The 72,089-nt window shown below is 36.5% G+C and overlaps 1 protein-coding gene across 3 annotated transcripts; it reads right to left on the bottom strand.

The window, feature by feature from the left end:
* Window positions 1-24,043: 24,043 nt before the first annotated feature.
* Window positions 24,044-49,654, bottom strand: CHAMP1 (chromosome alignment maintaining phosphoprotein 1). 3 transcript variants are annotated; one of them, XM_074192138.1, is made up of 3 exons: window positions 49,482-49,654; window positions 36,874-39,896; window positions 24,044-35,481 (listed from the first exon to the last, which is right to left on the bottom strand). In XM_074192138.1, the coding sequence occupies exon 3, from the start codon at window positions 35,425-35,427 to the stop codon at window positions 32,614-32,616; it is 2,814 nt and encodes a 937-aa protein (XP_074048239.1). In that variant the 5' UTR covers window positions 35,428-35,481; window positions 36,874-39,896; window positions 49,482-49,654; the 3' UTR covers window positions 24,044-32,613. The 3 variants fall into 3 exon arrangements, with proteins under 3 accessions (XP_074048239.1, XP_074048240.1, XP_074048241.1); XM_074192139.1 differs by having other exon boundaries at window positions 24,044-36,983; window positions 39,776-39,896; XM_074192140.1 differs by having other exon boundaries at window positions 39,776-39,896.
* Window positions 49,655-72,089: the final 22,435 nt, after the last annotated feature.

Here is a 72,089-nt window from a genome sequence, read left to right as displayed (position 1 = left end):
CTGCTATAAGGCCCCAGGCAGACCACCCAGCCCCATTTGCCCTGCACCCCCCCCCAAATAATAATAATAAAAAATGTGCTTCAGTCTGTGTTCCAGCACCACCAACTCTGTTGTGGCTGGATCACATTCTTTATGATAAGTCCATGACAAAAGTTACTTCCATATTTTTCCACCATTGCCATTGCTGATTGCAACTCCCTCTTTTCATATTTCTCCACTACCATGTACTATATTTTCTCTCTCCTTTCACTCTGACTCTGCTGTAGGGTAGCTGAGTGGCACAGCAGACAGATCCCTGGTCCTGGGGCCAAGAGGCCCTGAGCCCCCATACCACCCCTCAGGCCCAGAATCCGCCCAGCCCTATGGTCCTGGACAGGCCACCCAATCCCAGCCCCTTGCAAGAAGTAAAAAAAGAAAATGTGTTATAGCTGACCACTCTCCCCCCATGGTCCATCCTCTCCTCCTTTATTCACATCCCCACCCCTTCCCCCTGTCCCCCCCTCTCTCCTTCTTACTCCAGATGTCTATACCCCATTGAGTATATATGCTGTTTCCTCTCCTAGTCACCTCTGATGAGAGCGAAGATTCCCTCATTCCCCCCTTGCCCTCCCTTCCATATCATAGCAACAGCTCATTGTAATAACGAAAAATCTTATTATATGAAATATCTTGGCCTATTCCCCCTCTCCTTTTTCTTTCTCCCATTACATTTCCCTTTTTTCCTATTGACTCCATTTTTACATCTATTTTATCTTCAAATTTAGCTTTCTCCTGTGCTTCATCTACAAAAGCTTTCTTTTACCTGCTCTATTAAATGAGAAGGTTCATATGGGTATAATCGGTGTCATTTTTCCTATACAGGAATACATGCAGTTCATCATCATTAAGTCCCTCATATTTTCCCCTTCTCCTCCAATCTCTATGCTTCACCTGACTCCTGAATTTGAAGATCAAACCTTCTGTTCAACTCTGGCCATTCCAACAGGAACATTTGAAATTCCCCTGGTTCATTGAAAGTCCATCTTTTTCCCTGGAAGAGGACATTCAGTTTTTCTGGGTAGTTGATTCTCAGTTTCATTCTAAGCTCTTTTGCCTTCTAGTATATTATATTCCAAGTCCTATGAGCTTTTAATGTAGTTGCTGCTAAGTCCTATGAGATCCTGATTGCAGCTCCACGGTATTTGAATTGTGTCTTTCTGGCTGCTTGTAATAGTTTCTCTTTGACTTGGGAGTTCTGGAACTTGGCTATAATATTCCTGGGGATTGGTTTTTTGGGATCTCTTTCTCTGGGGGAATCGGTGGATTCTCTCCATTTCTATTTTGCCCTCTGCTTCTAGGATATCAGGGCAATTTTCCTGTAGTAATTCTTTGAAAATGATGTCAAGGCTCTTTTCCTGATCATGACTTTCAGGTATTCCAATAATTTTTAAATTATCTTTCCTAAGTCTGTTTTCCATATCAGTTGTTTTTTCAATGAGATGTTTCACATTTTCTTCTAATTTTTCATTCTTTTGATTTTGAAGTATTGATTCCTGATTTCTGGTAAATTCATCAATCTCCCTGAGTTCTATTCTTTGTCAAGTATTTGTTTTCCTCAGAGAGCTTTCTTATCTCTTTTTCCATCTGGCCAATTCTGCTTTTTTTAAGCATTCTTCTCCTCAATAACTTTCTGAACTGTTTCATCCATTTGACCTAAGCTGGGTTTTAGCATGCTATTTTCTTCAGCATTTTTTTGGATCTACTTGACTAAGCTACTGACTTCATTTTCATGTTTTCCCTGCATCTCTCTCCTTTCTTTTCCCAGTTTTTCTTCTAACTCCCTCATTTGATTTTCAAAGTCTTTTTTGAGCTCTGTCATAGCCTGAGCCCAATTTCTGTTTTTTCTTGGAGTCTTTGGATGCAGGAGCTTGTGCTTCCTCATCTTCAGACTGAGTGTTTTGATACTTCTTGGGCTCACAGGCAAAATATTTCTCAATGGTGTTCCTCTTGTTTCTCTGCTTGCTCATTTTCCCAGCCTGAGCCTGATTTTGGGGTGCTTCCTGAGTTTTTGGGGCACTCCCACAAGGGTCTCAGTGTGTGTGAGGCTCTGTCCTCCCTCCTGGTCTGTGAATGACCATATGCACCCCACTCTGCCATGGGGCTGAGGTGGGAGGGCCCTGCTGTTCTATGGCGGAGCCTAGACTACGATCAAGATCTGAATGTGGTCAGAACCCCAGAGTCCTGTTCCAGGGGCAGAGGAAAGAGCTCAGCAGTCTCTCTTCCGATCTTCTCTTTTTCTTGGTGAGTTCTGTAGTTTGAATGTCAGAATAGAGGCTTCATTTATCTTTGGTAGGGTAAAGTTCCAGGAGCATGTTAGCTTCATGCTACCATCTTGGCTCCACCCCAGAGGTTGAACTCCCCCTACAACAATTTCAGTAAAGATTGAGTAATAATTAGGAAATCTAGAGAAAATAACAGTGAGTCATTTTTCCAACCTAGATCATCATAAGGAAACAAATGAGGCTTGCAGGCCCTAGAGAAAGAGTAACAGGGAAAGAAACTGCGTCACTTTGACCTCCAGTTCATTTACTAATACAGTAGGTTAAAGAAGGGCTCTGCAGCTAAGGCAGGGAGAACCTAAAACTGGGTTCCCAGATCCAGAATAGTGGCTGTGCCTGGATGTCTGGACTGAACAGGAAGCAGGAACAGGGCCTAACCAGTAGTGTTTGTATGGCCTTGACCCCAGGGGATCATGACTCCAGGAGAGAGAACCTACAGCCAGGCTCCTGACTTGAGGTTGCTGAAAGGTTGAGGATCTGGCTCAGACCTGGACCAGGCCATGTACTGAGCAAGGAGCAGAAACAGAAGAGTTAAATAATAGTTTGTAATCAATAGTTATTTATTAAGTACCTAGTATGAGGTAAGCAGGAGGCAGTTAGGTGGCTCAGAGAGTGCATGACCTGGAGACAGGTAGCTTGGAGTTCAAATCTGGTCTGAAATACTTACTAGTTGCATGACTTTGGGCAAGTTACTTAACCCTGTTTGCTCAGTTTCTTCATCTGTAAAAATGAGTCTGAAAAGGAAAGAGTGAACTACTGCTAAGTGAACCACTTCCTAAAGGTCAGTATCTTTGCCAAGAAAACCCCAAGAGTCACAAATAGTCAGATACCACTGAACCAACAATGTGCTTGGCTTTGTCCTAAGTACCGAGGATAAAAACCAGTCCCTGGTTCAAGGACCTTACAATATAAGGGTGAAGGACAATAAACAAAAGGAAGCTGCAAAGTGGAGGAGCATGCCAGAGGGTAGCAGGCCAGGCATGTTATTCATGGAGTTGAAACCAAAAGCAGAGAATTAGGATGGTCCAAACAGAAATGAATGTCTCTTGGAGATGAAAAAATTTAAAAACAAAATCTAAAGATTAAAAGAAATAGAAAATACAAGTTATCTCATATTTTAAAAAAACTTATCTGGACAACAGATCTTAGAGAAATCATTTAAGAACTGCTGGAATACTTGAAAGTCATCATCAAAAAAAGGAGTCTACATTCATATTTTAAGAAATCATGAAAGTAAACTGTCCAGATCTAGTAGAACTAGAAAGCAAAGTGAAAATCATGAGAATTCAGTAGTCACATCCTAAAAGAAACCACAAATCAAAAATCTCCCAAGAGTATCATAGTAAAAAATGTAGAGTTTCCAGGTCAAAGAGAAAAAATACTACAAGCAGGCTAGAAAAAAAAAAAACAGTACAAGTATTAAAGAACTAGTCAGATCCATTATAAAGGAGCAGAGATTTTGGAATACAACATTCCCAAGTCAAAGATATAGGCCTACAATCAAGAATAATTTGCCCAGCAAAACCAAGTAAAAGCTCACAGAGAAGGAAACAAACATTTATTGAAAATGAAAACTTCTAAGCTTTCCTGATAGACTAGTGTCGAGTAAAAAATCTGAAATACAAACAGAAGAGTAAAGATAAATGTAAAATGGTAAATATTAAGTGAGAAACTGGAAAGGATTATACAAAATTGAAATGCTTATATTCTAATGGGGAGATGCTATAAATGCCCCCTCAGAACCCTATCTTCAAAGATCAAAGAGGGAATTAAATAATATAGCAGTCCTAGGAGTGGTCTTGTTATGTTTTGATGATCTTAAAAAATAAGAAAAGAAAGGATGGAAAAAGGAATATTCTAATAAATAAAGAAGAATGGGGGGACTTATTTCAATTAATTGAGAAGCACAAACAAAAGATTTTATATATACAAGGAAGAAGGGATCCCTAAATTGGGCATGACATAGTTAAAGCAGGTAAGAACACACACAACACAAGGATTTGGGTACAGAAATACATTCAATTCAAAATGAAGCGGAAGAAAATGGAGTTAGGGAGTTGAAAGGGGAATATGAGAACACCCTTGGAAGTGGAGAATTATCTTGTGAACACAAATACATAAAATAGGTTACAGGACCTCTAAGATTTCTTCCAATCCTAAGGCCATATGATGTTATTTAATCTTTAAGCTCTCAACATTTAGCTGTACCAGAGTTAACCAGCTTCCAGCTAAATCATTGACATTCTTGGTTGACATTGCTTTAAATCTTTTGCTAATGTTTTATTCTTCTATATTTTAATTGCATGTAGCCTGAGGCCCATCAAAAGCTAGGAGACCGGTAACTCTGAATTTCCCTTCCACAGTCTGACTCAGCTATCAGGAAAGGCCTTTTGGACTAAAACTATTTATTCCTTTTTTCTCCTTCCAGGGAAGATATAAGCTAGACCAATAGAAAACTTAAAAGAGAGCTTAATAGTAATAAAAATAATAGTCATTTATATAACTAAAAGAATCATTTTTTTATAACTCTTAAGATTCAAAAAACCCTTTACATACATTATCTGATCTGATCCTTTTAACAACCCTGTCACAAAGGTGACATTATTCTGATTTTACAACTGAGTAACCTGAGGCAGAGACATTATGTGATTTGCCTAAGGTCCCATAGGCAGTTAGTGTCTAGTACTGATTCATTTTCCAATTCTTCTTGAATAACTAGTCCTAGACAAAATTATGAAGCAAGAAAAATTTATCTTTAGCAGTCTCACTTTCCTATTCTACACATTTTCCCCAGCATCATGTGCATTTTCATTCAGAGCTATACAAATCTGAATCAATGATTTTCACTTTTGAGTGACTATCCTACCTCAAAGTGTTTTCCTAAAGGTCAAATAAAATCATGTATATGAAAATACTTTTTAACATAAATTCTTATTAGCATAATAATAAATCAAGGTATTGCCTCTTATGGAGTCATTTGCATTTTAAGCCTAATGGGTTTTTTTTTGCAAGGCAATGGGGTTAAGTGATTTGCCCAGGGTCAGACAGCTAAGTAATTAAGTGTCTGAGTCTGGATTTGAACTCAGGTCCTCCTGACTCCAGGGCCGGTGCTCTATCCATTGTGCCACCTAGCTGTCCCCCTAATTTTTAATAAAAGATTTGTTCCTGTTAGAGAAATTTCAGGTATTTGTGAATAGATGAGAGAGGTATTAGGTAGGTGGGGGGGGGGGGGTGGGGGATAAAGCAGGGAAATCTTTCCAGTACTCTTAAAATCACATCAATCCATTCTACCCATGGATTCATTACTCCTAAAGTTGTTTTTTTAAGGATTACTTCATTATTTAAAAAGCTATGACTTTCTAAAACAGACACTCACATGACTTTTTTTAAAAGTTATTGTTTTCTATCAACAATAGTTGTATCCTCAGTCATTCCCCCTTTCTCTTTCTTAAATCCTCAGCCTATCTCCATTATTCCTCTCCTATTGTCTTTAAATATGCCCAAATCTCCCCCATTCTTTAAAAACCTTTGCTGACCCTATCATTCTGTCAAGTTGTCTTATATTTCTCCTTTCTTTTTCAGCAAACTCTTTGAAAAAAGTTGTCTTCACTAACTGTTTTGAAATGCTCTCTTCTCATTCATATATCAAAACATTGACTTTTTACCCCATCATTTTAATGAAAATGCTCTCTCCAAAGTTACCAGTGATCTCTTATTTGCCAAATCTAAGTGTCTTTTCTCAGTCCCACTTTTTCCTAACCTTTCCATAGTATCTGACACTATTGACCACCCCCTTCTCCTCTGGGTTTTTGTGATACTCCTGGTTCTTCTCCTGCATGTTGGGTCACTCCTCATTTTACTTTGCTATCACATCATCCACATCAGTCCAAGGTCCTATATTGGACCCTTTACTCATCTCCCTCTATAATTTCTCTCTTAATATAAATTATCACATTTAGGCAGATGACTCTCAAATCTCCATATCTAACCCCTCCCCCCACAAGCTTCAGTACCATATCACCAATTGTCTGGAGACTTCAAATTGGAAATGCTAGAGACATCTTAAATTCAACTTATCTAAAACTGAACTCATCCCCCACCCCAATTCTCCCCACTTCCAAACTTCCCTACTTCTGGCAAAGGTTTCACCACTCTTCCATTGTCTCAGGTTTATAATCTTGGCATTAGCCTTTACTCCTCACACTTTTTCAACTCACATAAAGCTAATCATTCACCAAATCTTGCCGTTTCTAACTTTCCCACATATCTCAAAATCCAACACCTTCTCTCTTCTCACCCAGCAATCACCTTAATGTAGGCTTTCATCATATCTCAAAAAACTTAATGCAACAGCCTCCTAACTGGTTTTCCTTCCTCAAGTCTCTCACCACTACAATCCATTCTACATATTGCTGCCAAAGTTTTCCTTAAACACAGATCTGATCTTGGGATCCACACTCTCCCATCCTCAGCCCCAACCAACTACTGTGTTTATCTGTTGCCTTTAGCATAAAATATAGTCTCGTTCAGTTTTTAAAATCTTACATCACCTGACTCCAACTTACCTTTTCAGCCTCATTAGAAATTACTTCCCCTCCTGCACTGTGTGATCCACACAAGTTGGTTAAAAAAAAAGTAGTGAAATATTACAGTCCTGAGCAAGTCAAAGTCATATCCCAAGTGTGTCAGAAGAAGAATTTGAATTTAGGTCTTCCTAATTCCAAAGTTGACTACTGTGTTTTGTCACTCATATTTTCACAAACTGTTAAAAACATTTTCTGAGATTCCAATTACTCATTTGTAAAATATAAGGTTCAAAATACTTCACTACCTACCTCACAGGGTTGTGAATGAGAAAAGTGCTTTGTAAATGAGATATTTATTACAAATGTGAATCAAAGATACATAGTTCTATAATCTCATTGATATGGATATACATTCCAATGATGACTACAATAAACTACTCAAGTGAAGAAGGCCCTCAGCACTCTCAATAAAACTTGCATAAAGAACATAGACAAGTGTTACAAGAAATAAAATGGGCCAAATTTTCAAGATATAATTGACAAGTCCATGATGGTTACTTCTTATTCTATATACTTCATCATAATAAAAATAAGAATGAAGAAAACAGAGGTGTCTATGATGTAAAACAACATAAGGACTCAAATCTATCCTAAAAAACCCACTCAGTGACTCAGATGCCAGCTGCATATTTTTACCAAAACCAAATGCAAAGAGATTTAGGATTTCACTAGCCTATTGGTTACTGGATTATTTGAAAATTAATCTATTTGCATAGCAATTTTCTATTCCCAATGCCTTATCTTTTTTTAAACCCCATTTATCTTTGGAGCTATAGTAGGCACAGTAAGTCTCTTTAATAAGAAAGGTGTTCATTGGCAGTTGGGGAAATGATTTATAACTCCAAAGCAATAGAATCTCAGCATATATGAGAAACCAATTTGGAGAAAACACCCTTCTTTCACTCAGAATAGTATGGGGGAATTGCCAAGTCTTATTTTAAATCTGCAGAGTTATTTTTTGTCATTTAGTATATCCCACCTAACCCAGCTTTTAAAAATACATTCCAAGAATGTCATTATAATAAAGGAATATTTAAAATTCACTCAGAAAAGAAAATTTTGCCTCATTTTTGGAAGAGGGGCCAGAATAAAAGTAATGAATCCTACAGAACCAAAGTTGTTTCTTAGATAAAATATTATAAATAGAGATATGATATGACTTGAGACATTTGACCAGGAAATAGGGGAAGGCTCTCATCCCCTCTTGATAACTGTGTAAAGGATAAGAGCTGGGGGAGGAATAAAAGAAGGAAATGCTCAAGATGACTCTACTAGAGGATTTATACCCTAAAAGAGTCAGCATTTATTTAGGAAATGTTTATCTTACTAAGATTTCAGAAAGGCTTAGTTCCTTTTTAAAATCTGTAAAATATGGACCCTGCTATGCCATTTGGAAAACATCCAGACAAAATCTTGATCCAAGAAAACCAGGAGCATGATTTTCCATAAATGTCTGTGGCATTCTTCAGACTTAGCACAAGTCATTCCACATGGTGTGGATAATATTATCACCATACTCAGTACATCTATGACTTGACCTTGTTTTTGGAGATCATCCATAGGTTAACTGAGCATGTGGACAAACATCAAGGTTAAGGAATTAACAGCTAAATCTAAAGATCTTTTTAAAAAAATCATTGTCCTTTTTATCCTATGCAGCCTCTTGATAATTCATTTCCTATCTTTTTTTTTCCAATAACTTCTCTTCCTTCTGTTTCCTAAATGTGTACATCACCCAAGGTTCTATCCTTGGTGTGTTTCTTTATCTCTAAACTCATTCCCCTGATCATTTCAGCCATTCCCCAAGTTTTAATGATCACTTCTATGCAGTAAACCCCCAAATCAGGGTCCTTACCTCTTCTTTGAGAGGTTTGCTGTGTATTTCCAACTTGAATGGCCAACTAGTATTTCAAATACAGCAAATCTAAAATTGAATTTGTCACCTCCCAAAAATCATGTGTTTCTCCACCCCATAATTTCCTTTTCTTTCTCTTGATTGCCTTATAAAGCTAAAAATTTCAGTCATTTTTTTACCGTCTTTCAACCACTATATCCAATCAAATTGTCAAATCTTATTGATCCTACCTATACAATGTCTTATTTCAACCCCTTCTTTCATCTCCCTATTACTACATCAGGTCAGATCCTCATTACCCCTCCCTTAGACCACTGTAATAACCTCCTTACCTATCTCCTGTCTCTAGTCTTTCCCCTACTCATCTATCTTAAAATTGTTTTATTAGAAATTTAATAACATAAAGAATGACAAATAGTCCAGTGTATAAAAATAAGGCATAAAATTTTACACAAAGTCCTTACTTTGAACAAGATAGAGCCAATGAGTTAACATGCAAAACAAAATAAATCTGTAAAAGAAAATGTTTTTGTTCTTTGATTCTTTCCAGGTCTGTCCAAAGTGCAGATTTTGGAATGACTCTACTTTTGCTTTCTTTCAAAACAATCTGTCCAAGTTTGACAGATATTTTTAGTGGTTTCTACTGCCTACCAAATAAAATATAAACTTCTTGGCCAGATCTCAAGGCCCTCAAAAATCTGACTATTCCCTACTTTTTCAATTCCAGTACATACTACTCCCCACCTTTAAAGCACTCTACATTTCCACTAAACTAAACTATGCATAATATTTCAATCTTTTCCTGCCTGCTTCCTACTCCTTCACATATGGAATGACCTTCTCTCACATTTTATCTAATACAGAGATAAAAATACTTATAATACTTATCCTAAGGATTGTGGCAAAGATCCAATGAAATAATCCATGGAATATACTTTGTAATTCAGTTGTTGTTGTTGTTTTATTTTTGTTGTGGTGGAAGGAATATCTAGAAGAGACCCCCTCTGTTTGGGCTAGACTAATTATTTTCCTAAAAGAAAGTGAGACAGGGGACAACTTAGTAGTGTAGTGGATAGAGCACCAGCCCTGGAATCAGGAGGACTGAGTTCAAATCCAGGCTCAGACACTTAATAATTATCTAGCTGTGTGAACTTGGGTAAGTCATTTAACCCCATTGCCTTGTAAAAGACACTGAAACTGTCCCTTTTATAACTGGCTCTAGGAACTAAAGATTCTGATTACTTAACTCATGGTTGCCTGAATGCAAAAAGCCAGGAGCAGCAACCCAATACTTGTCCTGCAAATAACCATAGTTTTAAAAGGTCATAATCTCCCACTGCAACTGGGACCATTGCCATTTGTCTTGACCTGTCTTGCTACTGAACTCATTTGACTGTGGAGAAAGTGAGGTTGATGACTTTGCCCAGTCCTCCTTCACTTAAAACCTATTTGCTTATAAGACAAGACATCACCCTCCTGATATCATTGGTCCTCTTCAAGAATGAAGGACCACCACCAACAATAACCATAAGCACCATAGAACCTGTACTTAGTTGTGTCCTCAATTAATATCTTTGTTGAATATTCTTGCTTTACTCTGAACAAATAAATTTCCCTTTGTTAACTATCTGGGCATCTAAGAGTATCTAATTTTATTCCAATATTGAACCTAAACTATCTGGAAATAACCAAACATCACCAGTATGAATCAGGCCTTTCTTAAAAATCACCATTATGATAGAAATGCCTCCTTTCTTTAAAAGTTTATCAGATGTCAACTTTTCTAGGAAGCCTTCCATGATTTATATAGCTTTTCTTGATTTCTCTTTCTGTAATCTTTAATTCCATTCTCTTTGGTCTGTCCTATGCACTTTGTTATAATTATCTATGAGTAGTCTCATCTTCCTTCTAGATAAGTTTCTTGAAGTAAAGACAATATCTTATTTCTTTTTTGTCTCCTATATGCACAGAGTATTATATATAGGCTTAATAAGTATTTGTTAAATGAATGAGATGACCAAGTAATTTCACTCAGGAAACAAGAAAATAGACTAATAGAAAGTATCTATGATATTCATATTCTATTTCATCAGCTTGATGGCACAGTGGATAGAGTACTGGCCTTAGAGTCAGGACATGAGTTAGAATCCAGCCTCAGACATTTACTAGCTGCATGACCTTGGACATGTCACTTAATCCTGATTGCCTCCCATCCAGAGTAATCTCCAGTCCTGATTTCTATCTGGTCACTGGTCCCAGATGGTCCTGAAGGAGAAAGTGAGGCCAGTAACTTAGCATAGCATCCCCTCACTCAAATCCAATTCATGTGCATGTCATGACATCACCTCCCTGATGTCATGGTCTTCTTCAACAATGAAGGACAACTATCATTATTACTATTTCATCACACACACAAAAAATACTTCAATTTAGAAGAACTGGGGACATTTCTACTTGCCAATTAAGGAAAAATTTTGGGCAAATCACATATCCTAACCTCAATTTCTGCATCTGTAAAATGGGAATATAATGACTGAATTATTAACAACTATTACTTACTTTATTCTGAAGATCAAATGGGAAACTGATTTGGATATAATTTACTACATAAATATAAATGATTAATGGTTATTATTGTACAGGTATGTGGTGAAAGGAAAGTACTTGCTTTTCCATAATGCTGGGGACTGCAAATACATGTGCTGATTGGAAGAGAATGGGAATAACTGGGAGCCAGAAGTTAAGTCAGGTACAAGTAATATCTATTAGGATAGAGAGGCAACCAAGCAAAATAAATCAGATACGAATTGAATGACAAAAATTTCCTGAGCTAAGCAAAGTGTAGGAGGTACCTACATTGACTAGTCTGTGTTGAGTATAAATGCTGAAGGACCAAAAGCTGAGGTGGGCATCAATCAGGTCCATAAATATTGAATCAGGTATCCTCCAGAAGAAATAAGAACAAGAGATATGAGGATGTGGCTTTCACCCATATTCCCAAATTTATTCTTCTCCTGATAGTATCTTCGGTTTGTTTATGTTGAGAAGAGGAAAGATCCCATGAGAATGGAGAACCTATATCTATACCTATTCCTTTTGGAGTTCAGTAGGGGGTCCTATTTCTAGTTTTTATATGTTCTAATAAATGCTTATATTCAAAGTTTACAAAGAGGACTAATTTACTCTTTGGAGTAAAGTCGAAATGAGCCAAATTCAAATTTCCCAGTTAAGGGCAAACAAGCTATGTCAATATAATTTTAAATAAGTTCCCCTAGACTGAACCTGTTCCTAATAACATTATGGATAAGTACAGTAACACAATGTAACATCTGAAATAAACTTTAAAGTTTCCAAAGTACTATCACATATATTATTATCTCTTTGGATCTCAAAAACAACCCTGTAAGGTAGATAGAGCAGATATTATTAAATTTATTTTACAAAAACTGAGGTCTCAGAGACTACTTGCTAAGGCTAGTTAACTGTGAAAGCTGGAACTTAAACCCAGGTTTTCAAAGAATCATTCTAGTCTTATCAGTCAGAATTTAAATAACTTTTCCATTACATTTCTATTATTTTTTTCAGTTCTCTTCTGGAATTGTTCAACATTTTGCCAATGGCAAAGTTGAAACAAAGAAGTCTAATCATCAGAGACAGTATAACCTGGGTAGGTTTCTAGTCCTGCTTATGTTCCATTATTTTTTTGGCATTCAACTCACTATGGATAGATGTAACAATCTAAGAATAACAATTCCTGGGGCAACTAGGTAGTGCAGTGGATAGAGCACTAGCCCTGGAGTCAGTAGTACCTGAGTTCAAATCCGATCTCAGACACTTAATAATTACCTAGCCATGTGGCCTTGGGCAAGCCACTTAACCCCATTGTCTTGCAAAAAAAAGAATAACAATTCCTAAGAAAGAAATTGAGTTCTAAACTTATTTTGAATAAGAATAGTACCAGCAGACTACTCAACCAAACAACCACTAAGCAGCAACTACTAAAATGCAAACCGCAAAATTTTCTTGGCTCTTTGGAAGAACAAAAAAATTACTTTAAGCAAATAACAACCTTTTTGGACATCTATTTTTCATATCTGTTACATAAGACCAAATGAACAACTAAAGTCTCCTACAATTCAAAATCTTATGATCCTATGAAGACTAAACTTGATGGGAATCTTATTAGAGACTTAAGTCTGGATCAAGTTAGAGCATTAGCTCCATTGGTGGATAAAATACTTTATTGTTCTTTGCAAATAAATTCCAAGCAATTCATTAGAGATAATTGTGTAGCAAATTGTGATTGTCAGAACTTTTAAGTCATTTCAAGATTTCAGGACAAGTCATTTCAAGATTTCAGGACATGTTGGGAATCAACAGGAAAACTTTCTGACATTCTACTTGGTTGCTCTTATACCACATAATAGAGTCACTGAGCAACTGTGCCTTTGATAATTCAATTACCATTGTCCAAAGTTGGAATTATATAATTGGGAAGTCAACTGCAAGAGGAGTTAGTATGAGCTCTGATTCTTACTTTTTCAAGCTAAGTCCCACCCCACCTCACTCTCTCTTTTAATCCTCATTCTTCATCTAAGGGACAAATAAATTCTAATCCTGGATCACCATCAGGACAGTGGGAAAGTGGGCAGAGAAAGAAAAGAATACTGTTTTCTTTTTTTTAAAGTTTACCATTATTTATTTGAGATCAATGTCCAATTCAAATTATGAATTTAAGTCATTTGTAACATTAAATCCTAAACTTTGTTTCCATTCATTAGCATTATATATTTCCCAAGAGAAATCATCACTGACAGTGGTAAAGTTGAGTATTTCAGAAATGTTAGGGTTGTGAACCAACATTATGTTCCTTCTGTAACCAAGACCTGATAGTCTTATCAGTCCTTTTTTTTTTAAAGTTATCCATTCTGTTTGGGAATAGGCAGTTTTAGTATTTATTCCATAACCTTTTAGATAAACATTTGCTGGGTGTTCTGGAACTGTCTTTAACCACTTGTAAATTCCTTCATGATAACTTTCTAACATTGCTCTAGTAGTTACATTATAATTTTAAATTCTGTTTTGCAATAGTTCTTACACTATTTGCCCCCTAAAATTGTATGGATCTTGTACTTTGAGTAACATTTAAAAGGAATAATAATTTTTTTCCTCAATAAAACTTATCCTTAATTATAGGATTCCAGATAAGGTCATGCTGAACCAACTGGAGAGTATTATTTCTGTAGAGATGACTCCCAAATCATGGCCTCCCTGGTTTCAACAAAAGTCTTCTCCAAGAAGCCTTTCCTAGACTTCCTTAATATTACTGTCTCTGAGATTATCCCCACTTTACTGTCTCTATCTTGTTTACAAATAGTTGTTTGCATGTTGCCTTCCCCCATTTGTTCCCTAGCAGGAGGGTCCATTACCTTTCTTTGTATCTCCACCATTGAGCACAGTGCCTTGCCCAGAGTAGGCACTTCATAAGGGCTTGTTGATAGATTGAACTATATCTCTACTCCCAACCTTTCACCAGAGGTTGAGTTGTGCATCACTAGTTGTCTGTTGGATATATCCACCTTAGTGTCTCATCAGAGCCTCAGGCTCAGGATACCAAAAACCAAACTAATTATTTTCCCTCCTAAATCTTTAAAAAATTTTTTTTTTGTTGGAAGGGTTATGGGAAATCTGGGACACTATTACACTGTTGGTGGAGCTGTGAATTCATCCAATCTTTCTGGAGAGAAGTTTGGAACTATGTCCAAAGGGCAACAAAAATGAGCATATCCTTTGATCCAGCAATACCACTAATGGGTCTATACCCTGAAGAGATGATGAAAAAAAGGTAAAAATATCACTTGTACAAAAATATTCATAGCAGTCCTGTTTGTGGTGGCAAAGAATTGGAAATCAAGTAAATGTCCTTCAATTGGGGTATGGCTTAGCAAACTGTGGTATATGTATGTCATGGAACACTATTGTTCTATTAGAAACCAGGAGGGATGGGAATTCAGAGAAGCCTGGAGGGATTTGCATGAACTCATGCTGAGTGAGATGAGCAGAACCAGAAAAACATTGTACACCCTAACAGCACCATGGGGGTGATTTTCAACTTTGATGGACTTGCTCATTCCATCAGTGCAACAATCAGGGACAATTTTGGGCTGTCTGCAAGGGAGAATACCATCTGTATCCAGATAAAGAACCGTGGAGTTTGAACAAAGTTCAAGGACTATTCCCTTTAATTTAGGAAAAAACTTCAGATATTTTATTGTCTGATCTTGTTATCTCTTATACTTTTTGTTTCTTCCTTAAGGATATGATTTCTCTCTGATCACACTCAATTTGGATCATTGTACAACATGGAAACAAAGTAAACACCAACAAATTGCTTTCTGGGGGGGAAGCAAGTTTGGGGGGAATTGTAAAACTCAAATAAAAACTTTAAAACAAAAAAATAAAGCAACATAAAAATTTTTTTTGGTGGGTTAAATGCCTCATCCAGGGTCATATGCAAATATTTGTTGTTACTGTTCAAATCTATAATTTCATTGGTAAAGGAATTTCCAAATGTGGAAGAAAAGTCCCTGGTGTGGGAAAGAGTATTGAGCCCTAGAATCAGGAAGACCTAAGCTCAAATCCATCCTCATATACTAACCATGTGACCTTGGATAAGTCTGTCTGGGTTTTCTCCACTGTGAAGTAGGCATTAAATAGACCCAGTGTTGTGGTGAAGATAAAAAAAAGAATCTTTGTAAAGCATTTTACACAGTACACAACACTTTTACAAATGCTAGCTGTTTTTTATTACAAACTAAGATTGAGAATTTAGCATATTATTTGCCTGAGAGCATGAGCCAATAAGTGACTTGTCCAACATCACAAAGCTAGTATCAAAGGCAGGAGTTGACCCCAGGTCTTCTTGATTCCAAGGTCAGGCCTCTATCCATCAAACACTACACTACAATTCCTCTCACACAGAGGTAGTACCTCATAATGTTTTGTCCTTCATTTTTGAAGAAGGCCATGACATCAAAGAGATGATGCCATGACAAGCAAGTGAATTGAATTTGAGTTAGGGGGGCTCCTCCAGAGCCACCTGAGCCAGTGACCAGACACAAATCAGGTAAACTGGAGATGACCCTGGATGTGGGGAATCAAAGTTAAGTGACTTGCCCAAGATCACCACAGCTAATAAGTAGAAAGTGACTGATGCAGTTTTCAAACTCCTATCCTCCTGAATCCAAGGCCAGTGCACACATAAAAGACACACTTTCAGGAAATATTTGATAGTTGAACTGAATTACAAAATTAATAAGAATTCATATAATATATTTCATCTAAAACTAAGTAACATGAAACATAAATACTTGGTTGATTATCTACCTGAAAGAATCTTATGACTTTTTCTTAAAGCAAAACACATTTTCTTGGTAAACTAACCAAGCAAAAAGTTTGAAGGAATTGCATTGGTTTTGTCAGATCCACATTATGCTTTATGAAAAACCTTTTCTTAAAAATTTATTTAAGGGGCAATGGGTTAAGTGACTTGCCCAAGGTCACACAGCTAGGCCACAGTGAGGCCACATTTGAACTCAGATACTCCTGACTTCAGGGCTGGTGCTCTATCCACTGTGCCACCTAGCTGCCCCTGAAAAACTTTTTTGAGAGGATAATAGCTAGTAGAGAACCAAGAGAATGGTATACAGAATCAGGTGATCAGGAGTACAAGGAGAAGTTGAAATAGAGAGCTATCACTTGGTCTGGCAGCACTTGGACTTAGATAGTGGAGGCAATAAAAATGATTCACCAAATTATTTGGGTATATCTAGGAAACACCTAGCCAGAAGACTAACTGGAAAAAAGCTTAAGATTTCAGAGTTTATCAGCAAATTGTTTTTTGGTGTTTTACTTTGTAAGGCAATACGGTACAAGGGCACACAGCTAAATAATTTTTAAATGTCTGAGGCTAGATTTGAACTCAGGTCCTCCTGAGTCCAGGGTTGGTGGTCTATCCACTGTGTCACCCAGTTGCCCTTCAGCAAATGTTTTTAAGTCAGCCTTCTTCATTTCACTTCCCCTGTAGTAAACAGTCTTGGGATTTGGGATTCTTTTCAGGAGCAGATCTGCCATTCTGAACTTCAAATCTCATACTTTGCTTATTTTTATTTTGTTTTAGTAAAAATATATTTGAGTAAGTGAGTCCTTTTGGGTCATGTGAAGCCCTAGAATCAGGAAGACCAGGGACTTTTCTTCCACATTTGGAAATTCCTTTACCAATGAAATTATAGATTTGAACAGTAACAACAAATATATGACCCTGGATGAGGCATTTAACCCACCAAAAAAAATTTTTATGTTGCTTTATTTTTTTTGTTTTAAAGATTTTATTTGAGTTTTACAATTCCCCCCCAAATTTGCTTCCCCCCCCAGAAAGCAATTTGTTGGTGTTTACTTTGTTTCCATGTTGTACAATGATCCAAATTGAGTGTGATGAGAGAGAAATCATATCCTTAAGGAAGAAACAAAAAGTATAAGGGATAACAAGATCAGACAATTCAAATAAAATAGAAATGAGCTCCTTTGTGAAACTGAATTTTTGTTAAGAAAACAAAAAACAAAAAACTTCATATTCATACCCTAGACCAGACTGAAACTGCACTGAGGGCACTAAGGAAGTGGAATGAGAACTGATTTGACACAAGAGTTCAAACCCCAGCTCTACCACTGAATATTTGATGTGTAACATTAGGCAAGTCAATGTATTTCTCTGGTTTCAGTTTCTTTCCACCTTTTATTAGTTTTATTGTTATGTTTAATTACATTTACAGATTAACTCCCACTTCATGAAAAGTCATTCATAAAATTCATAACATAACAATTAAATCAAACTAATAATACAGTGACCTCATCTAAAAGTGAATGCAATCTTCACAGGTGTAGCACCCTCTTCTCCATTCCTTTTTTAACAAAAAACAAATCTATTTTATGTCTCTCCTACTCCACTGAAAAACAAAAGAGAATCAAATTTATTATAATAAATATTCATAGTGAAGTAAGACAAATTCCCTCTCTGGCATAAACTGTATCTGTCTTATTCAATATCCTAAATCTATTACTTGTCTATAATAGATAAATAGCATATTTTACTTGGGTCTTCAAGAACCAAGAATAACCATTGTATTTATCAGAATTCTCAGTTTTCAAAGTCTTAATATTGCTATTATTGCATAAATTGTTCTACTAGTTCTTATTTCATTCCTCATCCATTTCCTATATGAACTCATCCAGTGCACATAAATCCTTCCACTTCCATTTGAAACTACTGATCTCCTGGTTTCTTAAAGCATAATAGTATTCCATCACATTCATATACCACAATGCACTTAGCTCCTCATCAGCTGATGGACTTGATAAAATGAGGGGCTTAGATAAGTTCCCCTCTCTCTAAATCTAGGGTCTTATGTTCCACCAAAAAAAGAAGGCTGAGAGTGGCAGGTTAGTAGAGGGAGCATCCACCATCGCGTGGTGAATGAAAGGATTGCTCCCTTTTCCTTCCAGGAGGCACATGAAGCACTTATTTTGTGGTATATGTGATTTATCTGACCTTTACCTACCAACCTTCCTGCTTCTTGGGTTTACTGTGTAAGTTGGGGGGGGGGGCAGCTAAATAATGTTTAGAACACCAGACCTGGAGTCAAGAGGACTCTTCTTCCTGAGTTCAAATCTGGCCTTAGACAGTTACTAGCTGAATGACCTTGGGCAAGTCACTTAACCCTGTTTGCCTTAGTTTCCTCATCCATAAAATGAACTGGAGAAGGAAATAGCAAACCACTTAAGTATCTTTGCCAAGAAAACCCCAAATGATCACAGAGTCAGACATGACTGAACAACAACAACAATAACAAGCAGAACTTGTGAGGATAGAAGCACAGTTCCTCCTCACCTAATGCTGCTGTTCAGTCATGTCTTTCATGCTACTGTGGTGTTTTCTTAGTAAAGATGCTGGAGTGGTTTGCCATTTCTTTCTCCAGTGGATTAAGGCAAAGAGGTTAAGTGACTTGCCCAGGGTCACACTGTTGTTAGTCAGTATACAACTGCCATAACACGTATTTAAATATAAACACATTTAGGGACAATGAGTTGGCATGGGGATAAAGTATCAGTCTTGGAGTCAGGAGGACCAGAGTTCAAATCCTGCTTAGACACCTGATATTCTGTATAACCTTGTCAAGTCACTTAACCTCATTGCCCCACCAAAAGAAAAAGAAAGCAAATATACTCTCACTACATGTAAATGTACATATATACATAAGCTTGTAATTCAGTGCTTCTTAACTTCTCTAAATCCTTTTGTTGTACCTTACTCAATATTCACAATTTTGTGAAATAGACAGGATGGATATTATTAAATTAAAATGGGGCATTATTAGTCCCATTTTAGAGACAAGGAAACTGAAGCTCAGAGAAATTAAGTAATTTCTCCAAAAATCATACAATTAGTAAATGGGAAATCTTAAGACTCAGTTGCATATCCTCTGAGGTCTTATAATCCTATAAACTTTCAAATAATTATTTTATGGAGTCAGGAGGACCTGAGTTCACATCTGCCCCCAGACACTTTACCTACCTGGGTGACTTTGGGCAAGTCACATAACCCCATTGCCTTGAAAAAAAAAAAGAAAGAAAGAAAGAAAGAAAAGAAAATGAAGATTCCCTAAGCCCTTCAGCATAAACTTAAGGAACATGATTGGTAAAAGATAGAATTTCTTTTAGATTCATCTGAAAAGATACAACTTTCCTTTTTATTAGCTCACTATCTAATTTTTTCATCATTCTTGATGATGGGATACCAGAGGCATATGGTCACCAGCTTCTGACATCTATCTAAACTAGCCCCAAATCCTTGAACAGACAGATAAATCAATTTTACATCCTCATCAAAATAAATTTTCTAACCTGATATTTCTTCTTTGTGAAACTTTTCTCATCAAGTCACAACCTGAAGCTAAGTAAAGAATTACATCTATCTGGTACTCTTCTATCTGAAACATCTAGGTGAGTCTGTGAATAGATTTCTGGGTCTGAAGCAAAGAGTTTAGTTCAAATCTGAACTGAGACACTCCATGACTCTGGGCCAGTTAAGTGACTGTTTGCCTTAATTTCCTGCAGAAGGAATGGCATAGCTCTCTAACAATTTTGTCAAGAAAATCCCAAGGATAGTATAAGTGTACTATGGTTCACAGGATCACAAAGAATCTAGCCCAACACCAATTTATCTATCAAAGTAGTCAACAGAGGAAAGGATTGGTTTGCTTGTGTTGACTTCTGCTGATCATTCTGTCTGGCTATCTGTATTTTCAGTGACTTGCTCCCCAGACCAGATCACCACTGCCAAAGCTAATTTAGGTAATTATAAAATATTTAATTATAACTAAAAATTAATTATTCAAATAGATCTTACTCTTGCTTGAATCAGTCTGAAAGCTCTGGGCTTTGCTCAGTATTATAAATCTAATTATCTTGCTTCCTTTCTTTTTTCTCACTATATTCAGATTATTTAATGTGAGCAAATAAAAAGGCATAAAATATTGAACAATCTACACATATTTATTAAGTACCATAGAAGGAATAATGTGTCAGACACATAGTAAAGTGACAGGTACTTCATTAGGAGTTGGTGATAAAAGTACGAATGAAACAATTCCTGTTTGCAAGGAGCCAGTATGGTGATTATTAACAAAGCTCGTTATACTCAGCACAGTATTTGTCCTACACATAAAAGATGCTCCATTAAGGATCTGCTAAAGATGATGACAAAATTAGGGAAAATGATGTTATTTTAAGGCAGTTTGTCCCTTCTTGGTCTAATTTCTAATCGTAATTACAGTTATCCCCTCCACATCAAAACTTTCCTTATCACAGTTTTGATATATTTCAGGTTGGCATAAGAAATTAAATGGGAATTTTGAGGGAGCTTTGCAGAGACATGCAAAGACTAGTAGACAACACAGAAAAGTTTAAAAACTCAGAAATGCATAAAATATACATATGGTATTATATAATATCAACACATTTTATCTTTTAATACCATAAATTTAATATCACAATTTCTTTTAAAGTTAAAATAAGTAAAAAGTTAGTTTGCAAAAATGAACATAAAATTCAGCAGAAAAAACAAAGAATAGAAATATAGAGATCTAAAAGTTTAGTAACTCACAAATGCATAAAATGTACTGTTATACAGTGTATGTACAATATGGATTTTGCTGTTTAAAAACATAAATGAACAACTACACAATGTTTGCTTTTTTCCCCTTAATTTTGTAGTAAAAAATTGAGGTTCTACACATTGGTTTTCTGATGCCAAGTGTGTTTACAGTAATCTTTCACATGACATCTGATGGTGATCTCAAGTGATCTTTGCACCTTCATTTTCTCTCTCTCTTAAGTTATTTAAATCGCAAAGGGAGGGCCAAAAAAGTTTCATGCAGATTTTTCAGATCATCAGGGCTCTGTGCCCCTAACTTCATAATGTGGAATGAATAATCATAAAATGTGTCTCCTGAACCTTCTGTATTGGATTTCCAGATTATTTAAGTTTAATCACACCGTTCCCCTCTAAAGTGTGTGATAAAAACAACCTCACAATTTGAGCAAACTCTTCCACGTAGTATGTTCCCAGCAAAGAAGTTACCATTTGAACATTGAAGAGGGCATAAATAATTTAAATATGTTAAAGATTCCTATTATTTAACAGAGAATTAAAGAATTGTAAAGGATCTTGAGATACCTTTAAAGGTATATAGTCTAATGCTCTGTTCAGGCAAATACAATACTTAAAACCACCCTATTCAGTCTTATTGAAAAATCTCTAAGGATGACATTTCTACAATATTTATCTGTAGCAATTTCAGCCTTACAGTATCTTGTCCAATATAAAGTCATTAGGATCCAAGATTTAGAACTGGAAAGGCTTTAGAAGCCATTGAGTCCAACCCCCTCACTCTTTTAGAGATGTGAAAACTGAGGGAAATGGAGGTCAAATTATTTGACCAAGCTCACATAGCAAATAAGTGTCTGAGGTAGGATTTAAACCCAAGATTTCATAGTAATTTTCATAGTAATACTAGCTACCATTTATAGAGCAATCTTCATAGTAATAATAGCTACCCATTTATACAGCATCTTAAGTTTTGCAGAGCACTTCATGTTATCTCATTTATTACTCACAATAACTTTGTGAAATGTGTGCTATTAACCCAATTTTAAGGTAAACTTTGGAAGGGATGTGAGAAAAATTGGGACACTAATGTAGAGTTGTGAACTGATCCAACTATTCTGGAGAATAATTTGTAAATATGCAAAATGGCTATAAAATTATATATAACCTTGGGTCCAGCAATATCACTATTAAGTCTGTATCCAAAAGAGATAAAAGAGGTGGAGGAGGACATATTTGTACAAAAATATTTATAGCAACTCTCTTTGTGGTAGCACAGAATTGAAGGGATGTCCATCTGGGAATAGCTGAACAAGTTGTGGTGTATGATTATAATGTAATACTATTGTACTATAAGAAATGACAAGCAAAATGACTTTAGAAAAACCTGGAAAGACATACACAAATTGATAGAGTGAATGGAGCAGAAACAAGAGAACACTGTACATGGTAACAGTAATCTACTATATTCAACTGTGAATGACTTAGCTTTTTTCAGTAATACAAACAATCCAATAATTACAAAGGATTCATGATGAAAAATGTTATCTACAACCAGAGTAAGAATTGATAGACTTGAAATGCAGATAGAAGCATACATTTTAAAAGTTTTTTTAGGATTTTTTTTGGGGGGGTCTGTTTTTTCCATAACACGACTAATATGGAAATATGCTTTGTATGACTGTACATATATAACCTATGTTAAATTGCTTACTGGATCAGAGAGGAGGAAGTAAAGTATGGAAGAGATTTGGAACTCGAAATTTTAAAAAATGAATGTTAAAATTCTTTTTACATGCTACTGGGAAAACTATTAGCTTTAAAAATAAATATTTCTGATTTGAAAAAATATTAACCCTGTTTTACATATCAGGTAACTAAGACTGACAAAAGTTAGGTGATGCCATACAATTATGTTTTAAGTGTCTGTGCCAAGATTCAAACTCAAATTTTCCAGACTCCAAGTCTCACATGCTACTGCATAACCTGGCTGCCTCACTCTTGCTTTTCCTGACCTTGAGTCCTGTGTCCTATCATTACTTTCTTCCATCAAACCAAAATTACTCCAACTTTCATTTGATTTTTTTTTAATTTAGGTTCCTATAGAGAGAAAATAAGTTTCCATATTCACTCAACAAGGGGGAAACAGATGTCCAGTTGATAGTGTTCCAAACCTGGAATCAAAAAGACTCCTTTTCCTAAGTCCATTATCTGGCCTCAGACACTTACTAGCTGTGTGACCCTGGGCAAGGGAGAAGGAAAAATAAGGAGAGAGAAAAGAAGGTCTTAAATTTTGAACTGCCTCATTTTTTAAAAATTTACCTCCTAATTCTGTCTTCTGGAGTTTCAAAAGAACTCTAATCTCTAGCTAAATTCTTCAAATAATTGTGGATAGCTACGATAGTCATCCCTCCCTTTCATAAGCCAATCATTCCTAGTACACAATTTCTAGATCACTAGAAATATTAGTCATCATCTATATGTCCTTCTATTTTGTCAATGCCACTCAAATGTGATATCCAGATCCACACAATCTCAGATACAATTTGATTGATGCCAAAAAATTGGAACTATTACTTTCCATGAACTGGGCACAATTTTCATACCTTAAAATTTTATTAGTTTTTTTTTTATATACATGTCACATCAAAGTTTTATATTGAGTTTGCAATCATTTGAAACACTGTGGTCTTTTTCTCATTACCTTCAGTTAAGCTATATTTTGCTCATTCTATATTTTTTTGGTTTATTTTTTGAACCAAAGTGCAAGATTTTTTGTTACTGTGATATTATTTCACGGTTAGTTTATTACTATGCCCACCTAGTTACACTAGACCCCTTCTATCAGAGGGAGAAGGGAACATATACTAAAAAAATAACTAAAATCTAATGGGTCCAAATCCTAAAACCAAAGAAATTATACTAACCCCCTCATTAGTATATTCAAAAGTTCTTAGGCCTGCCTACCCTATTTTATAAGCCAATCATTCTTAGTATATAAAATAATTTCTAAATCCTTAGAAATATTAGCATATATATATATATATATATATATATATATATATATATATATATATCCTTCAGTTTTATCAGTGCCATTCAAATGTCATATATAGAACTAGCAAGCTTAGAGCATCTGAAAGGCTCCAGTTCTCATTATCCTCTCAAACAACTGAGTACCTCAGTCACTCAGAATCAGTGTGAAGATCTATGCCAGGGTTGGTTTTGTGATCACACAGTTTTATTTCTTAGGATCAGAACAAGACTGAGACATGAGGTAGAAGTGAATTGTAAATAAATTTTCTCAGATACATGTGTGTGCTCATCATAAACAGTTAATATGCTATTACTAAAGCCCCAAGTAAGATTAGTAATATGAAACTGTTTTTTCTATTCCTTATGCTCCCAAAACAAATTAGAGCAAAATGGATCACATGAATTTAATTAAATAAGTAATTACATTTAGCTTCAATTACAATTACTGATTGATCCAAGTCTCCTAGCACAATACCTGATAGAATGTTACAAAATGAAAAGTGGGCAAGTAATTATTTGTCCTTATTAAATCTATTTTGCTACCTAGTAGAGTAAAAAACATTTTATTTTGAAAAAATAATCTCAATCATGCCATTGGTGCATTGCTTTGCAGATTGGATATTTGGGGTCTTAACTACACAATGAATATAGTAAAGAAAGATAAGCTGCTCTCCATTTTCTTTCATTCTCTTGCCTGAAATAGTAAATTCTACTGATACTTCATTTTTAAAAGTAAGCCATCATAATTATGGAAAGAACACTGAGCAAAAACAATCATATAATTCTACAGCTTGAAAATAAGTTCAATTTAAGTATTATGCAAACTGAAATATTGAAAGCTGAGGATTTTTATTTCTCTTATTTTTATTGATAGCTTTTGTTTTTACAACTTAACTATTTCCAAACACAACCCCCTTCTCTTTCTCTTCTTGTACTAAAAATTTAAAAAGAAAAAAAAATTCAACAAAACTAATCAACAAATTACTTTGTCGGAGAGTATATGCTTTATTCCATACTCATAGTTGCCCTCCTTTTCAAAGAATGGTAAGAGGCATATTTTTTTCAATTCTTCTTTGAGGTCAAGCTTAGTCATTTAGTTTCAGTGTTATCCTTTCCACATAACTGTCAAAATTATTGTGTATCATTTTCTTGGCTCTGCATACTTTTTTCTGTATCCATTCATTCAATTTTTCCATGATTGCCTGAATTTTTGCTTTATCCTCTTTGGAGATTATACCTAGTATGATCTTTGGGTCAAAGGTTATAGGCATTTTTTTCATTGTTTTTGCATAGTTCCAAACTGCTTTTCAAAAGAATTAGAACAAAGGATTCACAATGTATCTATCTTTCTGTTGTTCCTTAAAAATGGAGTAATTTTTCATACTGTTGCTAATAATTTAGAATCCTTTTGAATATATCCATTGAAGAATGATTCTTGGTTGTATATATGACCATTGCCAGGATTTTGTGTGTTTATATAATTCTATAAATATATATTTATACATATATATAGATATAATTCTTATCAGAGACATTTGATGTAGTCAAAGCTTTCCATTCCTGTGCCTAGACTGATTGATTCTATTTGTGAAGATTTTTCAGTTTCAAGTTACAGAAATTATCTATCTTGTCTTTTGTTACCACCTCTATCTAGCCCTTGCTTAGTCATAAGTGCTCCTCCCAGCCATAGGTGTAAAAAGTACCTAACCTGATATTCCCCTAATTTTTTAATGGTGCATTTAAGGTCACAGTAATTTTTAATTTATTGTAGTATATGGTATAAGATGCTAGCCAAAATTTAATTTCTATGAAATTACTTGATAATTTTCTCAATAGTTCTTATCAAACAGTTTTTCCCCCCATTTAATTTATTTTCAGGTTTATAACCAAACACTGGGTTAATGATTAAGTTTGATCCTTATTTAGTAACTATTCCACTGGCATACTTTTCTATTTTTAACTATTACAAAATAGTTTTCAATTATTACTAATTCAAAATAATTTATATTCTTCCTCTTATTCTTACTCTTTTCAATTTTCTATTGAGATTCTAGACCTTCTGTTATTCCTCATTAATTTTATTATTTTACCTAATTATATAGCACTACTTTGACATAGTACCAAATCTGTAAATTTTAGGTAAGATTTTTAAAATCATACTGATATGACTAAACCATGGGTTGAATATAAATTATTTAAATAATTATTTATTTAAAGAGCATTTTATAATTGTGTTTATATGTGTAATAGGTAACTGGAGTGCCTATCCAATTTGTATTAGCCCCTCACACCTATGATTGAGCTAACTCAAACAAACTTGCCCTCAGTATGGCAGGTCTATGTTCCCAGAGAAAGACCATCACCCCTAGTTTATACTGAAATTCTTTCAAAGTCCTAGGGATAACTGGAGAAAGAATATATTCACCCTACTAACCACTTGAGCTCTCAAATCCCTATGGATATCTATTTACATAAGACAGCCACTCAAAATAATGACAATTTTAGAGTTTAAACATAACCACTTGCTTAACAATAAGGCAAAATAGTAATAATAGTAATCCCATAGATACTTAAAGTACATAAATAATAAAATGCATCACAATCTATATATATATATATAAACTTGAGACATACTATACCCTCCCTCCAATTTGCACAATATTTGTTAGGGGAGAGAAATTTGGCAAAGAAGCAGCACCAAGGGAGAAAAACCCATGTGCTCAAGGTAACTCCCAATTTTGGGTTGTAGGCTCAGAAGTCCCAGTACCACAGGAAACGGTGGTACTACCTGGCTCACCAGTGTCATCTGGTGGCTACAGAAGAAACAAAACAAACTTGGAGAAGACAACTTTACACTAGAATGAAGTGGATTGTTCCCTAAATACTTTTGATTATATTTATTGAGCGGGAAGCTGGAAAACTCCCAATTTATTTCTAAATTAGCTTTACTTAGGGAGATTCCATTCTTTTTTTTTAATACTGTGCATTTCCAAAATAATTTACAGGCCTATATTGAAATTTATGTAAAAATTGTTCTAATGATTTACAACAATCATTACTTATTCATAATTTCTATCTTTAATAAACATAAACTGATCAGACTTAAAACATTTCCATTCTATATGAAAAGGATCTTAAAGTGACAATGCATTCCATGTGTTGAATATATTTTGGTAGATTAACTCCGAGATAGTATATGAATTTTGTAGTTATTTGGAATGGACTCCATATCATTTCTTCCTAGATTGTCATATAGAAATTGCTTATTTTGCTTGGTTTTGCATTCATCTACTTAAATAAAGCTACTGTCTCAGTTTCTTTGCTGATTTTCTAATGTTATTTCTGCGGTTTTCTAAGTAAATCATAATCTGCAAATAAAAATATTTTGTCACTGAAATTTCTAGTTTATATCAAATAACAATGGGGAAAAAGTTAGTTTCCTTGACTTACTCCCATATTATTGAAAAGTTTCTAATGTTTCTACATGGGAAAGAATGATGACTTTTGACATGATATGTACATGCTATATATAAATATAATATATATATATATCTTTAAAAAGGTTATTTCTACATGCTTTATATGGCTTTCTTAAAAAATATAAAACAAGTATTGTAGGGTATCAAAGCTGTATTCTGCTGCTTTTGATGTAATTAAATGGTATAAGTGTGACTGGGTTTTTTGTTTGCTTCCAACTAAAGAATCTTCCTTGTATCCATGCTGTAATACAATTTAATTACAGCAAATGATTTTTAAAATATATTTGTTATTTTTTGTTAAGGTCTCACTTGTCATTTTTGAATCATTCATTAGGAATATTGTTCTTTTTATAAGTTTATAATTGGGTGACTAAGTGGAACAGTGGATAAAGCAATGGACACAGAATCAGGAAGGCTCATCTTCTTGAGTTCAAATCCAGCCTTAGACACTTCCTAGCTGAGTGTCCCTGGGCAAGACACTTAAACTAGTTTGCCTCAGTATTCTCATCTGTAAAATGAGGTGGAGAAATAGCAAACCACTCCAGTATCTTTGCCAAGAAAACCTCAATGGGGTCACAGAGTCGAAATGAACAATGGTTCTTCTTTGGTTTAGGCATTCTCTTTCCAATAAAAGTTTGGTAGAATATTTTCTTACCCATTCTCTGAGAATAATTTGTATATCAGTCATTAAATTTTCTTTTAAAATTACATATATGTATAAATATATATATATATATGTATTATAAAATTTCCTTGTTGATTCATTTGGATCAGGGTTTCTGAGTATTTTGGGAAAGGGAGGGGGATGGGAAGAGAAAAATTCTTCTAATGGTATGTTCAATTTAGTTTTCTGCAATGAAGCTTAAGATTTTTATTTCCTGTTCTGTTAAAAAAAATTTTTTTAGATAATCCAGATTTACAAGCATAGGTTTAATCAGTTGCTAATCTTTTAAAAGAACTTTTTACAGGAGTAAAGGACATAATCAAGGAACTATAAAATGGAAAGGGAAGATGAGTTGGGTTATGTGGTGAAAAAAGGAATAGCAGAGTATTTTTAGGTTTTTTTGTAAGGCTATGGGAAGTTCAGTGACTTGCCCAAGGTCACACAGCTCAGAAATTATTAAGTTTCTGAGGCTGGATTTGAACTCAGATCCTCCTGACTCCAGGGTCAGTGCTCTATTCACTGCACCACTTAGCTGCCCCAAGTGAAGTCTCAAATTGATTAGATCACAAATCTACTTGTGCATTTTCCAAGAACCAATTTTTAGTTTTATCATTGTTATATCTGTCTTCTAATAACTTATTTCTCCTCTAATTTCAACATTTTCACTTTTATGCTAATTGTAGATTTGTTAATTTTCTAGTTCCTTTTAAAATCATGTACTCTGATCTTTAAGTTTTTTCGATATTTTTTTCTCCAAGACTGTTTAACCTGCATCCCAAAACTTTTCATGTGTTGTCTCATCATTATGATTCTCTATAATAATGGTATTGTTTCTACGATTTGAGTTTCTATGATTTAACCACTTATTCAGTATATTATCAATATAGTCTCCATTTATATCTGTATCTGTTGCTTCTATTCCTGATTTTAGTGCATGTGATCTTTAAAATACCTTTATTATTTCTGCTTTCTAAAAAAGTAACTTAAATGTTTCAGTGTGCTCTGAAAACTAAAAATTACATAGCACTTAGAGGTTTGCAAAGCATTTACTTAAATTATCTCATTTTGTCATCACAACACACAATATCATCTTACAAATAAGGAACTTGAGGCAACCAAAGGATTAATGATTAGCCTAGGGTCACATGTTTACTAAGTATTTTTCAAGATTCAAACTCAGATCTTACTGACTCTAAGTTCAGTATTCTATCTACTGTGCCACTTAGTCTTACTTTGTGATGCTTAGAAATAGGTATATTTTCAATGATTCAAGAGAATATCAAAACTCAATGATAAAAAAAAATGCTATCCACATCCAAAGAAAGAATTGAATAGAGTCTGAATGCAAACTGAAGCATACTAGTTTCAATTTATTTTTTTCCCCGTAATTTCTTCCTTTGTTCTATTTCTTCTTATACATGACTAATAAGGGGGGGGGGAGGCAAATTCTTTAATGTTTCCTTTCAGAAGATATAATTCAGATATAACTTCTCCAAAAGTTTAATTTGTTTTCCCTTTTTATGTTGGATTTGCCAAGTTCTGAGAAATTAGTATTAAAGTTTCATGATTACCATGTTGTTACCATTTTGTTAATCAATTGTTTCTTTAGGTGTAGAGATGCTATATCAACTGTCCCATTTTTAGCACTGATAATGGTTCAGTCTAGGTTTCCTTTAATCATAAGGTAGTTTCCCAGTTAATCCCTCTTAATGCTGTCAATTATTTTCACTGTGATGTATAATTGTTAATTTTTGCTTTTTTAGAACAATCTGATGCATGGCAAATTTTGTTTTAGCCTTTCTCTTCATTTAGTATTCATCTTTCTCTTTTTTAAGATATGTTCCTGTATATCATAAATTAGTTTCCCCCCAACATTTTATCATTCATCTACTGAACTGTTAGATCCATTCTCACTTAAATTAACGAGTTAAAATTTTGTTTTTCTCCATTTTCTTCTTCCAAGTCCACTTTATCCCTGTGAATAATTTTACTTTGATGCTAGTATATTCTTATAAACTTTGTCTTCTAAAATTCCTTTTTATTTAAATTGCTCATTTCTCATTTTTTTCCTCTTCTTCTGGCATTAATCTAATCAACTGGGTAATTCAAAATCTTCTCTTCTCCTCTAAAATTTTCAGTTAACATTCTTTTCTTCCTTCCCATCTCCTGATTGTTTCCCTTGAAATTTCAAGTCTCCTAGGTCCTTTTTGTCCCTTCATAAACTTTCATAAAGGTTTTTGCAAGGCAATGGGGTTAAGTGGCTTGCCCAAGGCCACACAGCTAGGTAATTATTAAGTGTCTGAGGCCGGATTTGAACTCAGGTCCTCCTGACTCCAGGGCTGGTGCTCTATCCACTGTGCCACCTAGCCACCCTAGAGTCTAAAGTCTTTTATTTTTAATAACCTACATATGTGATTTTTTTCACCACAAGTCTTCTCTTATTCAATTTGCTTTTCTTGACTGCTGGAATATTTAAAATAAAATTACCTGCTCAACTCTGGAATATTGGGTTTCATAGGAAAGTCTCAAATTCTTTCTCATTGAAGTATCAATCTTTTTTCCTTAGATGATTAGGTTCAAGTTTGTCAGATTAATTTGGGCTGCCAAATGAGGTCCTTTGCGTCCTGTAATTCCTTTCTTTCATACTTGAAAGTTTATCTTTAGACTGCTTATAAAATGTGCTGCTAACTGAAAATGTGACATTTCAGCACAACAGATAATGTCAAGTGTGGGATTTGGGGGGGGGGGGTCAATCTATGAATCCGCTTAATAACTTCTTTGTTCTCTCTACTCAAATTATCTGGACTATTTTTCACTTCTTTGTATTGAGGGCTTTTTTTTTGTTCTAGATCTCTATCCCTATGAAGTTATCTTTGGGCACCTTTTCTTCACGATCAGTCATTTTGGTTTATATAAAATTCATGTTTTTGTAACTTTTGGTTTTATCCTTCCAAATTTACCTCCTCTTCAGTATTTATATTTCAAATCTGTTATTCCCTTCTCTCAGGGTCTTATTTATTTGCAGCAATTCTGCATTATCCTTGGCATTTTAATCAAATTTTGAAACAAAATCTGCAATTCTCATTTGTGGTAGAAGTATCATATGGGGAGATTAAAAAAAGAAGTAAAAGGTCAGAAGGATAAATGAAGATTGTTTATAAGGATTTTTGGGGGGAGAGGGTCCCTCTGGATTTAAGACAGACCTTTATTACCCCAAATAATATTCTACCATTTTTCTCTATATCATTTCCTAAAATCTAGCTTCATTTAATCCTTGCTAAATCATACCAAAAAAGTATTTCCCAGTACCTTCCACTCCTCCTGTGTTCTATTGTCACCTCTTAGGACTTATGACCAGGGGAGGAAATAGGAGTGGTAATTCCTTAAGATTCCTAGAAAATATATAGAAAGAAATCATATTTCCCACAAATCTAAAATTCCAATCCAATCCAACAAGCATTTATTAAGCGCCTATGTGCAAGGCAAGGGGGATACAAAGACAAAAGTAAAAAAATCCCTGCCCACAAAGAGCTTACATTCTAATGGAGGAATATGATATAATATTATACACTGCTGTTGCTCCTTCAGACTTCTATTTCTAATATATCAATAAAAATTTAAGGTTCCAAAGCATACAAAAGAAAAAATCCATTCATTAGTTTAGAAATGGTTCAAGATTTACAAATAATGATTTACTTTCTGCATTATTAAATCCCCAAATTTCAAAATGACTTACATCTGTGAAAAAAATTAAACAAAAAAGATATTTCAAGTTATTTAAAAAATAAAACCCCTTTTTAAAGGAAAACTGAGCATCTTCCCCTTAATAACTAATTCATAAACATTGTCATTACCAAGTCTTGAAAATGATTTTTTTTGGTCCAGACAACATGATTTTATGGGGCAAAGATGCTCTACCACAACCATTCTACAGCTTAGTCTCATTGTTGCCTGGGGGCACAACACTGGGAGACTGCTATGACTTGCCCAGGGTCACAATACCAGGATGTGTCAGATGTGGGCCTTGAATATCTTCTGACTCCAAAGTTAGTTGTCTATCCACTCGCTGCCTCTCAAGTTGAACTTCAGTTTCAAAAAAAGATAAATTTCACTGCATATCTAAGAATATGTGTAAAGTTATAATTAAATGGAATGTTTATAACCTTTCATGATGTATTATACACAGAGAAGAAATTCAAGGAATTCAACTCATCTGGAATATCCAGTATGAATTTATTGATTTGTAAGGTAGGCACATGAACAGATACTCTAAAAATCCTGGAAAATTTCTTTTCTCTACTACTACTGACACAAACTAAACATCATACAACCTTTTTAACTCTTTATTTCTACTTATTTAGCTAAATTACTTAATTGGCTAAAAGAGCAACACTTTCAAAGGTTGATTTTAGTAGATAAATTTTTGAAGTATATGATACATAATTTTCAAAATTAGGTTTGCTCTTCAGGTGGAGGAGGAGGTGGGGGTGGGGGAGGAGGGGGTGGGGGTGGGGGTGGAGGAGGAGGCTCAATAGTTTCCATAAGCTTCTTGTTAGCCTCTTCATTATGACGGTTTTGACAATGGGTTAAATGTTTCTTAAAGCCTCTTGGGAAATTTGATTCAAAATTACAACGTGGACACTTAAGTAAACTTTGCCCATGAGCTGCAACATGATTTTTAAGGAGAGATTCCAAAAGAAAAGCCTTCCCACATATCGTGCATTTATATGGACTATGAACATTATGCTTATTAACTAAATGATGCAAAACAGCACCTTTTTTCATAGCACGACAGCAACAGATCTTGCAAAAATATTTTCCTTTTCCACGTTTCATATATTTTGCTATCTCCTCTTCAGAGATAAAAGCCTCCTTATCATCTGTAAACTGCAGGATGCTTTTTGGCTGATCAGAAGCATCCATTTTTTCTTTAGTGAAATCAACTGATTCCACATCAACTTGCTCTTGATCACTATTAGATTCCTGGCCCTTTAGATCTAGGAAATCTAAATCTGCTTTTCCACATTCACCACTACTAAGTTCTGCATCAGAATTATCTTGGTTGTCTTTCTTGAGTTTCTTTTGACAAGGATATAGTACATCTTCCTGAACCAAAATATCATCTTTTTGATCTTCCATGGCTTCTGTTTGGACATCATACTCACTAGATTCAACTAATTTCTGAGATTCAGGGTAAAGAGCAACAGATTTGGGAAGATCAGGAAAAGGGATATGTTTTCTTGATTCTGAGAAGAAAGCCCGTTTCCGGGCCTCAGAAGAGGGTATTGTTTTGGGGGACTCAGGAAACAGGGCAGATTTTCTGGGGTCAACATCACCAGAAATAGATTTTCGGGTGTCTGAAGCCATTTTAGAAGGTTCAGATGACCCAGGAGGACCAAGTTTCCGGGATTCAGGGAAGACATGTTTCTGAGGTTCAAGAAAAAAGGAAGACTTCCAGACATCTGGAGACCCAGGAGGTACAGTCTTCTGGGATTCAGTAAAATCATTAGAGGCAGGTTTCCAAGGCTCTCCAGAAATAGAAGACTTCCACTGCTCAGAAGAAACCTTCCAGAGCTCTGGTGATACTGAAGATTTCTGGTGGTCAGGGGACACTGAAGGACCTGGTTTTCTGAGCTCAGATAATACTGGAGGTCCTGACTTACGAAGGTCAGGGGACAATGGGGGAACTGCCTTTCGAATTTCAGGGGAAAGTGAGGGACCTGACTTTCGGAGATCAGGGGATAAAGGGGGGCCTGCTTTTCGAGCCTCAGGGGACAAAGAAGGACTTATTTTACGGAGTTCAGGGGACAGTGGAGGACCTGGTTTACGGGGCTCTGGGGACAATGGGGGACCAGGCATACGGAGTTCAGGTGACAATGGAGGACCTGCCTTCCGGGCCTCTGGGGATAAAGGGGGACCTACCCTTCGGGCCTCAGGGGATGAAGGAGCTGGCTTACGAGCTTCGGGGGATGAAGGACTTGGTTTACGAGGCTCAGGGGACAATGGAGGACCAGTTTTTCGGGTCTCTGGGGAAGAGGGACCTGGTTTCCAAAGGTCAGGTGACATAGGAGATGTCTTTCGAAGTTCTGGGGGTCCGGGCTTCCAGGTCTCAGGAGATGTAGTAGATTTCCATGAACTAGGTGATACAGGTAAAGGTTTCCAGGATCCTGGTGACATAGGTGGACTTGGTTTCCAGGGGCCAGGTGACAGAGGTAAAGGTTTCCAAGGTCCAGGCGATACAGAAGGAGCAGGCTTATTAACAGCCTTCCAAGATCCAGGTGATGCAGAAGGAGGAGGTTTCCAAGGTCTAGGGGATGTAGATACCACAGGTTTCCAAGGTCCAGGTGATATTGATGGGGCTGGCCTTCTTGGTTCAGGAGACACAGCAGGTGATGGCTTCCAAGACTCGGGAGAAACAGCAGGTGATGGCCTCCTAGGTTCAGGAGATTCAGTCAGAGCTGGTTTCTGGGATTCAGGAGACGAACTTGGAGATGATCCCCAAGGCTCAGGAGAGGAAGCTAGAACTGGTTCTTGTGGTTCAGGGGAAGTTGACAGCGGAGTTCTCAATGTCTCTGTAAAATGAGAGAGCTTCTGGGCTAAGGGATTAGCAACAGGAGACTTCTGTGACTCTGGAGATCCAGAAGTGAGTTTCTGTGATTCCAAAGAAGCCAGAGGGGATTCTGGAGAAGGAACAGGGGAAGGTTTCTGAGACTCAGCAAGGATAGGTTTTTGAGGGTCAGAGCCAGCAAGAGAAAGTTTCTGTGACTCTATAGAAACAACAGAAGCAGGTTTCTGGAGCTCTGGAGAACTAGCAGGGGTAGTGTGAGGTGATTCTGAAGACTGAACAGGAGTAAGTTTCTGTGAATCTGCTGAAAAAACAGGCATGGATTTCTGAATCTCAGATGAATTAGATATTATTTTCTGAGACTCAGGGAGAAGAGGGGTTTTCACAGATTCTGTCTCCTTATCCAACTGCTTTTTCTGTTTATCATCCCACTTATCTTTTACCGAATGTTGGGATGTAATGTGATAGTACACATTGCAGTACATTTTGCTGGTAAAGAAACATTTATGGCAGTGAAACAACTTTGCAGTTTTCTGGTAGAATATCATTTTACCTAACCCACCAGCATCCATTTCATCACAATACTCTGGATGGATGGTACCCATATGGATTTGTACATTTTCATAATCTGTGCCTTTGAAATTGCAGTGATCACATTCCAAACGTTCTGGTTGTTTACGAAGTTCTGGGAATACTTCCATTTTAAAAAAATCTGTTACAACTTGCACAGGTCCTTTGAAATAACGTCAAAGTCGCTGCAATAAAATAAAAACCAGTTGAGTTATCGTAATTTACTCTCATATAATATTTTATTATTTGAATGCAATTCTTTCCCATCCCATTCAAACTATACAATTACAAATTATTTAAAATATTTAGGATGATACATTTGCTAGATCTCAAAAAAATCATCAAATCTGTGTTGACTATAGACTTAGGTGATTCTCAAAAACCACACTGCCTCACCACAATGATTTTGGAGCATTGAGTGACAAATCTTGAAACAAAATTCAGGTTATTTTAGAGTAAAGGCCTAGAGAATACAAATAATATTTTATATTTCTAGACTTCATCAAAAAGCATGAAATAAACTAGATGCTAATTTAGGAAAGATAGTGACCTTTAAAAGATAATTTCACAGATCTAGAATACCTCCATGGAATCTTCTCATGTAACCTAATGTTACTACAGACTGTTACTAATACTAAAAACATTACAAGTGTTTCTTAACCCCTGAAATGCAGAGTACAGACAACAAAAGAGAGTTAATTTCAATTATAAGCAAAAGGACCACATACAGAATTACCTTATTTGTCTATGAAACAATGAAACTTTCTCATGACCTTTGTGCCACTTTTCATTAAAAATATTCAAACATCATTAAGACTGATTTCACAAATGAACAGAGTTGCATTAAAATATAACAAAAATTAATTTTAATTAATAAAATTAATTTAAATTTTAATTTAATTAAAATATTCTTTTAAGTCAAAACTATAGGTTTTTGAAATAACATTAAAATCTTTTGGTTTTCAGGAGGGATGAGAATTCAGGGAAGCATGGAAGGATTTGCATGAACTTATACTGAGCGAGATAAACAGAACCAGAAAAACATTGTACACCCTAAGAGCAACATGTGGGCGATGATCAATTTTGATGGACTTGCTCATTTCATCAGTGCAACAATCAGGGACAATTTAGGTAATCTTCGATGGAGAATACCATCTGTATCCAGAGAAAGAAATGTGGAGTTTGAACAAAGACCAAAGACTTCAATTTTGGAAAGGAAAAAAACCCCGTTATCTCATTATGTAATTTCACTACTTCTTATACTTTATTTTTCTTCCTTAAGAATATGATTTCTCTCTCATCACATTCAACTTAGATCAATGTATACCATGGAAACAATGTAAAGACTAACAGACTACCTTCTGTGGGGGGGGGGGGAGCAAGAACAGGGGGAAAACTGTAAAACTCAAAATAAATAAAATCTTTCTTAAAAAAAATCTTTTGGCTTTACATTAAGCTTCAGCAAATCACAAAATTCCCATTAATTTTAATGGTTGTTATTGCCAGTGCCATTATGTGTAAATTACCCACAGATCTTCTGTTTGAACTTTTCTGAAGTATAGAAGGATATATGTCACCTGAGAGAAGAGTTTTCTTCAGAGTATTAATTCTTTTCCCCACATTTCCCCTTTAATATTTTGTAGCATTATCGAAAACTTTGGGAAAATACTTTAGGTCTTCATTTTCCCTATAATGAATAAACACAACAAATAAGACAAAAAGAAATTTGTGAAATACTGCAGTCTTAAATATGGGTTGAAAACAACCCCCAAATCAATAGCTCCAAAGTATCTTTGACCCAAACCAAGCAGAAATAATATCAAACCAATGACATCAGATTTTTTCAACATGTTAATAAAGTGAAAAACTTCGTTTTATGGAAGAAACTTCAAAGTTCATTTCACTGCTTCAAATCCTCAGTTTATAGATGAGGAAACTAAGACCCAAGAATAATATTAAATGCATTGCCTGAGATAGCAGATCAGAAGCAGGATTTAAACATAAGTCTTCTAACCTCAGAAACAGCATTCTTTATTTTCTTTTACCATTTTGCTTCCAATGCTGGTCTAATATGCCTAAAATTAAGTGGAAATGTCACATTTCAATAAACCACCCCAGCTATCAAGTGCTTTAGCTGTAGCCAATTAATCTATAACCTAGGAGCAATTTTGGAAATTGCAAGATTATATAAATAAATAGAAGTTCCTTCAAATAACCTTAGACAAATTACCTAACCTCTCTAGACCTCAACTTCTTGAATTGTAAAAAGAGGGTTTTGAACACAAGACAACATAAGGTCCCTTCTTCAAGTTTCAAATTTGCAATGACAGAATTAGCTCCTGTGAATGAAATGATGGCTACCAAGCCAAAACCACCCTCTTCACATCTGTCCACCTAAGGGACATGCCAGTTGTACTCATGTCAAGTAGTGACCTGATGCTTTCATAATCAACCTATAAATATCCTAGTCTGAGTAAAGAATCTATGTGAACATCTTATTTATTTTTTCAACTTAAAAAGAAAAACATATACATAAAGCAATATGTTATGTAATGGAAAAGCACTTAATATGGAATCAAAGGACCTGGGTTTAAATCCCAGCTCTACTACTAACTATCCTTGTGTGAGGTCCTGTGTAAATCACTTGAATTCTCTGAACCAGTTTCCTCTCCTATAGAGTTAGGATATTAGATAATTTGATTTCTAAAGTTCATAAAAGTTCTAAATCCTATAATGTCATCTAATTCTAAAACAGAAAACACCATACAAAGCATTCAAAATGGCTTTAGACTATTCTTTGTCCTAACTTCATATACTCTCTCTATGGTTTTATCCTTACATATATCCTTACTTTTTGTGATCTATAGTTCATATTAGTGCACTGCAATTTTCTTCTTCCCATTGTCCTAATTCTGCAACTCTCATTACTGCTAGCTACTGAAAGAGGAGTCTCTATAATCCAGTATGGGTTAAAACAAAAATGCTATTGATGGCATTTTTCCATTTTTCCACAGGACCTAGTATGTGTCAAATGTATCTGTAGATATTTGGAGGAGTCAATAAAAATGGCTACTAACTTATTTAGCAATAAAATAGGCAAGATAACATACTAACATATGAAAAGATTTAATTCATAAAAGCAAACTGGAAACCCATGTCTCAAATTACCTTTTATTTACTTCTCTATGCACCCGTTGTACCCTGAGTTAAAAAATAAGTTCCTTGAAGGGAGAAACCTCTTTATTCTCTAACTGTATCATGAACATTTTGCCCAGAAAGCACTTCATGTTTTAATTCAATTTCCCACCCCCTCCTTAACCTTGTTGCTTAATCTGTCTGCCACAATTTAGTCCTTTTTTCCGATCACTCTGATCATCTTCTCTGTTTCTACCTTTTTCCCCTAACAAGTCCTGGTTACCAACACCACAATACACAACCCCAGGTAGCTCTTAAATGCTAATGCTGCTTGTTTCTCATTTTTCAGTCACCATTCCTTAATTTAATAATAATAATAATAACAACAATAACAATAATAATCACCAATTTCAAATTACTAATCTTTGAATGCTTTCACTTCAGGTTCACATCCTGCTTTACTCTCAACTTTATACTCCCTTTCTTGGACCTCTTGGACCTTGGATTCTCTTTGGAGGTCAGTTTACCAACTGTTTCATATTGATATTTAAAGTTAACTAGTCGAATCCCCCCCCACCCCATTATCACCAGTTACTCAATTTGCCTACTACTTTTGACCAATCTCCAAATCTCTCCCTTTGTGTCTACCTGTTGTCCAAACATTTTCATTCTATTTATTAAACTCTGGTAGGTCTTACTTTAAAGACTTTGAAATCTTTCTTTTCACACAAAGGTCAAGTACTAAGTGACTCACTGGCAGTGTGTACCCCTAAAAAGTACCCACACATTTCTATAAGTATACTGTAACAGTCTGCCAGGTAAAATTCTACAAATAGGGAGTACACAAGGCAAGAGGGATTGTAATTCAGCAAATTAAATCTTATAGTTTGCATTAATTTTTTTTTAAGTTTTTGTGAGGCAATAGGGTTAAGTGGCTTGCCCAAGACCACAAAGCTAGGTAATTATTAAGTGCCTGAGGCCAGATTTGAACTCAGGTACTCCTGACTCCAGGACCAATGTTCTATCCACTGCACCACCTAGTCGCCCCTTGTATTAATGTTTATACCTTCATTACATACATTTATAATCTCTCCAAAGAATTTATTCTATTATGCAAAGATTTCAGAAATATAAAGATTCTGGATTATAAAGGACAAGAAATATCAAGACTCAAAAGAAAAGGAAGGTAAATGGAAGGAATGATGATGGAATAAGGTTTAATAAATTCAAAAACAAATATTCCCCCAAAATGGGAGAGGTCAGGAAAAAGAAAACTGAGAAAAGATGAGGAGATAAGATTGCTGCTGGAAGAAATTACGTATCAGGTTAGGAAAGAAATCTTACCAGATGCCTCAAAACTGTTTTTCCAAAGACCAGATTTCTTACATGACTTTTTAGCTAAGCCACAGAGAAGCTGGCCTTCTCCTTGCATAGAGAAGCAAACATGAAGGATGAGGAGTTGAACCTGAAAAAAGTAGACACAGAAGGGAGAGTTAGACTGTATCATTGTTTCATTTTAAAACACTGTATTCAATTGCTTGTCCATTTTTTAATTGGGCGCACTACAGGTTTATGTTATCTCATCTCAGTTGTACTCTCACTGCAGTTTAGCAGTTCTCTATCCCATTTACCACAGCATTATTCCAAATGTTCTCTTCTCCCAAACAATCATGGCACTTTCCCAGCCATAGTCTCACTTGAGGATCTTGATCCTATCCTCTTCATGTTCTTCAGCAGATTACCCCTAATTATCTCCATTCGCCTAATCATCTTGCACTTCTCAGTTAGCTATTGGCTCCTTCTCTGTTTCCTAATAATCCCACATTTCTCTTCTCTCCTCAGACAAACTCCTAGAAAAAAAGTATTCTCTTTAAACTGTAATGCCACTCTCTCCATTTACTAATAATCTTTCATAGTCATATTTAATGACGTTTTATCATCCCCATTCAGTATCTCTCTATAATGACGTTTTATCATCCCCATTCAGTATCTCTCTACAGGTGTTGAAACTGTGGGCTACATCTTTCTCCTCTCTCCTCTCCAGTTTTTGTGACACTGTTCTCTACTGGTTGTCCACAGTTTGAACTTTCTTCAGTCTCTTCTGTTGGTTAATCCACATTATATCTGCTACTAATTGCAGGTGTTACCAAGGTTCTGTCCTGTACCCTTTTCCATTCTCCTTCCATAGTGATAACCTCAATGATTTATGTAAATGATTCCCAGATCTTTATCCATTCTGAGTTTCTCCAATGAGTAGCTGCCTGTTGAACTGTATAACACACAGGCTCTTATAGCTCAAAATGACCAAAATGAAATCATTTTTTTTTCCTGCCACACCTTATCTTCTGGACTTACCCAGTTATCTAAGTTACCTAGCTAGGTGGCGCAGAGGATAGAGGACAAGCCCTAAAGTTGGGAGGTCACGAGTTAAAATCTGGCCTCAGACACTTGACTCTTACTACCTTATGTGACCCAGGACATGTCACTTAATCCTGATTGCCTTGCATCCAGGGCCATCTCCAGTCATCCTGATCCATATGTGTCTATTTGACCCAGATGACTCTGGAGAATAAAGTGAGGTTGGTGACTAAGCCCAGCTTCCCCTCACAAATCCAATTCAAGTGTATGTCATGGCATCACCTCCCTGATGTCATGATCTTCAAGAATAAAGGACAAAAAAAAAACAACCTAAGTTAAAAACTTCAGTGTTACCCTCAACCACCTTACTCTTACCCCACAGATCCAATCCCTTATCAAAGCTTGTTTTTCCTTTCTTTATAGAATCTCACACATACTTCTCTTTTTCTCCAATCATACTTCTCTTTTTCTCCAATCATACAGCTGCTACCCTAGTTTAATACTTCATCATCTCTCTCCAGGAATATTACAATAGTCTTCTAACTGATCTCAAGGCCTCAAATGTCTCCCCATTTGAATCTATCTTCCACAAAGCTGTCAAAGCCCTCTCTGATCATGTCACCCACCATATTCTCCCTCCCCTATCAATAAATTCTAGTGGTTCCCTATTCCTTTAAGATCAAATAAAAATCTTTTGGTTTGGCATCAAATATCTTCACAAATCACTTCCAATCTTTTCAGGTCTGTGGAACCTTTCCAGGCTTCTCATACTTTATTCTTTTACATAAACTCTGAGCCAGATATCCAGGTCTATCTAAAATGCTGTTCTTCATTTGGGACACTCCATCAATCTCCTACCTTTATGCTTTTGTACTGTCTCCCATATCTAGAAAGCTCTTCCTCCTCTTAGAATCCCTTGCTTCCTTCAAGACTCAGTTCAGGGGCAGCTAGGTGGCACAGTGGATAGGACACCAGCCGTGGAGTCAGGAGGACCCTGAGACACAAGTCACTTAACCCCATTGCCTTGCAGAAAAAAAAAGACTCAGGTCAGTCACCTTCTGAAGGAGACTGCTCCCAGGCCTATTGGAGCCTTTCCCTTTATGTCTACTTTCCATCTAGTCACTCATAAGTACCCATTTATTACATGTTGTCTCTCCTTTACTTAGGATTGTTCTCACCTTCTTTTGAACCTCCAGTGCTTTATTACACCAACTCTGACACACAGTAAACCTTTAATAAAGCTCCTCCCACTCCACCCCCAGACTCCCTAACACTAATTACTTGATGGGTCTGGATACCAATTTAATAATACAAGAAAAGACATAAAGGCAGACCATCTGCCAGCAGACAATCTAAGGCCACATATTCAGATAATATTTGAAGGATATTAGGGTGGCTTCCCTGTCTGCCAGTGCACCTTTAATAACTCATTAGCTTAATAATCAATCAAAACTTTTCTTGCTAATATAATTTTCTTGCTAAGCTATTTTCAGCTAATACAATTTCATGGCTTACTAATTCACATTTACAACTCACTGTATAAATAAATGATTCTTATTGTACTTTAAGCTTCAAGATGCAAAAGTGGAAAGAAAGGAACTGTTTTGTAACTAAATCTGTAAACATGAAGAAACATATGTAATGCATATTTGCCTAATGCAAAGCATCAAACTTTATCTCTGTTCCTACTGAAATCAGTCATCCATTCTTTCTTCTATTGATCTTGCACAATGTAGCTTCATTCTCAGGAGCAATGGAGCAGTCACAGAGGTAGGAGAGCTAAGTATTGCCTATTACTGAGAAGATTTAAAGCTTTTGAGATGTAGGAGATGAGGGTCACCTAGAATCAGGTGACATTTTCTTCATTATTAATGTCACCAGAAAGGAAGGGAAGGGAAGGGAAGGGAAGGAAGGAAGGAAGGAAGGAAGGAAGGAAGGAAGGAAGGAAGGAAGGAAGGATCAAGTAGATAGAAAATAGTGTTTCTCCTAAGCAGCTGTAAGCCCAGAGCAGTGAGAAGAGTTAGTAACAGCCAGATTCCTAAATAATGTTAAAGGAAATGTTAAAGGCATGTACTTTTGTTAATAAGAATCTCAAGAGAAGTACAGTCATTGTTTTACCTGTCTGACTGCTTCTTCTTAGTCTCTTTTCCTGGATCTATATACAAATTGCACTTGTTAACCATTGGTATCACCTAAAACTATTCTGGGCCCTCTTTTCCCTCTAAACCATCTCATCAGCTCCCAGAGATTCAATTATCATCTTATATAGATGATTCTCAGGCTTACTTATCCAGCCCTAATCTTTCCTCATCTGATCACCAGGTTTGTATCTCCAACTATGTACTGGCTATCTTACAGTAGATGTCCTGTTGACTTCTTAAACTCAACATGCTCCAAACTGAACTCATTATCTTTTTCTCCAAACTCTCCTCTCTTCCTAATCTCCTCATTATAGTTAAAGGTACAATTATCCTACTAGTCATTCATTCAGGTTCAAATTCCAGTGTCGCTTTTAACTTTTCACTCTTTCTTTCTCACTCCCATCTATAAAATTGTCAAGGCCTATCAATTCTCATATAAGCCCCTTTCTTCTCCTTTGGCATCAACACGACCTTAATGTAGAGTCTCATAACCACATGCCAAATCTATTGAAACAGATTGCTGATGAACCTCCTCAAGTCTCTTCTCACTTCAGTTCACCCTCCACTAAACTGTCAAGATGTTCTTCCTGAAGTGGAGGTTTGACTTCCAGTGGCTCCCTATTACCTCCAGGATCAAATTTTAAATCTTCTGTTCAGCTTTTTGAAGTCTTTCACATAGACTTATGATGAAGCTATACATCTCCACAAAATGATGGAATCTAAAAGTATAGAAGTATACACTTTTTCTTTAATTTATTTTTCTTGAGATATTTTTTGTTTTCTTCCAAAATCTAACATGGAAATATGTTTGTCATGACATTATAAGCATAACCTGCATCAAATTGTTTGCCTTCTCAATGAGGGAGGAAGGAAGGGAATTTGGAACTCAAGAGTTTTAAAAAAAATGAATGTTTTTTTTAGGTTACTTTTTCAAGGCAAATGGGGTTAAGTGGCTTGCCCAAGGCCACACAGCTAGGTAATTATTAAATGTCTGAGACTGGATTTGAACCCAGGTACTCCTGACTCCAGGGCTGGTGCTTTATCCACTGAGCCACCTAGCCACCCCTAAAAAATGAATGTTAAAAGCATTTTTACATGTAATTGGGGAAAAAGCAAAATATTAATTTTTTTCTAGCCCTTATCTTTCCAATCTTCTTACAGTTTCCTTCAGGGAAAAGGGTAGGGGTAGGGCTTGCTATTCACCCATTCTCCTAAATTTATAACTTAACCCTTCTTCTCTCCCCTCTCTAATATCAATAAGGTATGAGATTTTGTCAATTCTTTTACCATATCACAAATCAATGAGTTTCCCTGCCTCTCTAATCTCACTACCACCAATCTAGTACAGGCCTCAACAGCTAACTGGACTACAGTTTCCTCCTCTGCAAGTCTTCATGAATCTATTCTCTCCCTTCTCTAATGCATCCTTCATATTTCTGCTAGTATAATCTTTCTCATTCATAGATCTGGCTCTCACTTCTTTGTCCAAAAGCATCCGTAATCTTTTTAATCATAGAATACTCCATCAATACGTATGCTTCAAACAAAATGGACAACTCTCCACTCTACACATACTTCAGTAAATATGAATTCACATTTTGCTCTTACATTTCTATGCTTTTGCTTTGGCTAGTCACCATGCCTATAATATCTTTCTCCCTTTTCTTCCTCTGCTGAATTCTTATCAGTCCTTTAAAGCCCAATTTAAATACTACTTCTTCCCAAAAGCCTTCCCTTATCCCAGTGTTTTGTAACCTTTCTCCTCAGTTTTTTCATTGTACTTTATTTTTTTATTAGTAAATTAAGCATATTATATTATTATCATTATTTCAGGGTATCATTCGCCTCCATATTTATAAGTTTCTTGACAGCTGGGACCATATCTCACATTCAACCCATAAAATATTCCTGGTCAGAATTTAAGAAATATTCCAGAAAGAAAGTCAAGAAAGAAACAAAATAACAAGAACTTTAAAGAAGATCAATAACAACATCAAGAAATTGCTCAACAAGAAATTGACTACCAGTCAGGATTTCCTACATGGAGAGTTAACTAGATGACTTCCAGGATTTCTTTTAACTCTAAGATTCTATTAATAGAGGGACATAACAGAGGAGAAATAGAAAATATGTATTACTGGACTATGGCTTATATGACATCAAAATAAAGGACTTCTGGCAAATGAGAATTGTCTTATAAAATCTGAGAAGAAAATATCTGGCAGGAGAGTCTCACTTGATCAAAAGGTTTCTAAACTGGAATTCAAGGACAAAGAAGAAAAACAGTAAGACAGAACTGTAATACTGGATTTTCTAGAAGACAGTATATCATGACACTGTTCTCTTCAGATAGTAAAGATTCAGGGAAAAGAATTGAAAACAATATATAATTTCAGATGTCTGTATGCCAAATATTGGTAATCAATACTGCAAAACTGAAATTCTAATAAAAGATAAATATAATCTCTTGTACCATAGTGACTCAAAGGAATGAAACTATGAATGGAATAGGACCAAATAATATCTTGCTAAAAAAAAAGACCTAATGGTAAAGTTGGAAGACATAAAAAATATACAAACCTGTAATGACATCATCTGCTATTACCTGACAAATCCTCTGGACTTGGAGGCTTGAATTCATTTTCTTTAAATGATTTTCTGGTTTGAGTTACAGTCTCTGTACCTTTAGAGAGAGCTGTTTTTAAATTTTTTCTGAGATATCACATAATCAAAAAAGAAATGGATCAAAAAAAGATAACTATATGTAATTCAAACTATGCAATCACAAAATATCTTCATGAGAAAAAGTAAAGAGTTCTAAAAGAATTAAGAGGGAGCTCTCAAAAGAGTTCAGATTTAAAAAATACATGTACAAAAAAAGGTTAACGTGGCATGAATGTACAAGAACAGAGTTAGGGGGTGGCTAAGTGGTACAGTGGATAGATCACAGTGAATAGATCACTGGCCCTGGTGTCAGGAGTACCTGAGTTCAAATAAGACCTCAGTCACCTAATTACCTAGCTGTGTGGCCTTGGGCAAGTCACTTAACTCCATTTGCCTTGCAAAAAAACCCTAAAAAAAAGAACAGTTAGGAAAAGCAAAGACCTAAACAATCTAAGATTTTGAAGAAATGCTAGAAACAATAAAAAGAGATATGTGGAAACTTTTTACAGATAAACTGTTGAGAACAAAACAATTAGCAAAGAAAGAATATTGACAGATTTGGAGATGATGCAATGCTAAATTAGAACAGAAAAAAAAGGATTCCTCAACTTCATTTCTCACGCTGCAAATAAATAAATAAATAGAAATCACCCCCCCCCAAAAAAATTCACAACCTTGGTCCAGAGGATTTATAAACAAGGTGCTAAAAGAATTTGCAAATGCAAACAAAAATCCCAACTTGCAGTCTTTGAGAACACAAGGACATAATAAGTTACCATGAAACTGAAGAAAGACAAATTGTCTGTATTTTTAAAGTGTAAAACATGGATTCCAGATGTAACAAAGCCTTTAAAGTTATTCAATGGTCAAATTCTATAATAAATTTCTAAAATGATGGTGCCATTCAGTAGCTGACACACTCAATGCTAATATGAGTTTATTAAGAAAGATTATGCCAAATGAACTATATATCATTTGACTATTCAACTGGAAAAGGAAACAATAAGCATGATACATCTAGATTTCTAGATATTAATATCTCATTATATCCTCATGGGGTATTTTCCAAAACAGTCTTGGAAACAGTAGGATGGAGTCATCCAACCAGAAGTGATAATTAATACTTCAGGGTAGATCTGGAGACTGTAGCCTGAATAAGATGATAATAAGATTTCAAAAAGAACTCAAAAAATAAGAATGAGTCAGAACAAAGAGAATGAAATTTAAGAGAGACTAATCCAAAACTCAGCAAAATTCTATAATTTTATTTGACCACAAATTCAAAAATGAGCTAATCAATAGTGTGATGTGTTGCCTAAAACAAGCAACATTTTTAAGGTGTAGTAATATAGCATTCAGATCAAAGAAGACAAAAAAAACATTCTCAACAGTTAGATTACAAAAAAAAATCACAGAATAGCTGCTTAATCTAAACCATATCAGAAAAAGAATCCTATAAACACAACATAACAAACAGTTGGTTATCCAGATGTCTATTGAAAAGAACCTTTGAGGCAATCCTTCATTTAGAAAGTTCTATTTTAATCTTAGGAAGTTTTTCCTGATATCAAGCCTAAATTTATAATCCTTTTTGTCACCTGCTGCTGCTCCTTTCTCTGAACCTTGGGGCCAAGTAACACAGGTCTAACTTTTCTTGTATGTGGTTCAAATACCTAAAACAGCTATCATTTCTTCTCTTCTATAGACTAAACACCCCCAAATCAAGTCTTCCCCCTACCAGTGGACTCTTTCCTCGGGACCCTTTCCTAACTCATCAACATCCCTCTTAAAATGTGGAGCCCAGGGAACTGAACAAAATTCCAAATGTAATCTGTTGACACCTTTTTCCTGGATATCATGCATTTCCTAATGAAACACAAGATCCCACTAGCTCTCTTGGCTGCCATATCATCATACTCATAGAGAACCCTAGCGTTTCAGTGTGATGTGGCAGGCAAGGCAGCACTCTATGTCTACAGTCTACAGTATCATGTTCATTTTTGGATGCTACACTTCGAGAGGAACAAGGCCAAAATAGAGTGCTTCAAGAGAGAAGCAGTCAAGATGTTAAGCAATCCTGACACCATGTCCTGTGCGGAAGCAGATGAGTGAGCTGTGAGTTTTCCCCTTTAGAAGAGAAGAATCAAGTCAACAAGCATCCATTTAGCAGAAAACATAAGTATCTATTAAGCACTGTGCTAAGTGCTAGGGATACAAAGAAAGGCAAAAGACTGTGCCTGCTCTCAAAGAGCTCACAAGGGGCAACATGATAGTTATTTGAAAGAGTGTCATGTGAATGGGATTAGATTTGTTTGTGTTGCTCAAGAGGGCTGAATTAGGCAGAATTAGGATTCTACAAGGAAACAGATTCTGACTCAATATGAGAAAGAATTTTCTAACAATATAAAGAATCACAGACTAGCTACTTAATCCGAGCCATATCAGGAAAAAGAATCCTATGAACACAGCACACCAAACAAACGGTTGGTTATCCAGCTTGCTTCAAGATGTCTATTGAAAAGAACCTTTGAGGCAACCCTCCTTCACTTAGAAAGCTCTATTTCAATCTTGGTAAGTTTTTTCCTGATATCAAGCCTAAATTTATAATCCTTGTTGTCACCTGCTGCTGTTCCTTTTTGTGAACCTTGGGGCCAAAGATTAATGTGTATCCCTTTTGGGAAAGAAATAGACCCGTAATAGAATGAAATGCGATTAGGTGTTGAATTTCGTGGGTGGATTAGAATAACTAGGGGAGGAATTGTTTCGCTTACTATAGACTGGTTGGAATGATTTGTAGACTGAGATTTCGGTAGGACCCTATAAACAGCAAATCTGCTGCCTCTAAAGTGTTCAAGCAGAGGCTTGATGACCGTGTCATCGGAATGCTGAAGAAACATGTGAAGGTAGTAGTAGAGTTACATAATTAATCTCTTGGAACTTTCCCCTTTCAGAATTCTGAAACAATGTTTCAATCTACGAATCATTCCAACCAGTCTATAGTAATTGAAACAATTCCTCCCCCTAGTATTCTAATCTACCCACGAAATTCAACACCTAATGTCACTTCATTCTATTCCGAAATCCACTTCTTTCCCAAAAGGGATGCACATTAATCTTTGATGCTAATAGGAGCCCCGTTCGCCAGCTCGCCATCTGGCACTGATTTGGCACAACTCTGTAGGCAGCACAAGTCCACATCTATTTTGTATCTCGTGTAAATACACATTTCCCCAAAGCTTTTCTTTCCCTGGACTATCGATCAGCCGTTTAGTCTATTTATGAGCCATTGACTTAGCAAACACGTCTCGACGGGCAGCCGGGGCAGGATCCCGTCTGATGAAACGTCAGGGTGCGCGCAGCCTGCGGGAGAAGCTGGAGCCCCCTTTCGCCAGGGTGTCTGGTGGCTCGGCGGGAGAGCCCGGGGCTGGGCTCCGGGACTGGGCTCCGCTCTGCCGGCTACTAAGTATCCCACCGGGGGGAGGCCGGGGCCAGGCTCCGGTCCCAGACAATGGGGACCGAGCCGGCGGGGGCTGGATGCCTCGGACCCTCCTGGCGCAGCCCCGGCCCGCCCGGAGCAGAGCGGGCGGCGGGGGCTCACTCCGGGAAGGCGGCGCCCGCCCGAGGGTTCTGTGCCCGCCCGAGGGTTCTGTGCCCGCCCGAGGGTTCTGTGCCCGCCCGAGGGTTCTGTGCCCGCCCGAGGGGTCTGTGCCCGCCCGAGGGTTCTGTCCCCGCCCGGGGAGTCCCGTTAAGTGCCGCGCGGAAGCAGCGTGGAGCGGGCGCGGGCGGCTCCCCTCCCCCACCGCGGCCGCCCGCCCCGCACACTCACTCGCCCCGGCGCCCGCCGCAGCCCCTCCCCCCGTGGGCGAGCTCCGCGCGCGCCTTCCTACCGTGCAGGGCGCGGGGGAGGGGAGCGGCGGGCACGTGGTGCGCCGGGGAGAGCCGGGCCAGGGGGTGGGACCCGGACGGTCCGTTCCTCGCGGGCCGGAGGCCACGCAGCGGCGGCGGCGGCGGGGCCTCCTAGACGGGTCCGCGGGCCCCTGCTGCGCGCGCGCGGCTCCTCTCCCGAATGGCGGCTGGAGACGCAGCGACAGAGGCGGCTTCCCCGGGCGCGCGAGCGTGCGCGCGGTCGCGTGCGGGGAGGGGGAGGCGGCGGGGGGAGGGGGCGGGAGGAGGCGCGCCGGGGGCCGGAGGGCGGGGTGCGGGCAGAGGCCGGCGCCGCCGCCTTCCCCCCGGCGCGGCTCCCGCGCGTCGCCCAATCAGCGCAAGGATCCCCGCAGCCTCGGAGGAGGGCCGAGGGGGTGTGTGGGGGGAGGGTCTCCGAACCGGAAATGCCGCTCCGCCCGCCCCGCCCCCCCGGCGCGCGCCCTGGGGCCTGGGACTCCCGAGTGCGCTCCGCGGCGCGCAGGAAGGGGGCCCCCGGGGCGGGGGGGGGGGGGCGCCGGAGCCCGGGGCACCCGCCCGGCGAGGGCAGGCCGCTGCCGCCCCCCGGGGACCCTCGCCTTCGGCCTTGCTGCTCTTGTATCCGGGCCCCCGCCCCCCACACCTGGAAGGCGCCTCCATGGGGCTCGGGGCCTTTTCGGTCTGAGCCGGAGGCCCGGCCCGGGAAGCTGCCTCCTCCCGGGGGAGCGATCCGCTGACCGCCCGGCGCCGCTAGATCCGCTGGAAGAGCATGGGGGGGAGGCCCGGGGCCGCGGACCGGCGCGGGGGCCAACGCGGCAGCCGGCCCGGCCCGGGCCTCCGGGACCCAGCGGCCCGGGGCGCCCCTAAAGCCAGGGACAGGCCCCTTCTTTGTATTCCCGGGCTCCAGAGATGCTGCCCGGAGACGGCTGATGGAAGCCTCCTCCCGGGGCTCCTACGAGACCGAAATCACAGTATTCACAGCATATTTTTAAAACGAGACCAGAAAATTGCATTAAAGTTGACCCTTTAAATAATTGGTTCATTTATTTTTAGGTTTTTGCAAGGCGATGGGGTTAAGTGGCTTGCCCAAGGCCACACAGCTAGGTCATTATTAAGTGTCTGAGGTCGGATTTGGGTGCTCCATCCTGTGCGCCACCTACCCGCCCTGAAACCGCTTTTTACCAATATTGGGGTGTGAATTTTATCATGCAGACCTAAGTCTCTGGTCCAGCCCCCAGACTTCCAGATGAAGACTCTTAAGATCCCTAGAGGCAGAGTCCCATGGGGAGTGACATGGCAGAGACATCCCAGACCTGTCTCCTACTCAGGCATCCCACAGTGCTGTAGCATCCTTGACTACAAACTCTTTGTGGGCAAAGACTGTGAGTTAGACACTGTATTAGGTTTCCCAGCTCTGAGCACAGCTCCCCATCCCTCCTCTCCTCCCCCCCCCACCCCCCAACTTCCTCTCTAATTGCAAATGGCCAGTTTCTTTGCAATTTAGGATCGCGGATGTAGAGATGAAGCCGAGTTCAGGAGCCATTGAGTTCAATCTCATTTTACTGATTCGATAACTTCATCGAGATTAAGAGAGGAAGCTAATCAGTATCCGAGATAAAAGTTTGAACTCAAGGTCTTCCTGACTCCAGGTGAAACTTAGCTTCCTCAAAGAAGGAAAGAATTTTCCAAAAAGGAAAAGGTTGAAATGACATTTTATGAAAGTACCTGTGCTGTGATATTTTCATTTACATGAAAAGCGGAGAGGGGAAAATACCTTCTCTGGTACTTCCATTTCAAATTGTATCAATGGATTAAAAGATTAATAAAATTTTAGAGCTTTGCATTATACTTTTTTGTATCCCTCATAGTCCTTCCCATTCTGCTTGACCCTTGATGCTATTAGAATTATAAAAGGAAAGCAGAGCATATTTTCTATATTAATAATACTGACTTAAAAATAAATGAACCGGAGCAGCAAGGTGGCAGGGTGGATAGAGCACCGGCCCTGGAGTAAGGGGTACCTGAGTTCATATCCGGCCTCAGACACTTAATGATTATCTAGCTGTGCGGCCCGAGCCACTTAACCCCATTGCCTTGAACTTTAATGCAATTTTTGGTCCATTTTAAAAATATGCTGTGAATAATGTGATTATACAGAGCATTTTCTAAATTACTCAAATTTTTTCTCTTTACCTGATATCACATGGCAAGAAATTTATTCTTGCTGCTAACACAACTCTTGGAATTTAATGAACTAGAATCAGAGTTCCTTACTTGAGAGGAAACTCTTATTTCTATTTCCTTGATGCAAAAAAAATGGCAATATCTCAAGTGAACAAAAATCTATTTTCATTTGTCTCTTCCCTGTGATGAATGCAGAATGTTCATCCACTAATGGGGATTATCATAGGATTCTTAGTAATAAGTGTAAATGAAACCAATGGCTTCTGTAAATTTTTAATCAGGTAGGGGTAAAGCATTTTATTTTTCTCCTTCCATAAGTTTCTTTATTTGTTTATTTGGTTTTCTATAGTCTAGTGATTTATTTGAAGAAGTATTAATTTGTGTACTTGGTTTAATTTGCCTATTCCTTAAGTGGTTGGATGAGTAATATTTTAAAAATATACCAGTTTGAATATGGATATGTTTTAATAATTTTATATATTTTATATTGTAACCCAGAGGTATCAAATATGCAGCCCCCCCATATTGGAGCCTCCAAAACTTCTGAGTGCTGCCTGAATCAGATTAAGATGAAATTGAGAAACATTTAACAAAATAAAAATACCATAAATAATGTCAATATACAGTTTTCTAAATTAATGAGACCCTCAGGGACCCTTATGTAAGCTTTAATGACCTCTGATTTTATTTTAATTTGACATCACTGCTGTAAGCAATAGACCAGATTTCGGGTTAAAATGGCTTGAATCCTTCTTGCTTAAAAAGTTTTCTCTGATAAGGTATAGATTTCTGGCCGCCCCCTGTATTTTTTTATTTTCTTTACAGTTATTTTTTGTTTTTAACATCACCTTCATTTTGAATGCATTCCACTTCCCCACCCCACCCCAAAATAACAAAGACAAATTTGAAAAAGAAGTTTGGCAATACTTCCTAACATATCAGCTGATTCTAAAAACATATATCATATTCCATACTCACATTCCCTCACCTCTACAAAGAAAGGAGGAAATAGATCTTTTCCTCTCTTACCCTGGGACTAACTGCCTTTATTTTTCATTAAAGCTGAGTAAACAAAGATAAAGTACCTGTGAAATTGTCTGACTCATCAAGCAAATAGCATACATATTATGGAATAACAATTTATAGAAATAAAAGACTTTAGACAATTTCTAGTCTAACAGTTGAGAAAACTGAACCCTGAAAATGAGCTGATCTAATTCACACTAGTAGCAAAAAAGACAAATAGGAATTTAGGCCTTGATATCAAAACTCCAAATCACTTTTTTCTATTATGCTAAGTTGCCTTCTAATCATTAAAACTACTTCTTTCAAATACCTTTGTGACTTACCTTAATATCTGTTATAAAATAATTTTGATATCTTTTGTTTTTGCTTATATTTCCCATGTTATTCCTCTCCTAACCTCTTTTCAGAAAGCTGTCTCCTAAAATAAAGAAGGAAAAAAGGACAAGAAAAAGTTTAAAAATACACATTTAAAAAAGTCTGATGTTTAATCTAGTGTTGTATGCCTTCAGTCACCTACTTGTGGAAAGAAGCAGAGGAAGGTATCATTTGTCTTTTCTTTGGGACTGAAGCTTGATCATAATTTACCAGCATTTGCTTTCCAATTGTTTAATTCTTTTCATTTATATTTTTTAAACTTATCATGTCTATTGTACTCATGATTTCTGCTTATTTAGTTCTTACAAGTTTTTTTGAGTCTCTCCTTTCTTTCCTCATCACATTTGTGAACAGCAATTAAAATATATAGTTCTCAAAAGTCTTTTATCTGCTGCTTTCTTAGACCACAGTAGATTAAAAACTGTCAATGAGTGAGTAGGACTTTAGAAAACCTTCAAACTATGAGAAAAATACAGTCTATCAAGGAAGGAGATGACAAAAAAAACCCCAGCAGGCCTATACTTTTGTACTGAATATTCAAAAATGATGATCCTGAATCATGAAGAAAAGGATATTCAGTATTCTTTGTTTAAGAGGGTTGTGAAGAAGACTTTTTTCCCAAAATTGTTCATCTTCATAGGGATAAATTTCCATTATCTAGAAAATTCAGGTTATGTAGAATACCTCATTTCCCTTGTTTAGTTAACCATGATTCAAAGAACATTTACTCACAACTATTCTATGAAGGACACTTTTATAAAAGCAAAACATATCTATTCTCTGGAAGCTTATATGAAGAACCAAGGAGTGAATATATATTGTCTAATGTAGAGTTGGGAAGGGAAAGAACACCATTAACTGGGAGACATCAGAGAGACTTTCATACAAAAGGCAACACCTAATCTAAGTTTTAAAGTCAGCTAATTGGGGCAGTATATAAAGTGCTAGACTTGGAGTTAGGAAGACTTGTGTTCAAATCCAGGATCAGACACTTCTGCCTGCCTCCATTTTCTCTACTATGAAATGAAGAGAATAAGAGCACCTATCTCCAAGGCTTGTTGTGAGAATCAAATAAGATAATATTTGTGAAATGTTAAATATTTTGGATATTTAATAAATTCCTTAAAGGATGACAAGGATTTTGAGAAGTAAAGAGAGAGAAAGATGTATATTTATTACATGTGTTCTGTATGAATGCATGGAGACAAGATAGTAGGATGCATTCAGGAAACAGCAACTAGAAATCTGGTTTGACTCCAATGTAGGTTTCATGAAGAAACAGATAAAAGTATGTGAAAACTAGAAAGTAAGGTTGGGGCCAGATTATAAAAGACCTCAATTATAAGTTGGGAGTTTGTATTTCTCCTAGAGGTAGTGGTCAGGCACTGAAAGATTTTTGAGCAAGGAAGTGACATGGTCAACCTTGTGTCTTAGAAAGTTTATTAATAGAGAATAGATCAAAGAGGGAAGAAACCCTGGAAGCAAGAATGCCAATTAGAAGCCTGTTACAGTACTAGCCTAGAAATGAAGACTGGGATTTTAATGTGAACATGTGAATAGAAAGAGTCGTGTAGATAAGAGAGATGTGAGATAAAATTAATGAGACTTAGCAACAGACTGAATATCAGGGTTGAGGGAAATAATATTTGAACCCTGAGTGTTAATGAGTTTCCTAGAGAGAAAAAAGAGGGTTTAGGAAAGAACTTTGGAAGACACCCAAGCTAGGGGAATCCTGAATAAGGTCTAATGGGAATGACTGGAGGAAACCCATATCACAGAAGCCAAGAGAAGATGGAGGGTGTAATTTCTTTTGCAGAGCAAATAACAATAAGATATCTAACTAAGATACTATGTAGAGTAATTACAGCAACTCACATTTAAAATTTACAAACATAAATAGCATTAAAAATGTTTCTTCAGGGGCAGCTAGGTGGTGCAGTGGATAGAGCACCAGTCCTGGAGTCAGGAGTACCTGAGTTCAAATTCTTAAGTGTCTTCAGACACTTAATAATTGCCTAGCTGTGTGGCCTTGGGCAAGCCACTTAACCCTATTTGCCTTGCAAAAAAAAATGCTTCTTCAAAATTCCATTTTGGGTTCCTAATCAGGCCCCTTGTATGCATAATAGCAAGTCAAGAAAACTAGTAAATGTGTATGTTAACCTAAAAAAATAAAAATATATAAAATTTACAAACTGCTTTCAATGATTTCTATGAAATATAAAAGTATTTAACACCATAGGTCTCAGACACCAAGCTTGTTACAAAGTCAAGTGCATGTTTTACATGTGGACTATATTCTCAATTGGCAAGTGCATGTTCAAGCCAATCCTTGAGAACTCATTCCCCAGCCCTAATATCTACTTCAAGAATACAGAGATATTCAAAAATTTAATAATGGAGGGGAGGATAACCATAATTCATGTTTAAAAGATGTTTAAAAGAATAAACTTCCACACTATCACTTCTTTTCATTAGCATAGATCCCTGGATGACAGGGATTTGAATCAATTGATATTTCCCCAGTCTTCTGTATAACAGATTTGGACCACTATATTTCCTTTATTTCAGTCTGAAGAAGTGTTCTTTCTCCATCACTGTGGAAATGAACCCCTCTTACTTGCCACTACCAATGCCAACTGCTGACCAACTGCCATGGACTAGCAAGTAAGCCTAAAGGCTCTGGAAGTAGCACCATTATTCCTTTCCATCCACCAGATCCTGTTTGCAACCCAACCCTTGAAGCCATTATTCTGGGAAGATTTCCCATGGAGATGTAAACTAGCCACCATTTTCCATGGTGCTGTAATTACTGAATTACTGAAGCCTCAGAAAAGAAAGTTCTTGTTACTAAAGTTCTTGGAGATATTAAATAGTTCAACATCAGAAACCAGTGAGATTTTTATGAGTGAAAATGACATTAAACGTTTCTTTAATACTGAGACCTTTCTATTTGATTTGCAGCTCAAACCTCTACTATATTATTATCTCATGAGATATGTGAGCTCTTTGAAAACAGAATCTACTGTATTATTTTATCCCCAGTACTTTGCACATAGCATCATTTGATAAATGCTTTTTCATTTATTTATTCATTCCTTGCCTAGGCATAATACCCTCTACTTTAGATCAGAATTTTTCAAACTTTTTCCCCCTCAGGACCTCTTTATACCCTTAAAAATTTTAAGAATTACAAAGCACTTTTGTTTATATATGCAGTATCTATCAAATTGTACTATATTAAAATTTGAAACTTGCACTTTTAAAAATATTTGCTAGTTCATTTTAAAATAACATTAATGAAACATAAATAACATTTTAAAAATGGCTATTTTCCAAAATAAAAAGATAGTGAGAAGAATAACATTGTTTTGCATATTTTTGACAAATCTTTTAAATATCTGACTTAATAGAAGATAGTTAGAGGGGCAGCTGAGTGGTGAAGTGGAGAGAGTATTGGCCCTGGAGTCAGGAGGACCTGATTTCAAATCTGACCTCAGATACTTAATACTTAGCAGTGTGACCTTGGGCAAGTCACTTGACCCCATTACCTTGCCAAAAAAAAGAGAAGATAGCTAGATTTTCATATTCTCTTCTGTTCATTCAATCTGTTGTGATATATTGTTCTATTTGAAGCAGATGAAGAAAATTTGACCTCACACAGATATGTATTTGGAAAAAAGAAGAGTATGTTAATAGGCAAGTAACATTTTAGTAGTATTATAAAAGTAGTTTAACCTCTTGGGTGCCTAAAAAAGATCTTAGAAAGACCCAAGAATCTTTGGGTCATACTTCAAGAACCTTTGCTCTAGATCAATGGAGTCAAAGCTCAATACAAACTGCAAACACTAACCTCCGTGTAAGAATCTTTGCATATTAATTTATTTTAAAATGTAATGTTATAATCTTTACAATTAATGATTCTGACAAAGGATTCATTTCTAAAATATACAGAGAACTGAGTCATATTTTTAAAACAAAAAGTCACTCCCCAAATTGACAAATGGTCAAAGGATATGCAAAGGCAATTTACAGATGAGGAGATCAAAGTAATCCATAGCCATATGAAAAATTGCTCTAAATCATTAATTATTAGAGAAATGCAAATTAAAGCTTCTCTGAGGTACCACTTCACACCTCTCAGATTGGCCAATATGACCAGAAAGGATAATGACCATTGTTGGAAGGGTTGTGGGAAATCTGGGACACTATTACACTGTTAATGGAGCTGTGAACTCATCCAACCTTTCTGGAGAGAAATTTGGAACTACACCCAAAGTGCAGCAAAAATATGCATACCCTTTGACCCTGCAATACCACTACTAGGTCTATACCCTGAAGAGATGATGAAAAAAGGTAAAAACATCACTTGTACAAAAATATTTATAGCAGCCCTGTTTGTGGTGGCAAAGAATTGGAAATCAAGTAAATGTCCTTCAATTGGGGAATGGCTTAGCAAACTGTGGTATATATATGTCATGGAACACTATTGTTCTATTAGAAACCAGGAGGGATGGGATTTCAGGGAAGCCTGGAGGGATTTGCATGAACTGATGCTGAGTGAGATGAGCAGAACCAGAAAAACACTGTACACCCTAACAGCAACATGGGGGTGATGTTCAACCTTGATGGACTCGCTCATTCCATCAGTACAACAATCGGGAACAATTTTGTGCAGTCTGCAAAAGAGAGTGCCATCTGTATCCAGATAAAGAGCTGTGGAGTTTGAACATAGTTCAAGGACTATTCCCTTTAATTTAGGAAAAAAACAGATATCTTATTGTCTTATCTTGTTACCTCTTAGACTTCTTGTCTCTTCTTTAAGGATAAGATTTCTCTCTCATCACACTCAATTTGGATCAATGTACAACATGGAAACAGGGTAAAGACAGATTGCTTTCTGTAGGGGGGGAGGGAAGTAAGATTGGGGGGAAATTGTAAAACTCAAATAATTTCTTTAATAAAAAATAAATTAATTAAAAAATAAAATGTAATGTTATATATGTTTTATTTGTTTTGTTAAATATTTCCCAATTACATTTTAATCTTGTTAGGGTTGTGCCAGAGAATGTTGGCAGTCTCCCATTTGACACCTGTGCTCTGTATCCTCACTTCTGGTCTCCTTTGGAGCCATTGTCCATTTCCTTTTTCTTGCTCATCTTCAAATCACTGTCTATTGGCTTCTTTCCCAAGTACTTATTTACATGCTCAGATTTACCACAACTTGAAGAAAAAAAATTTTCATTTGACACTTCTATCTCCTTAAGTAGGACTCTATTTTTCTCTCCTTCCTTTCACAGTCAAACTTCTAGAAAAAATTATCTATATTCAGTGCCCACTCACTTCTCCACACATATAATCTATGCTGGGATCTTTCTACTCAACTAACATTTCTCTTAAAGTTACCAATAATCTCTTTTTTATTATTATTACTTTCAATATCTTTATTTTTTTTTAGGTTTTTTCAAAGTAATGGGGTTAAGTGACTTGCCCGAGGCCACACAGCTAGGTAATTATTAAGTATCTGAGGTCAGATTTGAACTCAGGCACTCCTGACTCCAGGGCCAGTGCTCTATCCACTGAGTCACCTAGCTGCCCCTGTTTTTTTAAACATCATATGCCACCAGTAGTTTTCACCAATCTTTTTTTATGCAAAGTTTTGAGTTTTGCATTTTTTCCCCCTCCCCTCCCAATAGAAAGCAATTTAATGTTGACTCTACATGTCAATAATGTCTTAATTGCTAAAATCCAAGAACCTTTCTTAGGCCTCAATCTTGTGGACCAATCTGGAGCTCTAGATACTCTTGAACTTTCTGACTCCCCCCTTTGGTCTTTAATTTTTATTTATAAAATTATCTGATTCCCTGAAAATGTGAAGAAAAAGAAAATTTGAATATTATATTTCAGGAAATCACAGAAGGAAATGATTTGGAATTTTTAATTTTTGATACACAGATTAAAAAAATTAAATCAATTCAACACAAACATAAATGAAGTCAGATTCAACTCACTCAAAAATACTGTAATCAGATTCCAAAGTTTCGGTGACAAATAAATTAAGTGTATAGGTTATTAAGAAGAGAAACATAATTTCATATCAATCCCAAAAATATTTAAATGCATACTATGTGCCAAACACGTGTCAAGGAGTACCAATTTGATCTATTTTGGATTCATCATCTAAGATGAAAAATAGCAAGGAAAACCCAAAACAGTATGTTTTAAAATCAAGAGGAAATTGCATCATCCACAATATAGAAATGGGGGGGGGGGGGGGAATCCAGTTCTCTAGAATTATTCAAGAGTTGCTACAGGCTTTGTTGATCAAATTAACCCAGAAACATAACTTCTATAGATAATGGACTAGCTAAAGCCCTTGATAAGATCAACTATGTACAAGGAGCTAGAGTACCAGCCCTGGAGTCAGGAAAACTTGAGTCAAATTGGTCTCAGACACTAATTATCTAGCTGTGTGACCTTGGGCAATTTACTTAACCCCATTGCCTTGCCAAAAAAAAAGAAAGAAAGAGAGGGAGAGAGAGAGAGAGAGAGAGAGAGAGAGAGAGAATAAAAGAGCAGGTTATCAAAGGAAATAAGGAAGGGAGGAAAGGAGATTTGTACTGTCAAGCCTCTAATTATACCATAAAACAGTTATTATTAAGATTAGATGGTACTAGTGGGAAAAATAGGCAAGTATGCCAATCAATAGATTAAAGTCATGAGCTGAAGCCCAAATGCATAGAGTGGTTTAGTGTTTGCTATAAACAAGATAACAAAATATTTGTGAATATATCCATTATTCAACAGACTTTTAGGAAATTTGGCCTAATAGCTATTGGGCAAAAAGTGGGGCCAGAAAAAGCAGCATCTTACAATATATTTCCCAATAAATTATGAATGGACTGCCAACCTAGATATATTTTAAATAATTAAAAAAACTATAAGGTAACAAATATTATAGCTTTAAGAGTTAAAAATTGGGAACATTGTTAATGAACTGTGACTTAGAACAAATTGTAAAAGAAAAAATGAATTCATATATAAAATTCATATGTGAAAATTCAAAGTACAATAATAGGAATTAGAAATAAACTGAGCAAAAAAATCTTTGCATAAATATTTTTTATAAATTTTGACACCCAGAATTTAAAGGATTGATCACCAGTATGGTGATTTCCCAAGAGATAAGTGGTCAAAGGTCAAATAAGTAATTGTTTTTTAAAAAAAGAAGAAATACAAGTCATTAACAACCACAGGGAAAATTATTCAAGATCCTCTTTTGTCAAGAAATATAAATTAAAATCATATAATCATTGAATTAGCAAAAAAAAAACATCCTTTAAAGAATTATAATTTTGTCAACATAAATCCTCCTTCCATCCATTCAGATTACAACTCTTCTATAACTTGGTTAATAGTCTTCAAGAATTGCTGGGACAGGTGTAGCTAGGTGCGGCAGTGGATGGAACAGCCCTGGAGTCAGGAGGACCTGAGTTCAAATTCAATCTCAAGACACTTAATATTTGCTTTACTGTGTGACCTTAGGCAAATCACTTAATCCCATTGCCTTGCCCCCATTCCCCACAAAAAAGAATTACTGGGACAATACAGTGAGAAAATGGGACTCATTGGAAAAGATCCTGATATTGGGAAAGATTGGAGGCAAAGGAGAAGGAGATGGTAAGAGAATGAGATGTATAGATAGTGTGATGGAAAAAATGAACATGAACATGGACAGACTTCAAGAGATAATGGAAGGACCTGGTGTGCTTTGATTCATGTGGTCACAAAGAATCTGACATGGCTCAATGAACAATAACTAAAACACCAGGTTTCACTTTGTTAACCACATAATAAGGAGGAACTCTTTCAATTACCTGAATAGCCAGAAAAAAGGATGCCAGGGAGAGAGAGGAGGAGTGGAGTGGGGAAAAGGGAGAAAGAGAGAGGGAGAGGGGAAGAGAGAGAGAGAGAGGGAGAAAGAATGCTAAAAAAAGAGAAGCACTGGGCCCTCCCCAAATGAGTCTGACATGGATATAGGTCTCCATTCTTTGCTTCCTTCTGTTTGTTCTTTCCTGTTTTGGATGAAGTAGATTGTACGTGGGCACTAAATCTGAAAGCGAATCTGTATCGTTTTGTAGCTCAGCATCAAGGCTCTAAAGTATCAAACCATTGGTAGATGAGATGTGAATTTATCCAGTAGCTATGTTGCTTTTGCATGGAAGCCTCAGGCCATTGGTATGTAGAAATGTTACTTTATGTATCAAGTCTGAGCTACTCTCTCAAGGATCAGAGATGGTAGAGAGGAGAGAGTGAGCTTAGATTTTGGGGGGCAAATACTTCTACTTCTCTTCTTGCTATATTCTTAAGATAAATATTCCCTGCATAAAAAGAAAAAGAATTGCTGGGACACTTAAAATTCAGCTCCCTGAAGCCAACCTTGTGATAAATCACACCAAACTTAAGTGGGTCTCAAGACAATAGGATTATATTTAGCTCATGATGGTTCAGTCTTTGAATCCTCTCCAACTTGATAAGATGTGCTAGAAATTACATTGGCATACTTTTTGGATTGTTTAGTCATGTCTGTGCCTTGAGACTGATATATCAGAATAGAATTTTGGTATATTTTATACAATTCAGGTTAGTATGAACGTGATAAAGCAGTTTTAAAAGTCATTAATATATTATTGTTGGGTTTATGACTTGGTTTGATTTTATACCATAAGAATTATAAAATATGTGCATATTATTTGCTCTGATAGTTCCAATATCAGGATTGAAACAAGGAGGCTATTGATAGAGAAAGAAAAAAAGATCTATTGCTACCAAAAATGCTATTTTTGTAGTGTTTTATTTTCCCCCTACTATACATCAATACAATTTTTAGCATTCATTTTTAATTTTTTTTTCTTTTAGGTTTTTTTTTTTGTGAGGCAAATGGGGTTAAGTGGCTTGCCCAAGGCCACACGGCCAGGTAATTATTAAGTGTCTGAGACCGGATTTGAACCCAGGTACTCCTGACTCCAGGGCTGGTGCTCTATCCACTGCGCCACCTAGCCGCCCCATTAGCATTCATTTTTATATGATTTTTGAGTTCCAGTATTTTCCCCTACATTCCTCTTTCTCCCTTCTTCTGAAAATAGAATTTGAAAGAGATTCTATATGTGTTATATATGTATGTGTACATATTAGTTACAGTTGTGAAAGAAGAAACAAATCAAAAGAAAAAACATGAATAAGAATAAAGTGGAAAAAATATACTTTAATCTGTGTCGATCAGCTCTTTATCTGGATGTGAATAGCATTTTCCTTTGTGAGAGGAACTGAGTTACTCACAGATGATCATCACATAACATTGCTGATACTACGTATATTTTCCTGGTCCTGCTCATTTCATTTTCCCATCAGTTCATACAGATCTTTCCAGGTTTTTCTGAACTCTAGCAGGTCTATTTGTAATAAAAAGCACCCCACCCAAAAACCTGGAAGCAATAATTGAAAAATGACTGAATAAATTATAGTGTATAAATCAAAATAAATTATGGATATAAAGAATATTTTAATTGGAAAAACTAAAATGACAAGATACAGAATGAAGAAAGCAGAACAAAAAGCCATGTACACACCAATTACAATTTTAATTAAAGACAAAAATGACAGCAATAAATTCATATTATAAATGTAAGAAGAGGTTCCTTTCAGATGTGGTTGATCTTGCTAATGGAAAGAAAGTAAACAAAAAAATTATGAGAAAAACATTTTAAAAAGCATAGTTCAACAAAAGAAATAAAGAACAAAAGAAGTAGGCTTGCAACTTTAAAGCAAACAAATCAAAAATCTTCAACTAAACAAAGTAGAAATTATAAAAATCAAAGAAGAGATTAATAAAATTGGGAAAAAATTAACACTGAATTTATAAGTAAAACTAGAAGTTGGTTGAGAAGTGGGGGAGCACTAATAAAATTAGAAAAAGTAATCGTTTGCTCTACTTTTTTAAGAGAGTGGAAAACCAAAATGTTAAAATCAGAAATGAAAAAGAACTTGTAATGGTTAAAGAGCAAATAAAAGAAATTATTAAAACTATTTTGTCTAATTCTATGCTAACAAAAGTGATTACTTAGATAAAATTAATGAGCACTTATAAACAAAAATTCCCAACACTTAGAAAAGGAAAAATAGAATATTTAAAAAATCCATTATCAATAAAATAAATTGAATGAGTCATATATAAACTCCCAAAGGGAAAAAAATCCAATAAATATATCAAGCCCTAATTTGAAATGTTTGCCAGTTCTTCAGCTAGGTCCTTGCTTCCTCAAGACTCAATTGTCCCCCAGTCAATCACAGCAAAGTCATTGCTTTGTCCCAAAGCCCCTGCCAACATTGCTTCCTCCTGTTTTATTGCCCTTTGGAGAAACAAAAGCCACTTTATTTCTCCTGTCTCCACATCAAAGGCAACTTTGGCTTTCCAGAATCTCCCAATCTAGATATCCAAGAGCTCTTTATAGATTCAAATTGCTTGACCCCTTTCCTCAGGTATTATTTGTTTATATTAGGGTCAGTCTGACTGACCTCTTCAGAAGAACCTGAATTTAATTTTTGACTTCGCTTATTTATTATTTGTTTCAAGTTTTCTTGGACTTTATAATTTTGACTATTATTTGGACAAGTCTTCTCAAGATCTGTTTCCACTTCTGTAGAATGAGGAGATTGGAATAGACACAAAGGAAATCTGAGATAGCATTCTTTGATCTGCCTTTTCACCTGCTGGTGACTACACCTAAGTAGTAACTAAAAAGGGCCCCTTCTAGAGCTACCAGGAGATACTTCCTCCATCCTTCTTCACTGAGTCTGGTCCTGATTTCTATCCCAAGTTAGGATTTCTTTCACTTCTCTCCTGCCTTGGGGGGAAGGTAATATGCCTCCTTACAATCTCTGTGCTTAACACTGAAGATTTCTGAGATTAAGGTTAAACACACCCATCCCTCTTCATTGTTCTTTTCACTCCTGTCTTGCCATGCCATGACAATTATCTTAAAACTTTAAACCACAGGGAGTTGCCAAAACATTTGTGGGAGTTTAAGGGCATGAGCATTTCATCCTCTACTGGCATTCTTGCCATCACAACAAAATGCTTTCAAAACTGTATTTTTGAGATCATGTATCACAAATGAATACCTACCTCAAAATATCCCATTGGCTGGTTTCCTATAAAGGAATGCATAATTATAGAGATTTTAATATTCTTTCATCGACTCTTAGGCATGTATAGGCATGCACATAGGTCAAAGGAGAAATCTACTGGAGGAAAGAATGTAGAAGAAAGTAATAGCTACATGAATACTGACTTCTGGGAATGCTATTATAGAACTGGCACTAAGATAATTTAGGGAGTGTCCATACTAAAAACCTCTCTGATAGCAAATAATATTTTTTAAGTGTATTCAGTGGTAGCTCACCATAGAAATGTCATTAATAAGTCTCAGCTAAACATTCTTCCTTGTCATGCTGATATCCATTAACTCTATTTATAAAATGTAAGTGGTAATATATCCCTTGTGATTCCATATTATATAAAAATTATATTGATAATTTACTTACATTTAGACTTTTTGCAAAACACAGTAAAAGACCCTCTGTTAGGTCTTGCCAGTAATGATAACATGCCTATATGTACTTTTACATTGTTTATTTGGACTGACTGACTAGATGTGCCTAATCTTAAACTAGGTTTATTATCATAAGTTCAAATAACTTTTTTTATGTTTTTGAAAAGTAGCCACAGGGCATTGTTTCTTTTCCCCATATCTTCTCTAAAAAGTATGGTTCTTGAATTTTCATTTTCTCCCTCTCCAATGATGTAGGTCTTCTTTTATCACCACCCTCCTTCTATTGATATTCTTTCTTTCTTTCTTTCATTAATGTATATGTAATCAGGATATAGAGCTCACACTGGAGTCAAAAATATCTGTCTTCAGACCCTTACTAACTGTATTACCTAAGACAAATCAATTAACCTCTGAGGCTCAGTTACATCTATTTAAATGGGAATGATACTGCTAACTATTCCTCAGGATGGGTATAAGGATCAAGTGCAATAATCTTTATTAAGTTTTCTTGAAAATATTAATGTGCAATAAAATGGATCAAAGGGTAAATACCAGTCTAGTTCTAAATTGCTTTCTAGAATTATTCCACCAATTTCTGGTTCCACTAACTGTGTAACTAGATGTACACAGCTCCTCCAACATTTGTCATTTCTTGTTTTGTTATCTTTTCAGCCATATAGGTGAAAAGTGGGACCTCAAAGTTGCCTTAGTTTTCATTTCTCTAATTATTAGCAATTTGGAACATTTTAAAATTTTAATTATTTTTCCTATTTTATATAGATAGATAGATAGATAGATAGATAGATAGATAGATAATTTTGGAGTTAAGTGATTTGCTCAAGGTCACATAGCTAGGTAATTATGAAATGTCTGAGGTCATATTTGAACTCAGGTCCTCCTGACTCTAGGGCTGGTACTCTATCCACTGCACCACGTAGCTGCCCCCAACATTCATTTTTGTAAAATTTTCTCTTTCCTATTCTTCTCTCTCCCCACCCTAAGATAGCAAGTGATCTGATATAGATAATGTTGCACATATTTTCATATTAGTTTCACTGTGAAAGAAGAATCAGGACAAAAAGGAAAAACCATGAGAAGGAAAACAAATTTTAAAAAGATGAAAATAATATGCTTTCACCTTCATTCGGGTTCCATAGTTCTTTCTCTGGATGTGGATGACATTTTCCATTGTAGGTATTTTAGAATTGTCTTTCATTGCTGTATTGCTTAGAAGAGCTCAATCTATCATAGTTGATCATTGTACAATGTTACTATAAAAGTGTACAATGTTCTGTTTCTGTAGAGCGTTTTTTTCATATGGTTGTTGATTACTTTGTAATAATGAACAGAAAGTTACCAAACTTTACCCTTTGACCCAGAGCCATGGAAATCTAGAGGTAAAACAAAATTCAAGAAAACTAGGATGTAGTGGATGACCATGGCTTCTTCAACATCTGACCAAGCTCTAAGAGCTGCATATCATCTGGCTCAGGCACTTTCGTGGCCCTGGAACAAATTGTTCCCATCTGCCCATACCTTTTCTAGATATACCACTTCTTATTGTTGAGCCTTTCAGCCACATCTCAGACTTAATGTCCTCTTTGGGGTTTTCTCGGCAAAGATACTGAAGTGGTTTGCTATTTCCGACTCCAACTTATTTCATTGATAAGGAAACTGAGGCAAACAGGGTTAAGTCTACATAACTTAAGCAACTTAAAAGTTGCTGCTAATTAATTGTGTGAGGCTAGCTTTTAACTGAGGTTTTCCTGACTCCAGGCCCAGAGCTATATCTAGTAATGTACCACTACTAGGATTATATTTCAAAGACATTAAAGAAAGAAGTAAAGGATCCATATTTGCAAAAATACTTATTGTAGTTCTTTTTGTGATAGCCAAAAACTGGAAATGAAGAGGAGAGGGGTTCTTATTAAGGAATGGCTAAAGAAATTGGTAAGATATAGGGGCAACTAAGTGGCTCAGTGGATAGAGCTAGAATCAGAAAGATCTGAGATCAGATTCAACCACAGACTCTTACTAGTTGCTTCCCTTAGTCTACTGGAAAAAGAAATGGCAAAACCACTCTAGTATCTTTGCCAAGAAGACCTCATGTAGGGGCAGCTAGGTGGCACAGTGGATAGAGCCTCGGCCTTGAGTCAGGAGGACCTGAGTTCAAATCTGACCTCAGAAACTCAAGAATTAACTAGCTGTGTGACCTTGGATGAGTCACTCAACCCCATTGCCTTGCAAAAAATAAAAAAACAAAAACAAAAAAGATGACCTCATGAACAATATGGCCCATGGGGTCACAGAATTGATCATAAGCAAACAGCAGCAAAAGAAACTGATATAGTAATATAATGGATTATACTGTGGCTTAAAAAATAATGAAATGGACAATATCAGAGAAAACTGGGAAGACTTTGATGAACTGAGGCAGAGTAAAATGTAAAGAACTAGGAAAACAATTGATAAAATGATAACAATATTATAGAGTAAGAAACAGCTTTGAAAGACTTTGAAACCCTGGTCATTGCAATCACAAAACAAGAGTTCAGAAGATTAAAGATAAAACATAATATTTACATCTTCACAAAGAAGAACTGAATTTATAATACAGAAAAAGATAGTTTCAAAGATGTCTAATATGGAATTTGTTTTACTGGAATATGTAGATATGTAATGAAGGACTTTTTTGTCTATTGAATTTGCTCAATGGGAGCCTGGGAGGAACAGATTAATAAAAGGTACTTGTCACTTAAAAAAGATAATAAATAAGGGCACCTAGATGGTGCAGTGGATACAGCACAAGCCCTGGAGTCAGGACGACCTGAGCTCAATCCAACCTCAGACACTTAATTATTATCTAGCTATGTGACCTTGGGCAAGTCACTTAACTCCTCAACACCGTGTAATAACAAAAAAAAAATTATAGAAGACATTCAAAAATGCTTATTAGCGCCCCTCCCCCCAGAAAAAAAACAGAAAAAGAAAATTGATTATGTAGTTAATATGTAGAGGTCTATGGGATGTTCAAGGATGACTAGCACCTCCAGTGTGAGGGCTTGTTGAGCTCTTTTCAGGTTTGCTCAATATACCTTTGGCATCTACCTGGCACTAAATTCTCATCTGTGACTCTGACAAGAAGGAGCATATGCAGTGGCCATAGCCCTTGACAAACCATTTAGTCAAATGAACTAAACCATATAGAGGATAACTGATGGGCCTCAAATCTGTCAGTGAGTTAGGGAGATGTCTGCTCCAAGCACATGAAGACTTCACCTGGGAAAATGGGCAGATGGGAACAATTTGTTTCAATGACCATGAAAGTACCTGAACCAGGTGATACACAGTTCTTAGAGCTTGGTCAGACCTTGAAGAAGCCATGGTCATCCACTACATCCCAGTTTTCTTGACTTTTGGCTTACCACAGCATTTCCATGACTCTAGAAGAGACAGAGTGAGGCTGATGGCTTTATGGCAACTCTCTGCCTCACTTAAATCCAAATCACAAGCAAGTAAAGACCTTCTCCTGTGATGTCACTGGTCCAAAGATCATTGACCAAAAAGCAATGGTACCACAAACCCCAAATACAATGTAGAAATGAAAATATCAGTAAATATGTCAACAATTGGTGAGATAAATTATCTTATCTCTCATAAATTATTTTAATATAACTCAAGAACATACCTACATATAAATATATGGATGATTTTTAAAAGTTTATCTAGACTGGGAATATAAGAAAGTGAATTGAATTTAAAGCTATCACTCTCCCTGAGGGGAAAAGGGGTTTTCCATTCCCATCATACCAACCACCAAAAGGCAAACACTCCCAAAAGCTTCAGGCATAGCAGCACTGTCAACCCTAAACCACTGCCCCTGCTTCCAGCCAGGACATTATAACCCCTGTCCAGAGCCACAACTCTTCTAGGTAATGCAGTGGATAATGTGCTAGCTAGCCTTGGTGTCAGGAAGACCTGAGTTCAAAACTGCCTCAGAGGAATATTACTTATGTGGCTTTGGGCAAGTCACTTGGCCTCTCTCAGTCTCAGTCCCTCAACTATAAAATTAAGGGGTTGAATGTGATGATTTCTAGCTCTAAATCCTCTTCTAAGATCTGCCTCTGTAGGTGCTACAGTCTTCACCTCCCTAGCAATCATGGCTACTGAAGACCCTGAAAAGAAAGTTTAATGTCAAATTAAATGAGTCACTATCAAATGGCTCAGAAACTTTTTTTAGATGTTTTTCAAGGTAATGGGGTTAAGTGGCTTGCCCAAGGCCACATGGCTAGGTAATTATTAAGTGTCTGAGGCTGGATTTGAACTCAGGTACTCCTGACTCCAAGGCCAGTGCTCTATCCACTGCATCACCTAGCCACTCCAGAAAACTTTTTTTAATCAGTGCAAATGATACCAAAGAAGATGCCTTATGATTTACTTTGCTAGAGACTAAAGATCATGGGGTTTTCCATCTGTCTTGCATCTGAAGCCTTCTCTATAGATGTCTCCTCTTATTACAATGTGAACTCCATTAAAGCAGAGACTGTCTTACTTTTAAATTTTTGTTTCCAACACATCACGGTGTTTTGCTCATAATAAATGCTTTTTTTCAACCATCCCTCTATCCATTCATTCATCTCAATGATGATCCCTTACTCTAAACATTTTTAAAACTCCTCTTTGAGAATTGCCTGTTGTAGGCAGTTTTCAGATGTAGAAATTAAAGCTATATATACTCATATGAAACAATGCTCTAAATCATTATTGATTAGAGAAGGAAATTAAATTAATGCAAATTAAAACAACCATGAGTTACTACCTCAAACCTATCAGATTGGTTAAGCTGACAAAAACAAATCAATAGGTGAGAAAAATTGGGAGGTGAGAAAATTGGAACATTAATGTACTGTTTGGTGGAGTTTTGATCTGATTCAACCATTCTGGAGAGCAACCTGGAACTATGCCCAAAGAGCAGTAAAACTAATCATGTTCTTTGACCTAGCAATACCAATAATTAGACTTATATCTAAAAGAAATCATAAATGGGAAAATCTCACATGTTCAAAACTATTTATAGCAGCTCTTTTTGTAGTGACAAAGAACTGAAAATTGAGGGGAGGCTCATCAATTGGGGAATGCTGAACAAGTTATGGCATATGAATGGTCATGGAATACTACTGTTCTATAAGAAATCATGAGTGGTCAGACTTTAGAGAAGTATGGAAAGAATTATATGAACTGATGCTGAGTGAAGGGAGTAGAACCAAGAGAACATTGCACACTTTAACAACATTGTGAAATGATCAACTATGATAGATGCAAATCGTCTCAGCAATTCAGAGATCAAGGATATTCCTTGGAGGTAGTGCCATCCACATCCAGGGGACAAAAAACATGGAATCATAATGCATACTATGTTCACCTTTGAAAAAACTTTTCTTATGGTTTTCCTTCCTTTTTCCTTTTTTTTTCTTTCCTCTTAGTTCTAATACTCTTTCACAAAATAACTAATATGTAAATATGTTAAACACAAACATACATATACAACTTTTACCAGACTGCAGTCGTGGGGAGAGGGGAGGGAAGGAAGAATGGTAAAAATATGTGGAACTCATAAATTTGCAAATGGATGAATGCTGAAAAAACCTACCATTGCATGTAATTGGAAAAATAAAATAAAATTTCAATTAAAAAGAGAGCAAGTTGCCTGTTGAGCTCTTGGCACATTCTATTAAGCAAACTTGATAATGGCAGATCTTTGTCTTTTGAGGATGGATTTGATTTTTGCAAACAGCCAAAAGTAATTCATCATCAGGTCTAGCTAATGAGGTGAGTAATCAAGTTGGGGAATACTTTTGAGGGTTAAAAATGAGCTATAACTGTAAAACCACTGATAGTTCATGATATAATAATGATAGGGGACTTTAATTAGTCATGCATCTGCTGCTACTCTTTCTCTACCAAAAGCAGTTAATGCCCTTTTTAAAAAAATTGCCTTAATGATAATTTCATCCTTTGGAAGGAGAAGAAACAGCAAAGGCAGCTACTATTCTGGTCATGACCCTCATCACAAAGCAGACAACAGATATTTATGAAGCACTTATTATGAGCCAGACATTATGCTTAGTTCTGGAAATACAAATAGAAAAAACTGAAAGAAAATCTCTGACTGGAAAGAACTTGCTTTCTAATAAAGGAAACAACACATAAAAGGAAGTTGAAAAGGGGAAAGGAGAAAAAGAGGATGAAGGTATCTAGACTTAATAGAGAAAGTCCAATGAAGCTTAGTTAGGGATGAAAACATGGCTCGTCTGAATTTTCTCCTTAAAATGGAGGGTCTAAGATGAAATCAGCTAATCTGGGGGACCAAAACAAAGAGGTGAAGGGAATACCTCTGTGAAAAGTTGGAATGAGCTTTAGGGGTGGCATGGTAGAGAACGTCAGGAGAGTCAGGCTTACAGCCTGGAGGAAGAAGGACCTGATTGCTGAAACCCTACAAAAGAGTTCATTAAAATAAATAAATAAATAAATAAGCTAAAAGAGTTCATTACTGGAGCAATTAGAGCGTACTGCATTAAAGCACACATTCTTTTCTGAACTGCAACCACCGCTCCTAATGTGATCATCTTAAAATTCTTAAAAAGCATCTACTCTCTACCTATTTCATCTAAATGGATTTTGGCAGACAGTCTAGTTAGAAAATTCCTTAGGCACTTTAGTCTTCCTTTCTTAACTCCTTCTGCAAGTTGTTTCATTTGCCACTCCCTCTTGGGTTTACAAAATTCCTTTCAACTCCTTTTCACTCTCAACATATCCAGAATGGTCTCTGCCAATCTCTGAGGTTGAGTGAAAAGGACTTAATGAGGTCTGTGACTTTTGTTCTATCACCTGAGATTAAAACTAGTTGGTCGATCTACTGTAAGCATTACTGTACCTGAAAAATCATCATCCAGCAGCCAACCCCAGGCCTGAGCCTCTCTGAGTTTAGCTATGCTGTCCCTCAGATAATAGATAAAGTCATCTGTGAAGCTTCTACAATCTGGAAGTATCTATCAGGTCTTGTGTTCCATTGTTGGACTTTTCAGTAACTTGGGGCAGCCTCTACTCTGCAGTGATGCATTATAGTAGTACTTTAATAGCAGACATTTTTAAAAATAGAGTCTAAAATTAATTTATCTCATCTTTGCTAGAGTTGACTCTCAGATCTTTTTTGCTCTTTATTGTGTAAATTTAAACAATATATGTAGAGGTAATTGCTTTAGAGGAAGGATCAAAATACAGGATTTTAAATTTATCTTTAATTTTAGCTTATCATTCATCTTCTCATTTGTATGTTAATTCTAACATTCAGTGTATCAATTACCCCTTCCTGATTTATTTACATCATTTATATAGTTGAAA

The sequence above is a fragment of the Macrotis lagotis genome, chromosome 6 (genome assembly GCF_037893015.1).
Source record: "Macrotis lagotis isolate mMagLag1 chromosome 6, bilby.v1.9.chrom.fasta, whole genome shotgun sequence".
Classification (NCBI taxonomy): Eukaryota; Metazoa; Chordata; class Mammalia; order Peramelemorphia; family Peramelidae; genus Macrotis; species Macrotis lagotis.
This window is presented reverse-complemented; position numbering and strand designations above follow the sequence as displayed.

Bases quoted from the DNA above. Each gene is read 5' to 3' on its own strand.
- CHAMP1 (XM_074192138.1), bottom strand. From the start codon at position 35,427: ATGGAAGTATTCCCAGAACTTCGTAAACAACCAGAACGTTTGGAATGT.